Consider the following 71,843-nt stretch of genomic DNA (forward strand, 5'->3'; position numbering starts at 1 on the left):
TTGGCAGTTTCTTCAATATCTAGTTTCTTCATCTAACTTCATTCTCTTCTACTTCTTTCCTTCGTTCAAATTAATTGCAGCCCTCTTCCTCCTGTTTTTCTTGTCATGTGTACTTGATCCAGACTTCTTCACATCGGTATCATCAATGGTGTGATCAACTAGAAAAAAAGACTTACAATTACCTCAAATATGTGCAGGAAAGAAAGAATGAAAGTGGAGACACAACGAGGTAAAAAGGAGGTCACCCATGTTAGTAGTTGCTGCTGGTGGGGTCGGGCAATCTTTTACAATGTCTTCATTAACAAAGAGGTCAAATGAAGGGATGCCATCAAGATAACTTGAATCGTTGCTGATCTTGTCGACAGGTGAACCAGCAGCGCTGATTGTTGCTCTAGGTGCAGCAACAGCGCTGGTGGGGGCTCTAGCTACACCAGCAGTGCTGGTGGATGCATCTGTTGTGGCACCGACAGTAGTAGGTGGCCCATCTGCACCACTAGCACACATGGATGGCATTGCTGCATCACCATCGATGGTGGATGCCCCTGCTCCCCCACCATCATTCCTGGCCAAGTTCGCTAGATCTGCCATCTTGGCCAACATCTCACTGTGACGCCTCCTCCACATGCCCATGACTTGATCTTTAATATGAACCTTGATTGTTGTAGATACAACATCAGCAAGCTCAAGAACATCTTGCTCCATAAATTTACTATAGTGAGCAGCAACATTTTGATACTCGAGAGGGATCTGTCTTTTAGAATTATAAAAAAATAAAAAGAAAAGAGTGTTAGGAAAAAATTGATCCAATAATGCAATAAAAATACAGAATGTACATGAAACATATGAAATATGTACACTGCAACAAAAGAAACTAGTGTATTGGGACATTGCAACATGATGGGGATCTAACTTAACATGACAAAAAAAATAGAAAGTTGGCATGCAACATTAGAAGAATGTGTGTTGAAACATTAGTGTAACGTTAATGTAACATATTACACTTTGTGAAACATATGTGTTTTTCTGCAACACCTATACGTAGATTCTAAAACATTAAAGAACTACTACAGCAACATACATTAAAATGAATCCAAAAATATGGGTGCAGAATTCATCGAAAGCGGGCATGTTTTTCTGCAACACCTATATTGTAATGTTGAAACATTAAAGAACCACTATAGCAACATTAAATATTTTGAAGAATGAAGGAAACATGTTTTTCTGCAATAGAAAAACATTGCAACAGAGAGTTTTAAGAGATGAAACAAGACGGAACTGAAAATGAGACATGCTTTTTAACCTGTCGCAAAGGATTGCTGGTTGATGGTGGTTGGTGCAACCAATCATCTAGAGAGCTGACGGCAGGGATTTCCTTGGTGGCAGCATGGGTAATATGATCTTCTACACTTGGGGCAGCACCATAAGGTGTACGGGAGAAGTCGCGAAACTAGACATGAAAATAAGTAGGAAATGAATATTGAGTATCACTAAGTTAAATAAGGAAAAAGAGGGGATGAAAAGGACATACGGGGAGCTTTCCAAATGAATTGCCCAATGCCAACCTGTTCTTATCGACTGGCATAACAAAATCAAAGTCCTCATTTGTGACATTGCAGATGCGAGGGAGGTTGTAATTTAATTGATGCACTTCTCGATCGATTGGCAAATCCAGATAGTCAATGTAAGCAATCTGTGTTTTGGAAAAGAAATTGATATTAGAATTAAAATATGGGCAGGAAAAAGTGAAGATACGCCAAAAAAAGATCTAACCCCACCGCTAGAATGATGAGGCAAGATCCAATCTGGTGGTCTTTCTCAAGCCGCTCGGGTGTGAATTTCTGGTACTTTTTGACTTCATTCATCAGCTCCTCTATCACATGCCAGCCCAGTCATAGCTGCTAATTTCAGAAATGTCAACTAGGCTATGAAGATACTTCAGGCTGACATAGTTGCTAGTTCCGGGAGTGTAGATAGTCCCTAGAACCAATAGAGCAAAAGCCCTCAAAAAAGAATCCCTATCCTTGCTTGCTTGCACAATATCTTTGCACTTCGCGATTTTTGCTCTTTCACCATCCTTGTAGACTTCTCGAAGTTTTTGACATCTTCAGAATCGCCAGATAGCTTCAAGGGTCTTTTGCTTTTTTCCAAACCAAGAATCTTGTAGACAAGGTCGCGGTTGAATACAATAACCTTGTTCCTATATCCATATATTTCATAATCCATTTGACAAGCTTAACTGCGATAGAAAACTCAGCCAGAGACAGGAGGGCACCAAAGCCTGCCTCACGGACGCATTGCTTCTGCTCATCAACAAGACTAGGTAGAAAATCACAAATCCTGTAAACTGAAAACCTATTCTTAAAATGCTCCTTATCTTTGGTTAAGTGCGCCTTACCTATAAACAAAAATAAAAAAATAAAGCATGAGCATGAGCATGAAAAAGTGGAAAAAGACAGCATGGATGATTGAAACATGAAATTTTGCAACATAAACAGACATAAAGGAGTAACAGACACTTCAGGTCTACCTCTTCATTCTGCTAGAAACACTATTTCGAATACAAACATTGCACATCAGCAAAACACTGGTCCTTGACAGTTCAACTAGTGCACTACAAAAGAATTGAAACAATTAGATTTCCTAGGAATGTACTCGATATCTCAACTCATGTGATACCCTGCAGATATATCGAATTCACAATAACTGCTGTGTTGTCTCATTGTTCTGTCAATGGAAACTGAAGAAATGTGACTTAGCTTCAGTCTCAGCACCTAAGCAACATACAAACAACACCAGAGCACAGCGAAAATGGTAGCATGGAAATTTTGATTGCTAAGTACAATGCTAAGTTTGATTGCTCCTGAAATTTTGCAACATAAACAATACTAGTGGATGAAACATTGCAAACCGAACCCTAAAAATCTGACAAAACCGAACCCTAAACCCTAAATGGAATGAAATCCCAACCCAAATCTGAACAAATTAGCGAAGGAAGATGTCGGGCACGATGAACTCAATGGTTAGTCTCGCACACTTGTTCTCCTTGGCCTGAATAGCATCGCGGGACCGAATCACCTCGGGGTGGTCCGCCGGGGCCGCCACGGTATCCACATCGTGGCTGGCCAGGCGCGGGTGGCGTGCACGCGTGCGCGAGGAGACACCATGCTCCTCGTCGCTTGGCTCGCAACGCTACCCTCCGCTAGCATCCTTCCCACTGGCCGTGGCGTCTGCATCGCCACCGCAGGGGCGCATCGGGTATTGGGGTGAAAGTGAGAGAAAATGAAGGGGCAAATGAACGGGAGGGTGGCGTGCGGTGGAAGGAGGAGTGGGGGGAGAAATGTGAGTGAAGGGAGCTGAGCCATTGGATCTGGCGGACGGTGGATGACGTGTCCAGACGGCTGGATGGTGCGTCGGACGTCCGCTCCGTAGCATTTCCATATTTGATTTCACATTTTACATCAGATTCAGAGTGGGACAGGGATTGCTGCCGGATACAGATACGAATGCGGATTGTCTCAGTTACGAATATGAATAATTGTGCATTGAATTCGGAACAAGATGGTGGATAATATCGGGGAATATTTCTTTGGATATTAAATAAAACCCGCATTCACATGTACCAAACATGTTATAACTATTTAACCACTCCGTGAGTTCAAATTCAAGCTGAACTATGTTTAGAAGAAAAAGAAAATTAGCAATATATGATAAAATCATTTCTGAGTCGCATTGGTACAGATAAAGAGCTCGACGATCTAAGTTAACAAAAATATAAACCGGTATGGTAGCCAAAGAGGTGTCTTGGACATTCGATTGCACAGCATTCTATCTTATTATATAGATAAAGCCTTATACAAGATTGTTAAATATTCAAGGTGGTTGTGTTGAATTAGAGCATAATCTAGGTCTATAATAATAAGTCACAAGAACTTTCTTCCTTTGCTTTTTCCTATCCTTCAATGTCCCGTGTAACTAATATTCCCTCCATTCCAAATTACTATTCGTTTTGGATTTTCTAGGTACGTAGCTTTTGCTATGTATATAGACATAATATATATCTAGGTGCATAGAATAAGCTATCACTAGTACAAAACTCGCCTTTAATCCCGGTTGGTAGGGGGTAAATCTTCCGAAAATCCATCCGGAATAAAGTAATCGAGATGAAAGTGGGATCTTTAGTCCCAGATCGCTCAACCGGGACTAAAGACACCCTTTAGTCCTGGTTGGTAAAACTAGCCGGGACTAAAGGGGTCGCCACGCTAGGCACAACCCCTATCCTCTTTAGTACCAACCGGGACTAAATGGTTTTGCGAAAAAAAGGAAATCCCCGGGAAGCCCCGACCCCCGCCCCCCCCCACACACACATGCAAGTCGCAAGTAATGCGATTTTTCACGCGAAATATGCGTGTGCACGGTGCGTGGGATTCGAACCCACGACCTCAAGCCTTGCGCGTAGCTTCCTTACCATCCCACCTACACAACACATCTGATTATATAGGGGATGCAATCCTTTTGTATTAACTCGTGAGAAACCCTTTAGTCTCGGTTTATGTTACTAACCAGGACTAAAGACCCCCCTTTAGTCCCGGTTGGTAACACAAACTGAGACTAAAGGGTCCGAGGGCTTTAGTCCTTTTTCAGCCACCCGTGGGGGACCCTTTAGTCCCGGGTGGTAACACCATCCGGGACTAAAGTTCAAGGTCGAGGACTTTAGTCCCGGGTGGTAAGATCAACTGGGACTAATAGTGGCTAATTTTTTCATCCGGGACTAAAGGGTCTCCCATAGGTGGCTGATTTTTGACCAGGATTAAGGGGGGGCCTTTAGTTCCAATTGGTATTTGACCCGGGACTAAAGCCTCTTTAGTCACGGGTCCGATTTTATCCGGGACTAAAGAGGGTTGGATGGTTGGATGAAAGGTCAGTTCTTTACTAGTCTATATATATAGAAAAGTCAAAACGAATAGTACGGAGGTAGTATATCTTAGTCCTCTAAAAAAATGAAGTACTTGGAAAATAAAAGTAGACAGATGGAATGGAAAAACATACATAGTAGAGAGAAGCAAAAGGAAAAAAATGGGGGCTAAAGCACCACGTGACTGCTTCGGTGACTAACTGTTGGTAGCATGCTGTCACGATCATGGCCTTATGGCCTGCTGCTGCTGTTGGGCTGCATCAGGTAGCAGGATGCAGTCCAAAACGTGAGCTCTATTCGGATGCAGGTGCAGGTACGTAGCCGGATATATCCGATTAAATTGTTGGATATCCGATATCTGTGGAGAAATAGAGATGAGAATTACCACAAATCTTTAGGGTTAGGTAACCTTTCATAGTTTCATATACAGGAAAAAGAACTGCCCTACGATTAGTAGTGATCACTGGCACCATCAGTATTAAGTCGTGCCAACTGCCAAATTAGATGTGTCTCCTGCCTAGCTATAAATTAAGTGACGACGATGGCAACCCTGAAAATCACAGCGAGACTAAGAGCACACAGCAGGCATGGAGTGCAAGAAGCCCGTCAGCGTGTTGGCGCTGGTGGCCGCAATGGTGGTTCTCCAGCTGATGGCAGCTCCGGTGGCCATGGCCCGCCCAATGCAGGCTATGGAGCAGGACGCCGGCTCCGGCATCCCACTGTCAAGGCAGATAATGGAGGAGCCAATCCTCTCCAAGCTTGGTAAACGTCAGTCATACTGTGGTGAAACGTGCTATTTTACCGGGTGCGCTGACTCTAGTTGGAGATGTGTGCAAATCCCTACTATTCCGTTTACTACTTATCGTTGTATGCGCCCCGTGGTTTCACTTCCTGCTTGAAGCCATTCCATGACGCCACTCTTCCCTGCAGTGTTTGAGAATCATTGCTTTCTGAAGCCATTTGTACGACGAGCTTGTATTATGTATAAGTTGCTGTACGTTTAATTTGACGATTAAATAAATGGATCAATATTTTGCCTCCATTTATTAGATCGATGATCAGTTAATTCAACGGCCCATCAGCAGCCTGTACAACCATATATGGACTAACAGCAGCCAAGCGTGGAATTTAAATGTCTATCTTAGTACTACCCTTCAGCCCAAAATGAATTGTTTTCTAGTTTTGTGTTAAGTTAAACTATATTATGTTTGATCAACTTTATAGAGAATAGTGCCGAGATGGAACGGCTCTAAATTTGTCAAAAAGGAATCACATGAAATCCTATGAAGACATTATATAAGTTGTTCATGTGACTAGACATTCTCAACTCAAATAAATAGCGCTAGTATCTTCAGCTACCAATCCGGATAAAATCAGTTTGAATAAAGCGTAGTTCTCTTTAAACGAAACTAACAAATACGTACCAAAAGCTTTCACCCACATGATTGCTGCCTTTTCATTCAAAGCCACAGTGCATTGTTGCCGCCTCCAGCGACTTTGCAAGAAAATCTGTGGATCAAAACAGGGAAAACGCCGTAATAACTTCAGATGCGTTTCCACCAACACCATTTAGTTTGGACTATGGAACACACACCTCTCTCCTATTGTCCTGGCGTTTTTGTTGTTTAAGAGCTATTCCAACTGGTTAGTCCACACGATCTAAATTTTCATATGTTTTCTGCAACTTTTAATACTTTTGCATTTTGTTTTAATATTGGGGCCTTGATGACATGCTCAATTGCAATAAGTTTGTGTCCTAATGTGTTGTCTACATACTTTGCGGAATTCATTCTTCACAGCACACCAAAATCAAAGGCTTTATCCCCCCCCCCCCCCCCCCAGATTTCTATCCTATTGTTTCTCCATTTTAGAAATCCTATGGTGGCATGGACATCTCATAAAATAATATACACATATGTACATCAGTGATGTTCAGGCTTTTACCACGTTCAATTTGACTGCTCAACGGCTTCTAGTCCCCTCATTTCCTTTTATTCCAGTTTCTAATGTCATAGCTCCTGCCCACCATCTTAGGTATAATGGTACTCCGTCTTCTCCAATAGATATTCACGATGATATGAATAAACCAAACTGAGTCTAGATACAATTACCGGCAGGAAAACTTATTGCAATAATCTGGCCAAGTAGATCCAATGCACCAATACAATAAAAGACCTCACGAGTTCAGTGACCAGAGGCCGATGCTTACTTCTCACCGGTTATAAAAGACTTCGGCAGTTGATATGTGCGGCGTATCGACAAACACAGCCGTTCAGAGTTGAGACACATCAGACATATATCAGCCACATGCCCAAATCTTCACATGGGCATTGCTGCATGGAAATTTCATTGGTGCACTTTGTGCTATGAAGTCTCCATGTGTAGTGTAGCACAGTACCTTAATGAAATGATGCATTGGTGGCTTTTGTGATTTCTTTTAAGGGATTTGTTGAATAATTGACTATTTGACTTCAGAATTTCACTTTTTTGGATTTTTTTATCAGTTACAGGATCCAAACTTCCACCAATGTACCGGCTCACTTATCCTCTTTTCGTAAAGAGGTCAGTTATAAAGTTTTTTATGTAGAAACTGCAAGGTACTTGTACGTGCACTTGCCCCATAGGATTCCTGAGACTGCGCACTCTACTCTGTGTTCCTGAAGAAGCAGAGGACAAGTACCAGGCTTCAGGAATTTTTTTTATTTTTATATTTATTCTTTTACGAATTTGCAGAAATAAATAGCGGATCCAAAAATTTGCAGAAATATACCTCTCAAACGGTAGTAGCTAGCCCCTCCGCTCCAACCACTGGTTGCTATAGCCGGTTGAAATGGCTATATCCGTTTCAACCGGCTATAAGTTGTAGTATTTTTTTTAATTATATTGTTTTCATGTAATTTTTTCTCCGAGTTAAAAAAATATAAAGTTATATTGAAAGCACTAAATATTCGAATATGTCACTATTGGTTACAATATGAAACTTCCTAATTTGAGAGAGGTAGAGCGCTTCAAGGAAATAATTGAAAATAAATTAACTCACGGCCATTAGATACATAGCTGTTTCTAATGAAATTACAATAGATAGAAACAAAATTTGTGCACAACATACGAACACCAACGACTCTAGAGTGAACAATTAATTATAGATTGCAGTGGCATGTGTGGTACGGATGCTATCCTAAACATGTGTCGTTGCTAAACCTAACATGCCTTGGGTAATTGAAATAGCCGGGGATAGAGCCGTTGTAGCGGAATCGCCCTAATTAACTTAGCTAAAGCACCATTAAGTCGCCTGACACGCGATCTTATGCTTTAACCAAGGTAACTCGGCAGTCCGTCGGATTTCATCCTATAAACCACTAAACAGGATTGAGAAGCAGAGCTCACACGAAGGTGAGTGGTTCCAGAGATTTCAATAGACCACCCAACTTAAACAAGTACATTAATTTTACAAACTCGGGTTTGAAATTCCACAAAGTTTTACAGAGTTCTCAAGCAGCGGAAAAGATAAACCAACGGAAGCTAGCGCCGGGGGTCGGATGTCACGATGAGGCCGATCATGACATCAATGGTCCCTATCCTCGCCGTCCGAGGGGGGATCCCACTCGACCATCCACCCAGGAGGAAGCTGGGGAGGCCAAGCGCCACAAGCAGCAAACTCAGGAGCTTCAACATCACCTGAAAAGATTGCCACAACAAGGCTGAGCGACTACACTCAACAAGACTTAACCGACCGGTGGTACTATTCCACCAACACCTAGACATGCAAGCTTTTTGGCTCTGTGGTTTGATTTTTGCCAAAAGTGACTAGTGTGGGTCCTTACTTTCAATATTTTAGCCACAGGTTCTATGTTCATTTACCAATCTAAGTTATCCACTATACTAACCAAGCAAAATTTCCGAGCAATTTATGACAAGCATTAATATTAACATCACCATCAAGTTCCATTCTTACTCAGTGTAGCATAGCGATCAAGTAGTCCCAAACTGTGAGAGGCAGATGAATCGATTTGAATTTCTTAACCATGCATGGTGAACCTAATCTCACGATATCCGCGCACCACAAAGGGTCGCTTTCCTTGTCGGTCGTCCCCATAAATCCCCTGACCTGTGTCGGGCCCACTTCTCTTGGTATAAGGCTCCACAGACCTGGCCTCTACCGTTCTGTGACCACACTTGTCACCACATGCGGCCGCAAGGGAAACTCTGTTCCAGAGACAGTGGATCGAACCGCTCACGTCCTGGTTCAATTAGGTACTAGGCTTCCCCATCCCATACTAGGTATGAGATTAGTACTTTCAAACACTTGATCACGAACACCATCACCTTTCGACCTTAATCAAATTTTCCGGTAGACAGACAGGGCAATCCACCGACCACCAAATAGTTCATAGAGCCCTGCCCCGTCCATCGTCCTTATAGTTGTAACAAAAGAAGAGCAGGCAACTCCTATAACTCACGAGTGACAGGAAATCACTCGACTTTTACCGAGTCCTGTTTAAACAATGCAACTACTCGGCCTATCATACTAGTGTTCAGATCAAGGGAACTAAGTCATGCATCTATGGTTTCAAACAACTCCTATAACGTAAATGCACAGACATACACAGAAGGCATGCGCAAGTTTAGAAAGACTGGGTGATGCTCTGGGGCTTGCCTTCGGGCGGGGCAGAAGCAAACTGATCTTCGTCGCTCTCGGGCTCAGCTTCTACAGGCGGCAGCTCAGCTACAACTTTGTCTTCGGGCACTAGGTGCAGCTCGTACGTGCCGTTGGTGAGGTTCAGCTCTACACGAAATGCAAACGCAAGGGTGAGACACTTAGACGGTGATTTAACAGCATTGCAAAGATTTAACCCAAAACTGTAGCAAAACTACAGGAAAAGGTGCGAAACCCACTTTATTGGACTCTACTCAGAACGAGGATTCCAACCCGAGTGATTTCACATTTTTCTGATTTTTCCTCAATTTAAGATGAATTTCCCAAGCTTCTGTCGATTTAGAGCAAGTTAAAAGAGTCAGATCGGGGAAAACTTACGATCTGACCCTCAGACCTAAGGAATAACTGTACTGGGATCCTCAGACTTAACACAGAGAAGTTCCCGAAATTTTACACAGATACCCTTGGTTAAAGAAAAAGACATAGCCGAGCTCTCGGGCAAGGCGGACAAGGGTCGGGCGAAACAGACAGGGTCGGGCGAGACGTGTAGGGGTTGGGCAGAACGGACAGGGTCGGGCGAGACGGACAGAGGTCGACAGCTTACCTCCGATCTTACGGGTGGGGTCTTGGGGTCGAAAAGAAACAAGCTGAGGCGGAACGATGGAAGGCGGTAAGTTTTGGGCAGCGGCGAGGTCCGGCGGTGCTCCGGCGGCGGTGGTGCTTCTTGTGGACAACAAGCAAGCTCTATCACTGCGCGAAGGAAGGTGAAGCGGCTGGCGGGGTTGGCAAGGCACGGTGTTGGGTGGAAGGGGGAGCTCCACAAAGAGCTCAGGTGACAGCACTTGCGCATGAAGCAGAGGAGTGGGCGGTGGCGAGTGCGATGGAGAAGAAACCAAGCAAGCAGTGCGGCAAAGGCGATGGTGGTGAAGGGAACTCCGGTAAGAGGCTGCAGTACCCTTTTTATAGCGGTGCGGAAGTGTTCGGAAGAAGGAATGAGCTCAAGCGGTGCGAGGATAAGATCGAGGGAGAAGAGTGCTCTGCCGCGGCGACGATTGGTCGGCGTCTCCATTGGCCGGAGAAGCGGAGCTCCGGGGATAGGATCCTACGGCATTGGGCAAGGAAGATAGCGCTAGGCAAGCGTGGTTTTGCCGAGTGGAAGGATTGGCAAGGTCAAGTGCGTGCTTGGTTGCGTCAAGTGCCGGATTAGGTGCGGCAGCCCGGTATTGGCGGATAGGAGGGAGGGAGGTGCACCGCAGGCGGGTGTGCTGCAGGCGAGGTGTCAGGGCGAGCGGTGTGACGCGAGCATGCGCGGACTAGCGGCTCTGCCAGGGCACACTACTGGCGAGGCGGGGGGGGGGGGAAATGGAGTTGTCACTGCCTGCGCGGCGATTAGCGAAGATGGCAGCGTTGCGGGACGCGCGCGTGGGCAGCGCGACTGGGGTGTGACGGGAGGGCCGGAAGGCGTTGGGGCACGCGGCCGGGGATCCGGGTGAGATGGACGCGCACGGAAGGCGAGGTGGTACTGGCGCGGCAGCGGCCAATCTTCGGTCGCAGCAGCAGGCAGTGCGCCTGGTGCGGCCGGCGAGGTCTCGGGCGAGACGAGACGGCGCGGAGAAGTCTGCAGGGCACTTCTGCACGAGACTGGGAAAAGGCACGCTGATCTATCTTGTTGCGGTCGGAGACTGGGCAAGGCGGCGCTCGCCGGGGAGGTCACGCCACGCGGTGGCGGCGCTCTGAGCGCAGCGCACGCACGCTATGGCGCTGCCTGGCCGTCGGATCCGCGAGATCCTTTGCCGGGCCCATCTTCCAGCCTCTGGATCTCCCAATTTCCAAATTGCACCACGTTGACTCCCTTCACAAGAGTTGTAGAACATAGGCTAGGGTCCAACTTTTGTAATTTGGTGGGGTTCAAAAACACGGTGGACTTGGAGATCCAAAGCTCCAAATTTTGGGGAACACTAGTTTTCGGGACTTAGAAAAACGGCGATTTGGCTGGTGTTCAGGGGTCAGGGCTGATTTAAGCTACAGATTTGGGAACCTTCGGAGGCGAATTGGATCAAGGTCCAATTAACAAAGTTATAGCAGGGACTTCGTTCTCCAACTTCTATAAAGAGTTTTCTTGATGTTCTGCTCAACTCTCATAGATAATCCCACCCTAAGGCGCTAGGTCAGGCTGATTTCTAGACTTAGCCAGAAATGGCTGAAGGAGTCTGAGTCTGCTAGATTAGGGGACTGGTCTTAAGATTAAAACTCGTTTGATTTAATCTAGGTCGTTACAGCCATCTCTACTTTCTAGTACTACTAGCTTTGCGAGAGCTAGGAGGGCCCAGCCTTATAGTAGCCAGGACTCCTAGAGGATGGTGGAGACGGGGGGCAATCCTTGTTGTGGTGGTGGTGGTAGGGGTACTTGCACCATGGATCAGTACAAATCAAGTCACCTGCGATGTTAACCGCCCAAGGATTTGCATCAACTTCGGATTGAAGATCCTCCACCTTACGCTCAAGGTTAAAGATCTTGCACTTGAGGTAGTGGATGTACTTTTGGATTGGCTCAGGAATTGAAGGATTGACCCACTTCACATAGCGGCAGTTTCTCTTCATCGAGATAAGACTGAACGTGATGTTAGTTTGTAGTACGAAAAGTTTAGCAAGAGTAAGGAAGTAATAACTTGACTCACCAAGCCATACGAGCATAGAAGAAACGCCGACTTCCATCACCGTAGCCATCAAATAGTTGCACGACACAAGCCACGCTATGGTAGTTGTCATAAGGCCTAAGGCAGTTTGGAGGGGCGTAGTTAGCCCTGTCATACAGAGGGAAGTCGTCGAGGGGTGCCTCATACTTGGTTGGGCCAAAAGAACCTAGCTAAGTGATGGTGGGAATACGAGCATCCCCTCCTCTTCCCCTCCTCCCACGACCTCTCCCTCTTGCGGATGCTATTGTTCTTCCTCCTACTTAGTGGTGTGGAAGGATACGGGAGAGGGAGGTTCAATATAAGGAGTGTTGAGATGGAGATGCATTGTGCCCCATGTGTTCAGTACCCCGTCATGTTCAATCATCCTAAAAAAGGTTAGATATAGACTTTGCAGGTGCAGGGATGTAGGGCTCAGTGTCGAGTCCCATTTGCCTGAGAAGGCTCATGTTTAGGGTATTTGCTATCTATAGTGTAGGATTTTCAGTGATAGTCCACGTCAATAGTGGATTAGCACCATTTGAGTACTCTACTAGCAGTAGAGTAGTATAATGGGAATAGTGTGGAATCTTAGTACTTGAAATATAGAGACGAAATGTTATCACAGTACAAACAATAGCACAATGGCATCTGAGGTGCCCAACATGACAAACCTAAAGAGCACCTTCCCTAGGATAAAATGTCTTAGGTAATGTAAATTGGTGGAACACAACTAATGTTCTACTAGGTGAACCGGGGAAGTTTCCCCTTCCGTTATTTTGGAGGAACATTCTTTCTCCTGCTTCTTCATCTTCTTCTGCCGCTCTTCTTCCTAGAGGAGTTGCACCTGAGGAGCTTCAAATTCTTCCTCCTGTCGTTTCATTGCTGCCTCTCGAGCACCTAACTGGTCACACCACCTTTGCAGTTCATCCTCGTTTCCCTTCAAATGAATCTGTTATTGGTGGATGCATCACTCTTGCTCGAGCCGAGCAAGCCGTACCGTGTGTCGAGCCGCTTCCAGCCTACCATAGTATTGGGCTTTGGTCTCTAGCACCACTGGGATTATGCCCACCTCCCCTAAAGGCCTAGTGTCGATCCATTCCATAAATGTGCAAGCCTGCATGTTCATTCGTGATTAGTTCTAGGTACCGGTACGTAGAAAACATATTTAAAATGTTTATGAATGGACCGATCTTGAAATCATCGTCAATGTCAGGACACTTGAAGTACCTACACCCCTTCTTCCCCCTAGGTACTCAATCCTTCCATACTTGCAACCATGCACGGAAGCCGCAATGGCATTTGGGGCACTCATTCCATGGTGGAATCCCATTTTGCTCATCCCTCCATGATGACATTTCTTAGAGGGAGATGCAACCTAACTACAAGTGTTGCATTCGGGTTGGGAAATGGTAGTAGTGCATTTCAACGTTGCCTGAACGTCTAATATATAGAACGCTAGTGACATGGTCCATGGACCATGTCTATCATGGCAAAAGGAAAAGGACATGCATGAACATCATAGTCTGCACCAGCCTACCTATCAAAGTCTCTACACCGGCCTACATACTATAGTTTGCAAAGGAGCACATATCAAAGTCTACAACATCGTACACATCATAGCCTGCACCGGCCTACAAAAGATAAAGAAGGCCCTATGGACTAAATGCATCCTTGTTTGTGATGCACAGCACTAGGACCACGCCTCGCGGCCTATTGCGCTGCCCTGGTCTCTAGCTGGTCGTCTGTAAAGGGCTCCGGAGGGGCAACCTCGCAAGCCGGACATCCTGGTGCGTCTGCAGCTGGTGTCCCGAACTCCTAGGTGTAGCCCTGTGTTAGAAGCACTGGCGCTTCACCCAACTGCGATGGACCTATCTGCTCAGCGTCATAGCTGAAAATGGAGTCCACCCATGCAGAACTCATCCTCTGGATCTCATCCTCTACCGACTCATCATCGGTCCCTCCGCAGCCTATGTACGCCATTATCGAACCAAGAAGTGTTATTGTCAATTTCGATCCATATTTGTAATGGAATAGAATGCATGTATTGATGACGCACCTAAGTCGTCCACACGGAGTCTATGTGAATACGGTCCTGCTGCACTAAGGGTGTGTTTGGTTGGGTTGTGGTTTTTGGAAAAGCTGCTGTGAGCTTTGGGCTATAGAAAAGCAACTGTGAGAAAGCAGCTGTGGGAAAAATAGAAGACTGTTTGGTTAGAGAAGCTGTGGCTTTTGAATAAACTGTCGAGTGGACCCTACATGTCATCCACAGTCCACCCCGCTCCACTCTCTCCCTCTCTCACTGATGAGAGGGTCCTGCTAGTCAGCCCCTTCTTCTTCCTCCTGCTGGCCAGTCCACCCCACGGCGGAGCCCGTGACCGTGGCAGCGGTCATGCCCGGTGAACCCCGCGTCTGCGGTGGCGGTCGCACTCGACAGAGACCACGCCACATGCGATGGAGCTTCCTCTACTGGTACTGGACAAGGGTGGCATCCTGCACCAGGCCATCATGGGGGCGCCAGGCGGTGATGGGGCTGCTGGGGACTCGTTCGAATGCATGCTAAGCAACGTGCTCAAGAAGCTGCTAACGCAGTCCCTGCTACCGAACTCGGTCCCAACGAAATCTGCCCACCTCCAGCCACCTTCTTCCAATCCCCCACTGCAGAAGCTTCTCTAGCTCCCCAGTCCCATCCTCGAGCCGTACCAACTGCTGGCAGTGCCTCCACTAGCCTGGAACCGCCATCTCCTCAGTTGCCTGTGCGCTACCGCCTGCCATGGCCGCCCTCCTGTGGGCGGGAGAGGAGGGGCGCCTCCACCTGGAAGCGCCGCTAGCCCTACTTGGCCCCAGCAGCAGAAGCGCTGCCGGCCCCCCTTTTGTGCCGGTGTCGGGAAAGGTGGAGGCCGGAGAGGGCCGCTGCTACCTGGAATCACCGTCGAGAGGAGGAGGCCCACCTCATCCCTTCCTGCACATGAACAGGAGGAGAAGAGGGCCCGGGAATGGGGCGTCAGCGGAGAGAGAGTGAGAGGGGAGACACCAGCGTCGACGCCTAGGCCGCCGCACAGGGAGCTGCTGCCGCCGCACATGCTGCCGCGAGGGAGAAGACCGAGCGAGCGAGCGGCGGATGGCATAAGGGAGAGTGATAGGTGGACGCAGGTGACGGGAAGCGGATGGGAATAGAAGGAAAAAATGAATCGGTATGTTCATAACCAGTGGCAGGTGGGTAATTTTTTACCCCAAAAGCACTTGAAAGCAGGGGAGAAGGTCCTTTTGGGTTTGTATTGGAGCAAAAGTAGCTTTTGGCCTAAACCACCTGTGGCTTTTAGGCCCTTTGGTTGGCTTTTGGCTTTTGCAAAAGCAAAAGCAAGTTGAAAAGCCCAACCAAATGCACCCTGAATCCTCTGAATTGCTGTGAAACTATGTCACAAAATTATAAGTTAGTAGACCAATTAGAGAACAATTGGTGAATGCAAAATGAGAAAGTAATGAACACATACTTGTGGGGGTCAAATACTGCGGACATGGCGCATAAGTGGAAGGACCTATTGCTACAGCTGCCCAAGATGGTGCATGCGGAGGAGTCCAAGCCCCGGGGGGGGGGGGCCGCATGTGCCTGTGATGCACAAGATGCCGTGGGGTACGCCGGACGTGTGGGTGCAGTAGAATACGAACCAGGGTAGTGCGTAGGTGGTGTTGAAGACAAACCGGGGTGCTGCGTAGGTGGTGCTGAAGGTGACCCGGGGTGCTGCGTAGGGTGCCATGTTAATGAGTGGCTGACCTATCGGGAAGCGCTCGTACGACCAAAGCTGAAGAAGCAATGGGGCAACCAACAAAGATGGGCTCCATCGAGTTCACCTTACTACAGCCCATGCAAAGCCCCCTATAGGTCGCCGCCAATACAGCTAAACCCCAACTGTACTTTGGAACCTCGTCAAGTGGGGCCTCCGCTATAGCCCTCGCATAAGGAAGGAGGTGCTTAGGCACCGAGTTCCCCAAGGAAGTGTAGAACATGATCCACCCAAAGAGCCATAGTAAGTACGCCTCCAAGTGCCTCGCAAAGATAACATCGTTGGCGTCAGCTCTCATGTAGTCGGCCTGCACAACCATACAAGTAACTTCACACATTCACAAACCTTAGCGATAACAAAATGAAAAGATAGGTAAATAAGTACTCACACTTAACTGCATGAACCACTTCTTCATGGGTCCATGTGTGGAGCTGAAGGTGCAGTATGGCAAGGCCCAATCATTCCACGAAACATGGGAAAACTAGTCCAAAAGCTCCTCACGCCAGCTCACTAGCACGTCCTCCGCACCAACGGTCGTGCCAGCATAAGGAAGTCGAAGCAGGAGTGACATGTCCTACAGTGTAGGGGCTACCTCACCCACTGTGAGGTGGAACATGTAAGTCTTAAGCCGCCAATGGTCAAGAAGAGCTGCTAGGAGTGACATGTCGAAGTGGAAACGTGTCGCCTTGTCCGCGCGCTTCACTCCTGCGTCCATCATGTCTTTCTCAACCAACCTCGTTAGCGGCGTGTAACCTGTACTATGGATAGCATTTATTATTTAAAAGAACACAATGTTAGGCATGAAATTGAGTAAACAAAGTAAAATGTACCTTGGAATCCACCCAGTGTCGATCGGCATTGTTGAAAGCGGGACACATGCACGAAGCGTGCCAAGGTTGGCACCCCGTACGGCTGACATGAACAACCTGTGAGAGGTGTCCATGTGAGGATCGAGGAACTCGGGGGGTCTCATACCCCTCTCCAGGCTCCTCCGCCATACCTGCAACACGTATAATATTAATACATGATGAATGACATATATACGGCTGACATAGAGATGAAATAATAAAATTTACAACACATATCAGTTATTTGAAATACTACATAAATGAAATACAATTTACAAGACATGAGATATTTGAAATACAACATAAATGAAATATTATAGGATATAGAATTATGAAAATGTCATAATATTACAACTTAGGTTTTAGTCCACAATCTAAGAATTATAGGAGTCTCTCGATATAGAACAAACGTGATGAATTACATTAGATATGACTAAGTTCATGAAACGTAGGAGTTCATAAACATACAACACACATTACTACTGCTGCATACATTAAACATAGAAGCCCATCATTGTTCCTATGTGCACGATGACCCCGACCACGTGCTGGAGCATTTGCTTCGCCTGTTGATGATCCAGCTTGGTTACTCTCACCTCCATATGTCATTGCAAGGCAGTTCTTGTACGTGTGACCTGTTTCATGGCACTTCGAGCAAAGGCGGATATCAGGACTAGCTTCAGATTGATCCATGTTTTTCCGGATGCATCTGTTCTTGCATTGGAACATTTCTAGATCAAGGTCAGGAATGTAACGTGCAGCAGTACCAGGATTATTTATGAAATTTTCTAGTAAATGATATCCATAAACCTTGTTCCTCCAAGTGGCCCATATAGTTTCCTTCAGGAAGTAATGTAGTCTGAACCGATGAGGCTGAAGACTCCCTACCTCAAGGCATGCAACAATGACATGGGTGCAAGGCCTATGAAACAGTCTTGGCTTTTGGCATAAGCAAACACATCCTTCATTGCTAATGATGCACTTCTGTGTGTGCTTCTTGCGCCTCCCTCCCAATTGACCTTTGTCCCTGCAAACAACCTTGTACCAACATTCAACAGCATCCACTTTAGTAACACGATGCTTACAAGCCTTTTTAATCATCTGCTCTATGTACTCCATCATCTTGTATCCATAAATTTTGTGATTACTTACCATTGAGTTATTGGCCACCGCGTACCGTTCCCTGAAGTACTTCATGGTGCGGTATAAGAAGAATTCCATGATACCAACTAGGGGCAGTCCCCTAACACCACACAGGACCCAGTTGTACACCTCAGCTAGGTTTGTAGTCATTATACCCCACCTAGCACCTCCCTCGTCATACAGTAATACCCACTTTTCCTTTGACTCATGCTCAATCTACTGTGAGAATATCTTAAAATGGACCTACCCATCTTCAACTGGCATTTGGACCATCCAGTCCGATGTCCTCCAGAGACACAGGCTGGTCGGCCTCGGTGTTTACCGACCTCTTACCTAGCTCTTCGGATTATTTCTTTGTAAGCTCATCAAGTTTCTTCCAAAGTAGATGGAATTTCCTCTCCCGATTCTAGGTTCATAGCCATTTAAACATTTTCATAAGGATCTTGTTCTTGAATTGGCTATGAAAGTTTGCCCCCATATGCCTCACGCACCACCTACTCTTCAAGTTCGGCCACTGCGCCATCCTACGACGTTCCACACTACCATTCTGTAGGTCTTCGATTGCTTGTAAAATGCCTTTGTGCCATTCATGAATTATACAAACACCCTCCGCATCCTTCACAATCATTTGCTTAACCCTCTCCAGGAACCAATATCAACTATCTCCAAACTCTTTCTCCACAAAGGCGATCGCCAGCGGCAATACCTAGTTGTTACCGTCGAACCCAATAGCTGCCAAGATTGTGCCTTTATACCTTCCAGTAAAAAACGTGCGATAAATCCAAATGAATGGGCAACATCGCTGAAAAGCCTCAATGCAAGAACCCAAGGCTAAGATGACCGCTGCAGAACCTGTTTGCCTAGAATCTGAGCACAAGGATAGGCTTTCAGGTCGTAGTAGCTTCCATGATTCATCTGGCATATGGTGTGCAATAGGGTAGGGAGGTTATCATACAATGCTTCATATGTACCCCACTTCATCTCTAACGCCTTCTACTTGGCTCATAGCTTTGTGGTAGCTAATCTTGTACTTGAACTTCTCCTATATGGCACAAATAATAGACTTGGGCTCATAGCTAGGATTGTCCACTATCTGAGGATACATGTATTGAGCAACAAAATCAGCAGTGAGGTTGCGGTGTTGTACTTGCAATTCATCCAGCAAGCATTGGTGCTCCACCACTCTATTCACCTCCTAGTAATCCTTCCACTTCCCCTTGTATGCATGCACCCTAAACGGGCAATTGCTTTTGATACAACACACATCATAAACTGTCTGATTGCTCTTCACCACCATGAACTGCCATTCCAAAGATAAAGTCGACCATCGCTACACAGCTGCCTTTACCTCATCCCCACTAGGGTACAAAGAACTCACACAAACCTCATTCTCTCTGTACTCCCAAGGGACATTTTTCCCTTCATTGACTGCTAGGTTGGAATGGCCATAACTTGACCAGTTCCGTGGGACAGGATTAGCATCATCCTCATCCAACGAGTCATCATCCATGGCACGAAGGTCCTCTTCTCCTTCTGTGGCGGAACCGCTCGGATTAACTTAACTAAAGCATAATAAGTCGCCTAACACGCGGTGTTATGCTTTAACCAAGGTAACTCGGCAGTCCGTCGGATTTCATCCGATAGAACCACTTTACAGGATCGGATTAGCAGAGCTCACATGAAGGTGAGTGGTTCTAGAGAATACAACAGATCACCAAATTTAAACAAGTTCAATAATTTATTACAACAGTGATTCGAAAATCAGAGTTTTACAGAGCTCTTAAGCAGCAGAAAAGATAAACCACGGAAGCTAGCGCTGGGGGTCGGATGTCACTGATGAGGCTGATCAGGACATCATTGATCCCTCTCCTCGCCGTCTGAGGAGGGATCCCACTCGACCGTCCGTCCAGAAGGAAGCTGGGGAGGCCAAGTGCCACAAACGGCAGACTCGGGAGCTTCAATATCACCTGAAAGATGTGCCACAAGCAAGGTTGAGCTACTAAGCTCAACAGGACTTAACCGACCGGTGGGAAACTACTCCACCAACCTCTAGACATGCAAGGCTCTTTGGCTAAGGGGTTTGTTTTGCCAAAAGCGACTACAGTAGGTCCTTACTTTCAATATTTTAGCTTAGGTTCTAAGTTCATTAACCAATCTACATTAGCAACTTATGCTAAATAAACATAATTTCCAAACAATTTAAAGAACAAGCATCAAGGTTCATATCATCATCATGTTCCATCTTTACTTAGTGTAGCATAGCGATCAAGCAGTCTCAATCTGTGAGAGGCAGACAAATCGATTCGAATTTCTTAACCATGCATGGCAAACCTAATCTCACGACATCTGCGCACCATAGAGGGTCGCTTCCCTTGTCGGCCGTCCCCATCAATCCCCTGATCCGTGTCGGGCCCACTTCTCTTGGTGCAAGGCTCCACAGACCCGGCCTCTGCCGTTCTGTGACCACACTTGTCACCACATGCGGCCGTAAGGGAAAACTCTGTTCCAAAGACAATGGATCGAACCACTCACATCCTGGTTCCATCAGGTACTAGGCTTCCCCATCCCATACTAGGTATGAGATTAATACTTTCAAATACTTGATCACGAACACCAACACTTTCTGACCTTCACAATTTCATGTAGACAGACGGGGCAATCCACAGACCACCAAAAATAGTTCACAAGGTCCTGCCCTGTCCACCGTCCTTATAGTTATAACAAAAAGGAGAACAAGCAACTCCTATAACTCACGAGTGATAGGGAATCACTCGACTTTTACCGAGTCCTATTAAGCACTGCAACTACTCAGCCTATCATACTAGTATTCAGATCAAGGGAAACTGAGTCATGCATCTATAGTTTCAAACAATTCCTGTAACATAGATGCACATACATACAAATGAAGGCATGTGCAAGTTTAGAAAGATTGGGTTATGCTCCGGGGCTTGCCTCCGATCGGGACGGAAGCAAACTGATCTTCTGGGTGCTCTGCTTCAGCTCCTGCAGGTGGTAGCACGGCTATAGCTCCGCCTTCTGGCACCGGGTGCAGCTCGTACATGTCGTCAGCGAGGTTCAGCTCTACACGGAATGTAAATGCAAGGGTTAATACACTTAGACGGTTATTTAACAACGCTTGCAAGATTTAGCCCAGAAACTGTAGCAAAACTACAAGAAAGGTGTGAAACCCATTTTATTGGATTCTACTCAGAAAGAGGATTCCAACCCAAGTGAGTTCATACTTTTCTAATTTTTCCTCGAGTTAACATGAATTTCCCAAGCTTCGGTTGATTTAGAATAAGAATAAAGAGTCGGATCGGGAAAAACTTACAATCTAACCCTTAGACCTAAGGAATAACTGTACCGGGGTCCTCAGACTTAACACAAAGACGTCCCCAAAATTTTATGCAGATACCCTTGGCAAAAGAAAAGTCACAGCCAAGCCCTCGGGCGAGGCGGACAAGGGTCGGGCGAAACAGATAGGGGTCGGGCGAAATGGACAGGGGTCGGCAGCTTACCTTTGGGCCTACTGACGAAGTCTTGAGGTCGGAAGAAGCAAACTCAGGCAGAACGACGAAAGGCGCTAGGTTTCGGGCGGTGGCGGCACTTCTTGAGGGCAACAAGCACACTCTAGCACAGCGCGGAGGAAGCAAGTGGCTGGTGAGGTGGGAAAGGCGGGTGTTGAGTGGAGAGGGGGAGTTCTCCAAAGAGCTCAGGCGGCGGCACTTGCGCGTGAAGCAGAGGAGTGTGCGGCGACGAGTGCGCTGGAGAAGAACAAGAAAGCACGGGTGGCAAGGCGGTGGTGGCAAAAGGGAACTCTGGTAAGAGGCTTCGGTACCCTTTTTTATAGATGCGCGGAAGTGGAAGCGTTCGAGCAGCGCGAGGATAAGATCGAAGAGGATGGAGTGCTCTGCCGTGGTGGCGATTGGTCGACGTCTCCATTGGTCGGCGAAGCGGAGCTCCGGGGACAAGGTCTTATAATATTGGGCACTGAAAACTGTTCTACGCAGGCGCGGTTTTGCCGGACGGAAGGACTGGCGAGGTCGAGCGTGTGTCTGGTCGTGTTAAGCGCTGGATTGGCTGCGGTGCCTCTGTATCGGCGGATAGGAGGGAGAGAGAGAGGCACTGCAGGCGAGGACGCTGCAGGCGAGGTGACAGGGCAAGCAGCGATGCTAGCAAGCGCGGAACTCGCGGCTTTGCCGTGGCATGCTACTGGCGAGTTGGGGGAAAAGAGTTGTCACTGTCGGCGCAGTGGTCGGTGAAGGCGGTATCGTCGTGGGGCGCGCGCGCGTGGGCAGCGCGACTGAGGGACGACGGAAAAGCCGGAAGGCGTTGGGGCACGGCCGGGGATCCTAGTGAGGAGATGCGCGTGGGAGGCGAGGTAGACTGGCGCGGCAGCAGCCAATCTACGGTCGCAGTGGCGGCAGGGCGTCTGGCGCGGCCGGTGAGAACTCGGGCGAGACGAGACGGGGCGGAAAAATCTGCAGGGCGCTTCTGCGCGCGATTAGGAAGGAGGCGCGCTGATCCATCTTGTCATGGCCGGCGACTGGGCGAGGCGGCGTTCACCAGTGAGGCTATGCCACGCGGCGGAGGAGCTCTGAGACAGGGCGCACGCGCGCTCTGGCGCACTTGGCCTGAGAGATCCGCGGAAATCCTTTTTCTGGGTCCATCTTTCAGCCTCTTGATCTCCCAATTTCCGAACTACACCACTTTGACTCCCTTAACAAGAGTTGTAGAACACCAGCCAGTGTCCCACTGAACGAAGTTGTAGCAGGGATTTCGTTCTCCAACTTCCATAAAGGAATTTCTGGACGTTCAGCTCAACCTACCAAGGATAAGTCCATCCTAAGTCATGAGATTAGACCGATTTTCCAGACTTAGCCGTAATGGCTAAAGGAGTTTGAGTTGACCAGATCAGGGAACTGGTCTTAAGATTAAGCTAGGCTGATTTAAATCTAGGTCGTCACACCTTCCCTATTTACCTGCTCAACTAACCTAGGGATGTCTTCCCCCTCATCAGCCTCGCCATTTAGCTCACGGGGTGCCTCTTCATCCTCTCCATCTCCTTCTGCTACCCCATCTTTATTATCTTCTTCAATTTGTGCATCGGTAATCTCCATACCTTCCTCACCTCTGACTTCTTCTTGCAAATGCTGCTAGACCCAATTTTCTAGAACACTTCAACAAACAATATCAGCGGTAAACGGTACTAAGTACAAGCATTTATATAGACCCTCCAATTCTGGGTTCCTTCAAACGGCATCAGCTCCCAAAATATTATGTATGTTCGAAACCTCCATACAGCCCAAACAGACAGCTCAACTTGATCTCTATCAAGATTGAAAGCCTTAAATAGCCAGTTGCATATTGATGCCCAAGTCCTCTCTCTTGCTCTTGGTAATTGTTTGCAGAACGATTGAAATTCAGACAAATCTACCCCTTCTGAACCATATCTAACCTCCCTCGGACCATATAACACTTGGAAAAATAAACTTTCAGACATGCCTGTCAATATACACGACATGAACATATATTATTACTAAATATTATTAATTTAACTAACTCCAACAATACGTACATTTCAACAACTATACAAAGATCTAACTCGTGCATCGCCAATAATAATAATTTTAGAGTTATCTAAATATATCAGCAAATTAATTTTACTTTACCCTGTCAAAATACACGACATCAACAGAGATCATTACTAAATATTACTAAATTTAACTAACCTTAATCAAACCTACGTTCCGAAAAACTATATGAAGATATGCACGACATGAACAAAAATTATTACTAAATGTAATAATTTAAACTAACCCCAAAAATAAATAACTATATAAAATATAAATTGTGCATTGCCAACAATATTCATCTTAAATTTATCTTAATAAATCAACAAACTAATTTTACCATAACCAAAATAATTAAGCTAAATCCACTATATCGACAAACCTATATTTTTCTATGTCTCATATGAATACCTGCATTTCATCTAATACCTAACACTACACCATTTATATAGCATATCAACTCCTACATCTACCAACTACGAGTTAAGCTAAACTGGGAGATTTCAAAAAATACCTCAAGCGAAGCAAAGATCCGAACTTCGATCTCCACCCTACTCCCCTCCCTCTCTTCTCCCCTCCCCTCCTCTCCTCTCCTCTCCTCCGTCCCTTTCTTTCTCTTCTCCTCCCTCCCTTTCTTCCTCTTCTTTCTCTCCTGGTTCCTCTCCTCCCTCCCTTTCCCTCTGGTTCTTGCATCCAAATGAGCAGCGCACGCTCAGCCCTGACCGCTCTGCTCATTTTAAAGGGGCGGGCCAGCTACTGCCGAATCAGGCGGCGGTAATATCCCGCTCCCACCATTTGAATCGGCAGCGCCCTATTACCGCCGCTTGATCCGGCGGAAACCGGGTACCGACGTCCCACTCGGCGGTAGCTCTACAGCCCCGCGCATGCTAGCAAACTACGTGCCGCCCGCTGAATCAGACGGCGATAAGCTGATTCGAACACTGACGTGGCGCACGTAGACAGCTACCGTCGTTTTATCCGGCGGTAACTCCTCTTACCGCCGGTTGAGACGGCGGTAGCCATTTGATCCGGCGGTAAGGTGCAAATTTCTGGATCGGCTATTTATTCCAGCAAATTCATAAAAGAAAAAATAAAAAATAAAAAAAATTCCTGCTTCAGAGTTGAAAAGCCAGACGCATGTAAGCAGTGACAGCACCATTCGGCCTCTACTCTAGGGCCCCTTCTTTGCCACAGCTAAAGCCCATGAAGCTTCTCGTCTCTGTCATTCTTCTGGGCCTCATAAGCTGTTACCAAATATATTAGTTGTACATTTTGCAAATATAAGATTTGTGGTCAATTATAACATTTATCAATTTTTTTCCGGATCGACATATTTATAAACCATTTTCTTTTGCCTACTGTACGCCTAATTTATTTTAAGTAAATTGCACCCACCATGCATTAACTTGGTAAGTGGGTGCAAATTGGTCAATCTACTACAATAACTTAACAGGTGGGTGCAAGTTAGTCCAAGAACTTGTAAAGTGCTCAAACTAGTGCAACAACTTTGTGAATTGGTGCACGCGTAGTCCAAAGGTCATAACAACAAATATATTTGCTAATGCCAAGTCAGGGTATACTAGCGTTGCTATTATTAAGCATTATTTGACCATTAATATTCGCATCGTAATGGCAATGTATTTGACCCATATCATAACCTTCAACGTTTAGGAAATTAATGTTACATCCTCATATTTATTTTTTTAATACAATTATTTAACATTGATTAGTAATATTCAATATTCATATTAATTTTTATATAGAACTTTAATTTTATTTAGAAATATTTAATTTAATATTCAATAGTGATAAGTTTGCCCTCACTGTTATTTTACATGTTTGATTATATGCCTTGTTCAACTACCAAAAAATCAATATTAATACATACTAACAATATCTTTTATGAGTTTGACATAAATATTTTTTAAAGCTTCATGTACTTGTTTAAAAAGGAAAAATGTGCTAAAATAATAGAAAAAACATTCTTTTATACAGTTGTTAATAAATGAGCAAAAGCGTAGAAAAACTCTAAGGTCATAGTGTCTCTCTTATGGACTTCAGTATTTTGGCAATGCTAATGGCGTGATTGTAAATTTTTATTCAATTTTAAATAATGAACAAAGAAGTTATGTATACAATTGACAAGCAACGGCCTTGTCATGATCAACAACTTTTATTAACAAACATTAAGAATTATTGATGGAATAAAATTCACATGTCCATCTACTTTACTCAATACGTTGGCGGTTGCAAAGTTTGGACTGTAGGTGCACCAATTTGCTAAATTATTATACTAAATTTAGTATTTACAAGTTGTTAGACCAATACGCACCCACTTGTTAAGTTTTTTACTAAATTGAGTATTTTACAAGTTGTTGGACTAATTTGTACCCACCTACCAAGTTGTTGTATGGTGGGTGCAATTTACTAAGTTTATTAATCAATAACTAAATTTTACGTGCATTGGCGTTGTGAGATTGGCACTATCTATTTCATAAGAGAAAATACATTCGAAATATATAATATTTCATTTAAGATATATATTACTAGTCAAAGAGTTATCTTAGAATTATGACACTTTCCCAACTAGGTAATATTTGTGATAAGAGGAAGTAGCTCTGCACACCTGCACACTTATTCTCTACATTATCTAGCTTTAATTGTATTTTTCTCATGATTTTTCATCTCTAACTTTTTGAAATGCTCTTTTTCCTTTCTTTGCTCCAGCATTAAAACCTTCATGATATGATAGATTTCACAAATTTAGCTTTTGGTTATTGTGTTCTAGTCAGTTTAAATATATTGTTCCCAGATTCTCATCCTGCTATATGCATCCCTACCAATAGTTTCTTCAAGTATCAAGTATGCCTTTTTTCTATAGAATTTTTAGCCTACATTTCTTCTCTCAGTAGATGGACGTCCATCTCCGGTAAATGTATATGATAGGTTTTCGCAACATTTTTGTTTCCCCAAAAATATTTCACTTGGCTGATTGATTGACGAGTTCTACTGCTCCCATTATCCGTTCTCCCTGTTTCTGATGTCATGGCTTTATCCGAGCCATCTCTACATATGATCTTGGGCAGGCTTCAAGTTAAAGCCCATCTTCTCCAATAGATGACCACCACGCCACGGTTCAACCACCCAATCTTATCCGGCTCTGAGGTATGTCCAGGAAGTTTATCTCTTGTCGCTTCTAGGAGACTCGGCGAAGACTCTGCTACGAGCTTATTGGCCGGTGGATATACAGATCAAGGACACAGATACACCATGACGACTCACGAGTTGACTGACCAGGTGCGGTTGCCTCTCATTGGACAATGATATCAGCAGTGTCAGCGATGTATGTCAGCCTCGGGTTTTCTTTTTGCTGTGGGGGAAGACAAGGGCCTTGATGGCCACAAGCCCACAGCTTCACAATCACATGGGCATGGCTAATGCATGGAAATTTCCTTGAAGGACAGTGCTTCGATATGAAGCCCTACCAGTGCTGTGGGCCTGTGGGGCTAGCGAGTTGTGAAACCAGTTGACTAATTGACTTGAGATTCTCCTCCATTTGAAAATATTTTAGAAGGACGCCTGTTGTCTTAGAAAAACTAGGCCATTAGTTAAGTAGATCCAATGTTGAAGTCAATGGTTCAAGGTTGTTGGAACAGAAACAAAATACCCCGTGTGCTTAACGCCCCGTTAATGTGTCAAAGAGTGTGCCATATAAACCTGTTCAAAATTTTGCATGACATGTTTGTAGCATGTTGTGCATATGAGGCCTGAGTCCTGACAATGAAGGCGTAATCCAAGCTCCCAAATAGACACAGAGTGCTTGCAATCTTATCTACCAACCTTTTTCCGAAGTGGCTGAAAATAATAGAAATCCGATACCCCCAAACTAGTAGCAAGCAAGTTTCATCCACATGACAAAGCAAGTTTCAAACATCCAAACGATTCCAATCCACCACTCACATTTGCCCACCACGACTTTTCAGACGTTAGTTTGGTGCACCAATGTACTTGCTCACTGGCCGTTTTTTTTCTTTATACTTTTAGCAAAACGGCAAGTGACAAAGCAAGTGCAAGTGATATGTTTCTAAAGGCTACATTATCGTTTTAGCTGATGCAGAGGGACGGCCATCTCCTTCTAATGTATATACATTTTCGTTATCCCTGTCACTAATGTCATTTTGTCTTAGGGGGTGTTTGGATACTAGGTGCTAAACTTTAGCAGTGTCACATCGGATGTTCGGATACTAATTAGGAGGACTAAATATGAGCTAATTATAAAACTAATTGCAGAACCCCTATGCTATTTCGCGAGACGAATCTATTAAGCCTAATTAATCCATCATTCGCAAATGGTTACTGTAGCACTACATTGTCAAATCATGAACTAATTAGGCTTAATAGATTCGTCTCGCGAATTAGACTCCATCTGTGCAATTAGTTTTGTAATTAGCCTATGTTTAATACTCCTAATTAGCATCCAAACATCCGATGTGCTAAACTTTAGCATGGGGTATCCAAACACCCCCTTAGCTTGATCCGCAGCATTTTTGTCCATCATCTTATTAGGCAGACTTGAATCAGATCTGATCTTCTCCGACGGATGTGCGCCACGCCACTGATGTTGTGTAGCTCATCAGAGTTTATCTTGTCCCTTCTAGTAGACTCGGCAAAGACGCTGCAGTCGCTGCTGCGAGCTAGGTCGGTGGATACATACAAACACGCATACTACTGGGGTGTTTGATACTTAGGTGCTAAATTTTAGCAGTGTCATATCGAATGTTCGGATGGTAATTAGAAGGACTAAACATGAGCTAATTATAAAACTAATTGCAGAACCCTGTGCTAATTCGCGAGATGAATCTATTAAGCCGAATTAATCCGTCATTAGCAAATAGTTACTGTAGCACTACATTATCAAATCATGAACTAATTAGGCTTAATAGATTCGTCTCGCGAATTAGACTTCATCTGTGCAATTAGTTTTGTAGTTAGCCTATGTTTAATACTCATAAATAGCATCGAAATATCCGATGTGATATGTGCTAAACTTTGTGGGGTATATCAAACACCCCTTTACCGTGTCCCTAGTTGATATACGCAGTGTGCGGACACTGACGCAACGGTTCAACGTGTACAAGTGTCAGTGACATGTCAGCCTCGGATTTTTGTTCCTGTGGAAGAGGACCAGTGGCCTTGAGGGCCACGGCTTCAAAAACCAGATGGGCGTGGCCGCATGGACCTGTATGGCTTTGTGCCGCGAGTCTTCTCCTGGTACAGTGTCTCAGTGTGAATTGTGAAATCCTACTTCAGTGTTAGCCATGGACCACATTGACTATTTGACCTGAGTTTCTCTGCTTTAACACACCTCTAGGGACTGTTTTACATTAGTTAAGCGACCATCAATCCGTCATACTCGAAGCAATGCATCAATGTTGATTATACACTGATAAACATCCTGCTAAAGTTGTAAACGTTTTAGTCATCATTTCTCTACTCATAACTTGAAGAAAACAATCACACGGTATCCTATAGGCAGCCTGTGTTGTTCATGCGTGTCACGACGATGGGGGCGCATTCCCAACACCGAAATTGATAGTGCTTGCAATATTGAGGTCATGTTTAGTTGCTCCAAAACTTCCAACTTTGACACTATGCAAAAAGAAGATTCTCCATCACATCAAACTTGTAGTACATGTATGGAGTACTAAATGTAGACGAAATAAAAAACTAATTGCACAATTTTGTTGTACTTTGCGAGACGAATCTTTTGAGCCTAATTAGTCAATATTTGGACAATAATTCACAAATACAAACGAAACGCTATAGTGTGCTACACTGCTAGCACGGTGATTTTGCACCTCCAAACTTTGGACAACTAAACAAGACCTGAGTTGCAGATCCAGATATCCTGCAAAGCCAGATAGATAAAATACAATGCTCCTTACACAAACCTAGCAAGCATGTTCCAAAAGCTACACCCTTTATACACCACTCACATTTGGGGTTTGGCGGCCATAAGAAGATCCAAGCTCGCACGATCATACTTGCTCACTGGCCCTCCTTTTTCTTCACATTTTCAACTTAAAAGACAAGTTATAAAGGAAGTGATAAGGGGGTGTTTGTTTCTTTAGTCCCTTCTAAAATTTCTGTCACATTGAATGTTTAGATACTAATTAGGAGTATTAAATATAGACTAATTACAAAACTAATTGTATAGATGGAGACTAATTTGCGAGATGAATCTATTAAGCCTAATTAGTTCATGATTTGACAATGTGATGCTACAGTAAACATGTGCTAATGATGGATTAATTAGGCTTAATAGATTCGTGTCGTGAATTAGCCTCCATCTGTGTAATTAGTTTTATAATTAGCTCATATTTAGTGCTCCTAATTAACCTCCGAATATTCGATGTGACATAAATTTTAGGAGATCCTAAAGATCCTAACACCCCCTAAGTTTCCAAAGGCACCTGCACTTGGCAGCATTGATTGCTAACGTGTCTTGGGACTGTGCGTGCTAATCTGTGGACCAAAAGCAGAGCACGAGCAGTAGAAGGTTTCACACTTGAGATGCACGAACAAGGCACAGGAATTGAATCACCGTTTGGTTTGGGCTCTGCAGCACAAACCTTTCCCTCTATAAATAGAGGGGGGTGGCATCACACGCACCGTTCCATGCCACAAGCAAAGCTCGAGAACCCAGCTGAACAGAACAACACCATCACAGCTCAAAACATGAAGCTCGTGCTTCTCCTCCCTGCCCTTCTCCTCCTCCTCGTCCAAGCACAAGGTACGAATCAGTTTTCATCGCTCTCGATTGTCTCTGAAGAAATGCAATGAGGAATCGATCTGGAAACCCATCTCTCTGTTTCTTCTTTATGCTCGTTCTTGGCGGCGACGCAGGGGCGAGGCCGGCCGCGAGCCCAAATCCAAAGAAGTGCACGGCGTCGAGCGTGGCGGTGGAGCAGAGCAACACGGGTGAGAAGGCCGGGTTCGACCCTGTGTTCGAGGTGGAGGTGCGCAACACCTGCGGGTGCGCCGTCCGCGCCGTGTACCTCCGCTCCGAGGGCTTCGCGAGCTCCGTCGCCGTCGACCCGCGCCTGTTCCGCCGGGAAGGCCGCGACTACCTCGTCGGCGACGGCGGCCGGATCGAGCCCAACTCGGCCGTGCGGTTCAGCTACGCCTGGGACCGCGCCTTCCGGATGACGGCCGCCGCCGTGCACGACGACTGCTCCTGATCGGTCTCCGGCGAAAGCGAGCTGACAAATTTGCCTGGCAATCCAAAAAGGAGTACTGCGCAGTTGAACCTTACTTCTCCGAGTGAAGTGCAATAGCACCTGTAACGAGATCGTTTTTCTTTCCAGTCCCTGGAGATACTCGTCTGACAGTGAGATCACTTTATAAAACACATGTTCTCAGCTTTTTAATTCGCAAAAAAAAGTTTAGTGTTTGTTAAGTAGTTGATTAGCTTTACGAAGTTCATTAGCTTGATGAATCATACTAGTACTAGTTGTTGAGTATGTTTGTCTGTGCGCGTGTCCAAGGCTCCAAGCATCCATGTACGAACCGGAATCTTATGAACAAAAAGGATAAGCGAGAGGATCCAATTTTTCGCTGCAGAGATTTTCAGGTGGTGGGAATGATTGGTTGCTGGTGCTTAGCAGCGAAGGCACTCCACAGACTTGTATAGTGTCGGCGATGTATGCCGGTCTCAGTTTTTTCGTCTCTGTATGGGAGAAGACTTGCCTTGACGGCCACAGCCTTCACATGGGCATGGCTTCAGCATGGAAATTTCCTCGGAAGACTTGCTTAGTCTCTGTTTGAATTGATTATCCTTTGGACGCCTGTTCTACTTGAATAATAACTCGGCTATCCGTTAAAAAGGCGCAATGTTGGAAACAATGGTTTGGTTAATGGACCACAAACAAAATATCCGGCGAGCTTAACACCCTTTTAAAAGGGTAATGTTTGTTTGCTGTTTCTATATTCTATACTTGACATGAGGACTGATATCTATACCTATTATTAAAGCAAGCAATGTCTCTGGAGTTTTGGTACGTCACCCTAATTTTGCAAAAAAATCCTGACGTTTTGTGAAATCAACCCGCAGTCCAATTCTGAGTATAGGGGGGCTCGGTTGGAAAAAATAGGAAAGCGAGGGGGTTAAAGGGGAAAGAGCTCAGCTCCCTCGTCCCCCTCCCCTCCCTCGGGGGATCGAGACGCCGCCGCTCCGTCCGGCCCGTCCGGCTCCGGGCCCCTCCCTTGGGGGATTGAGATGCCGCCGCTCCGTCCGGCTTCGGGCCCCTCCCTCGGGGGATCGAGACGCTGCCGCTCCGTCCGACTCCGAGGCTGGCGGCCAGTTCCCACCTTCGTCCTCCACCCCATCTCCACCGGTGACATCCTACCGCCGCTCCGTCCAGCTCCGGGGCCGGCGGCCGGTTCCCACCTTCGCCCTCCACCCCATGTCCACCGACGACATCCCGCCGTCCTCCGACATCGATGCCATCATCCTCCGGTTCCTGCGCCACTTCAGGACCCGCACGACGCTGGCCGTGTCGACCCGGTAATGGCCACCGCATCCTCGAGGCGGCAGCAAAGCGGGCAGTGATTGGGGTGGAGGCTAGACTGCTAGGAGAGCTCGCTGCCGAATCGGATCGGAATGGAGGCTGACTCGGGGCCAGACTGCCAGGAGAGTTTGCTGCCGAACCGGATCAGAATCGAGGCCGACTCGGATAGGAATCGAGGTTGCGTTCTTGCCTAAATTTAACGTTGCGCATACATATTTACATTATGATAATATATCCATTCTGCGTTCAATGTTGTTTACGGTGTTCTTCAATGTATGCAGATAATGAGAAGACTGATGCATCTGCCAAGAAAAAACAAGAAAAAGAAGTTTAAGACCAAGGCTGATGGTGATGCAATGGACCTGAATAAGCCCTCCAATGCTGCTGATGGTGAAGCTGAGCCTGGAACCGAGAAGAAGAAGAAAAAGAAGCATAAGCTAGAGGAGGAGACCCAGGAGCAGGAGAATGGCGCTGCCAATGGTGACGCTGAGGTTAACGAAACTCCCAAGAAGAAGAAGAAGAAGAGCCGCGAAGTTTCAGAGGAAGCTGAACCTAAGACAGCCACTGAAGGGAAGAAGAAAAAGAAAAAGAAGTCCAAGGCCGAGGATGATGAGTAGTTTACCTACTATATGGTGATGAATTCGAGTATTTGTTGAAAACAGAGATGAACATCTAGATTGTGGTCCATGCAGAGTTCGATGAAATCATGCTCGACTATGAAATTGCATAGGTAAATTGCAGTGGATTGAATTACCTTATAAATCAGTTTCTTTTTATAGGGATACATACCTCCTTTATGAGCTGATGCATCCATTTCTTTGCTGATGTTTTTCAAATTCAAATTCAGCTTGCAGTTCAAATAACGCGCTGCAGTATGCTTGCTGTCTTTTGTTTTTGGTTCTACTTGTGCACAGCCGTACACAGCAATATGATATGAGTTGAGATTTGGCTATTGTTCTCACTAAATCTGTTACTAAAGACTGTACCTACTGTTTGAACCTGTACCTGCTCATCATGTTTTATCAGATTTGATTTACATCAGATTTGCTATCCTGTAAAAATATGTGCAGTAGGATTGGTTCTTTTAGTTTTATGATAGCATTACTATGTGGTTCTTTTAGTTTTCGAGAAAGAGGATGCCCTCCTTTTGTCTACCAGATGCAGCCAATCACTCAGCACTCGACAAGTTTAGAAGGCTTGAGCATGTGCCAAACAACTAGCTTAAATTGCATGATCAGATAGCTGGGGCGTCTCATTCTTTGAGTAATGGTGAAAATATCAAGCAAATAATATGGCTGATAGGAGTACTGCTTAAATGTGAATGTGTCATGTTTTCACTCTTGGATGTTAGAATTGATGCGTGGTAATCAGTAGCTACTAAAAAACTTCTTAAACTTAGGAAATGTTAAATGTTACGGGGAACCGAAAGGAAAAAAAAAGATATGGCAGTATTTGTGTTGGTATAAAATATTATTAGTTTGAAAAATACAATGGGTCTTTTACCATAGCAACGCACGGGCATTTTGCTAGTAATACGTAAATAGCATGTTATTCATGTGAGTCACGGCAATGACGACTTAACCCAAGTTGCCGAAATAGACATCTATGCTTGCAGTCTGCTTTTATCTAAAAGTTTTGCTGGAACCAACAAAAAGAAAAGAGCACTGATCCCTTCACATCAAACTAGTTACAAACAAGCTCAAAAAGGTATCCCCTTTGCTTGCTCACTGTTCCGTTTTTCCTCGCATCTTTAGAATATCGTGTTCCTTTTACCCCTTCTTTAACTGGTAAATAATTGGCTTTCCCCTGTACTAAAATTGACACAAGGACTAACACGGTAGCATATAGATGGTGAATGTTGTTCATGATAGCCAAGACAGTGAAGACATGATCTAAACTGTGAGATTCATTCGTAGAAGAGCCTGCAATTTACAGCCTATCACGCTTTTTATAAAGTTTGATTACATTGGTCGTTGGTGAGCGAGGCTTAGTCACCTACGCCAAAAAAACAGTTGGTCCAAGTCTATTTTGTTGTGTTAGTTGCAACCAATCTTCAATAATGTCGAGCAAAATAAAGGACTGGAATCGGATGTTTTTGTTGGGTTTTTAGGCCTTGTTTATTTGAGCTTCCTGAGAGCTTCTTCGTGTGAAAAGCTAGAAGCTCAAATAAACAGTGAACTTTTTGTGCAGCTTTCAGAAAGCTGGAAGTTCAGGAAAACTGAGTTTACATGGAAAGCTAGAAAGCTCAGTTTTATGAGCTTTTCATAGTTTTTTGAGCTCAGAAAGCTAAACACATCTTCTAAAAGCTAGTATTAACTATTCAGAATCAAGAAGCCAGCAGTAGCTTTTCTTTTCAAAGAAGCTCAAAAGCTGCAACTCAAACAAACAATCCTTTATAATTTCTAGCCTACATAATTTTTTTTCTTAGCTGATGTCGAGGGACGGCCATCTATAATAGATTTTCGTTCTCCCTGTTACTGAGGTCATTCTTTCATCCTCAGCATCTCGACAATCATCTTAGGCAGACTTGAATCACATGTGATCTTCTCCAATCGACAACTCAGGTTCAGGGTTTCGTCTGCACATCACCACACCACGAAGATGGTCATCATCTGACCATTATCTTATCCATCTCGGGGGTTCGTCTACCTCAACAGAGTTTATATTGTCCCTTCTACTCTTCTAGTAGACGCGGGCTCAACCCTGCCGCGAGCTTAGCCGTGGATATATACATCGATTTGCAGGTTGTAGTCGTTTATCTGCTCCTAACTCGAAGAATCTGAATCACACGGTATCCTATTTGCCGCACGTGTTGTTCAAGTGTGTCATGAATCATGACAATGAAGTCACATTCATAACTCAGAAATAGATAGTGCTTGCAATCTTGAGTTGCAGATCCTGCAAAACCAGACAGATAAAATATTAGAAGCTTTACACCAAACTTAGCAAGCAATTTCCAAAAGATACCACCTTTACCCACCACTGACGTTTGGCCAGCAGGAGATCCAAGCTTGCATCAATTAATTTACTCACTGGCTATTTTTCTCCATATTTTCAGCATAAAGGCAAGTGGCAAAGCAAGTGGAAGTGATAAGTTTCTAAAGGCACCTGCACTTGCCCACATTGATTTCTGACATGTCCTCGGACTGTCCATGATAATCTGTTGACCAAAAGCAGAGCACGAGCAGTGGCAGGTTTCAGACTTGAGATTCATCCACAGCACCATTTGGTCTGGACTCTGTTTGGTTCATGGAATTAGTATTTCGTTACTTTCTCTCTCCTCGAAGTGTTTTTTGAGATTTGGGAAATTTAAAGTACTGGTACATCATTACCTCGGCCCTTTGAAGCACGGATGAAGATTAGTAGTGAGGAATAGTTTCATCACACCAAAATTCAGCTTATGACATATTAGACTCGTTGACATGTAAATGCTCTTTCTATCACAGTATCCAGGATCTGAGAAATTGTAATAAATGTGCTAACAATCACAATTCTGGTCAAATTTCCACATATTTTTTGGTATATGCCTAAAGAAATCATTCGAAGAGGAGCCTAATCGTGGACCTTACACCCCTTGGCCTTATCACGCTTTTCATGTACGATTAACTTGGTTGTTGGTGAGCGAATTTTAGTCATCCATGCAAAAGCAAAAGTCGGTCCAAGTCTATTTTTATCTGTTAGCTGCAACCAATTCTAAATAATGTCCGAAGAAATAAAGGATCAGATGTTTCTGTTTTATTTTAGAATATCCAGCTCAGGGTTTCGCCTCGCTAATAAGATTTTATCTTGTGCCCCTCCTACTCTTCTAGTAAACTCGGCCTAGACCCTGCCGCGAGCTTGGTCGTAGTATACATCCAAACGCACACACTCTCTGAAGACTCACCAGTTGACTGGCCAGATATATAATTATAATTATATATTATTTTTTTAAGCGGCCGCTGCTCAGTTTGCATTGATATAGAAGAGGAACAAAACTGTACATGTAAAAAAAAAGCAAAAAGGAAAAACTCCGTGGTTGATAGTTACACGTAATAATTATAATTATATATATACATATATGTATATATGCTTGCTTCTTATTGGACAGGAGTTCCGTGGTTAATACATGCAGTGTACGCACATAGACGCAACGGCTCAAACGTATTCAAGTGTCTGTGACACTGACATGTCGGCCTCCGATTGTGTTCCTGTGGGAGAAGACTGTGGCATTGACGGCAACAGGTTCGCAAATCACGTGGGCGGTGGGCATGGCTACATGGAAATTTCCTGGAGGACTTTGTGCTGTGAGTTACATTAACTATTTGACCTGAGCTTCTCGTCTGATAGAACACACATCTGGGGATTGTTCCACATTAATTATGGGACCTCCATATGGTTAGATGTTTGATGCAATGAATCAATTTTGATCATTCACTGGAAAACATTATGCTAACAACGTTGTAAAAGTAGTTTCAGTCATTTCTTTGCTCTGAACTTGAAGAAATCGACCATGCGCACGGTAGCCTATTTGCATCATGTGTTGTTCAAGTCTGTCATGACAATGAAAGGCACATTCTCAATTCTGAAAATAGATAGTTCTTGCAATCTTGAGTTAGATAAGTTCTTTAGACACCAAACCAGCAAGCAAGTTCCAAAAGGTACCCCCTTCATCCACCACTCACATCTGTCCATCAGAAGATCCAAGGTCACACAAATGTACTTGCTCACTGGCAAATTTTCCTTCACATTTTCAGCATAAAAGGCAACTAACAATGCAAGTGAAGTGATAAGTTTCTAAATGCTCTTGCACTTGTTGCCAACATATTGCGTACTGACGTGTCCTTTGGACTGCGCATTCTAATCTTAATATGTGGACCAAAAGCAGAGCACGAGGAGTGGCAGGATTCAGAGTTTCAGACGTACATCCTTTCCCTCTATAAATAGAGGGGGTTGGCATCACAAGCACCTTTCCATGCCACAAGCAGAGGTCGAGAACCCAGCTAAACAGAGCAACACCGTCATGGCCCACTACATGAAGCTGCTGATTCTACTCCCTGCCCTTCTCCTCATCGTCCAGGCGCAAGGTACGAACCTCTTCGCATCGGTCTCGGCTGTTTCTGAGGAAATGCAATCAGAAGTCGATTGAGAAACTCAGCTATCTGTTTCTTTTTTGTTGTCGTTCATGGCGGTCGTACGGTGATCAGGGGCGAGGCCGGCGGCGAGCCCGAAGAAGTGCGCCGCGTCGAGCGTGACGGTGGAACAGAGCAACACTGGGGAGAAGGCCGGGTACGACCCGGTGTTCGTGGTGGCGGTGCGCAACACCTGCGGGTGCGCCGTCCGCGCCGTGTACCTCCGCTCCGAGGGCTTCGCCAGCTCCGTCGCCGTCGACCCGCGCCTATTCCGCCGGGAAGGCCGCGACTACCTCGTCGGCAACGGCTGCCGGATCGAGCCCAACTCGGCCGTGCGGTTCCGCTACGCCTGGGACCGCGCCTTCCGGATGACGGCCGCCGCGGTGCACGACGACTGCTCCTGATCGGTCTCCGGCGATAGGAAGCTGCCAGTCCAAAGAGATCCTCCTGCGCCGACGAGGCTGTAACGAGATCGTTTACCTTTCCGGTCCCGCGGGAGATACTCTCGTCTGACAGCAAACTCACTTGATAGTAATACACATGTTTACGGTTTTAGTGTTTATTAAGAAGCTGATTAGTTTGGTGAATCATAGTACTAGTAGTTAAGTATTAAGAGGTTAGTTTTGTATGTGCATGTGTTCAAGCATCCATGTACAAACCGGAATCTAAGGAACAAAAAGGATAAAGCGAGAGCATCCAGCTTTCTGGTGCAGAGATTTTCAGGCGCTGGGAATGATTGGTCGCCTACCCTGCCGGTACTTAGCTGCGAAGGAGCTTAGTCGCTAAGGCTTGCGTTATGCCTGCGCGCAATTGACTCCAAACTTTCTGATGATTACTGACCGCATGTCGCGTAAAAGGCCGTGACCAGTGGTAGACCGGTAGTAACCAAAGTAAACTAAATGATGATTAAGTTTTCAGAAGAACGATGTCGACTCGTTGCAGATCACGAGCGTGATCTGGTGACGATTTGTCACCAGACATGTGCGCGCAAAACGCCGCGCGCGCGGCGGCCGCGATGAATTGCGGCGGCCGGCGGCGAAGTAAAGGCAGTGCGCGTGATGTGAGGTGTGAAGCGGCAGCGGCGATCGAGCGGCGAAGTAAAGGCCTCCGCGTGTGCTTGGCGTCCGCGGCGAGCGAGGCAGTGGCCCCATTAGAAATTTATTTTTTTATTGAAACTTTTTCCGAGACCTGCTTTTCATGTGCGAAACTTTTCTGGCTTTTTGTTCAAACTTGTGGATCCAGCTTGTTCGCCGGCTAATTCAAAAATAATAACTCCTGGATCTCGTTAGCACGAAGTGGTCAAACGGAAACTTGCTTTAGGGGTGTTTGGGAGGAGGGGGTTAAATTTTAACCCCGTCACATCGAATGTTTAACACTAATTAGGAGTATTAAACCTAAACTAATTACAAAACTAATTACACAACCCCTAGGCTAAATCGCGAGGCGAATCTATTAAACCTAATTAGTCCATGATTTGACAATATGGTGCTACAGTAACCATTCACTAATGATGGATTAATTGGCTTAATAGATTCGTCTCGCGATTTAGCCTAGGGATTTTGCAATTAGTTTTGTAATTAGCTTATGTTTAGTCCTTCTAATTAGTATCCGAACATCCGATGTGACACGGCTAAAGTTTAGCCCCCTCCTCCCAAACACCCCCTTAAACTATTTCTGTCCCTTCCCTTTGCCAAAAGATAAAGAGATGCTCTGTGGTTGGCCAGCGAAACGCACAAGTGAGCGCAAAGGTGCAATTTGTTCGAGGAAAAATGGGACAGGGCCTTGTTATCAGTCAGACTCGGACATGCCAATAAGCTAACAGATTAATATGACCATTAAGTCCTTGATCACCTGTGGCTAAACTCCAAATTAGAGAACAACTCAACCTTTCCTTCACCTTAAAAGGTGGGAAGAAATAACCCTGGATTGGAGGATCTTGAGACACAAGTCACGTAAACAAAGGAGGACCAGAGAAATTCCTTGTGCTGCATAGCCCATGGTTTGGATCCATGCCACTTGGAAGTTGGAACCTATCTGCTCATAGCAGTCTTGGATTACTCAACATGTTTAGCGCGTATTTTGATCTGCTACTTTTCTAGTTTAATTTGCTTCACATCTAGCATAAAGTTAAAGCTGGCTCCGCAAATTTTGTTTTCAGGCAAAACATTGGCCTATATCTTTCAACTACCTGCCAAGTTTTGCAACAATGTGCAGGTCAGCTGGTAGACCGATAACGCTGATATCACGATATCTGATAGAACAGCCGAGATAAAGTTTGCATGCACGACATTATTAGATGAAACTTTGGCTTTTCGTCACTGAACACCCCATGCAAGACCACAGCGGCCACTAGGCAGCGGCAGCCATGCATACTACAAGCGAGACCATGGACTGGGAAGTATCTGGCCTCAGTGTTGCTTGGTTGCTAAGGGTGTGTTTGGTTTCAAGGACGGGACGGGATGGAACGGGACGATCCCAAATTATACAGTGTTTGGTGTTTGATTTGGAGTCACCGGGATGGGGCGGTCCCAAAAGAGGAATATACCTCGAAGGTGCGGGATGCTGTCTTCGCGCGGGCGAGCTCCAGGCCAGTCGCCGAACGTACACGGGCGAGCTCGCGACCTTCGTGGCGCAGGTGCGGTGGCGAGGAGGACAAGCGCCACCGGCCCCTGCTGGCAGACGAGCGCTGTCGGCCACCGCGGGGAGGCGCGGGCGGAGCAGCGCCGCCGGCCACGGCGGGCAGGCACGGAGCAATGTTGCCAGCCACCACAAGCAACCTCGAGTGACGCCAGCCACCTTGAGTGAAGGAGCGGAGGAACCTCTCACTGGTGGAAAACGCGGCATTAGTCTCGGTTGGTAGGGCTCAAAGATACCAAAAATCCATCCGGGATTAAATTTTCGAGACGAAGGAGGATTCTTTAATCCCGGGTCATTCACCTAGGAATAAAGGGCGGCCACGCTAGGCGCATGCACTTGCCCTTTTAGTCCCCGTTGGTATTACCAACCGGGACTAAAAGATTTAAAAAAATAAAAAAACTAGCCAATAATTAATATTCCGGTTAGTCTTTTCTTTTTCTGATTTTGATCCGATAAACTTATTTCATAAAACAACTTCTCATGAACTTCTCAAATAACTTTGCACAAATATGCCAATATCGAAGAACACATGAAATTTTTCGGTGCATCCGCCACAAAAACACATGGAATTTTTCGAGACATGTCTAGTTTGCAAAACAAACCACAGGGTGACAGGATCATCTGTTCTGAAGCGCACGCTTCTAACAAATAATAACCATACTGATCGACGATGGCTAGATGGGCCATGGATACGTACAGTACTAGCTAGATTAAGACATAGAGCGGATTCGAAGGATCCAAGACGTGAAGATAAACCCCCACGCAAAAATCAGAGCCGTCATAAATCTATTGAAGGAAAGCCATTTCCCTGCGCATCACCAGTGAAACCAAGATGAAGTTAACAATTAATCAAAAGCCTTTCCTCTTCGTCACGGCTAGAACTACCAAAAAATAAGAACCAGCTAGCTGTTAGTTGCTCATCCCTGAGGAACCAAAGATAATGCAAAAGCAGGAAGGAGCTAGGGGTGGTTTACGCTCTCGTTTTAGAGATCGTAGCTTTCCGACTAGCATCCAAGGCCTCCATTTCTGATGCCCATGCAGCTTCCCGAGCCGCACCTTCAGCTGCCTATTCAGCTCCCCGCGCGTCATGTGACAGCGGCCCGCATCGGAGGCCAGGCGGCCCAGCCCCACGCCGGCGGTCAGGCTCCTGGTCAGGGAGGCCTGACGCACCGTACACCAGTGGCCATGCGGCTCGAACAGGGAGGCCCCGTGCGCTGGAGGCCATGCGGCCCAGTTGCGGAGGCCCTGTGCGCGCCGCGCTCCGGCAGCCTGCGCCGGAGGCCAGGCGGCCCGGTCGGGGAGGCCCTGCGCCCTGCACGCTAGCGGCGCAGAGAGTGGAGAGAGGAGGAGAGGGAGGAGAGAAGAGGGAGGAGAGGAAGTTTCTGGAAGAAAGGGAGAGGAGGAGAGCGCCTGCGCGAGGATAAGGGAGAGGAGGAGAAGATAAGGTGTAGAGGGAGAGAGGGGGCGCGTGGAAAGGGACGTTTTGTCTGGGTTGGAAACACCAACCGGGACTAAAGGCCCCCCTAGTCTTAGTTCGAATTTCCAACCAGGATAAAAGGGTGCAGTATCGGTGGGATTTTTTTTAGCCGTTACAACTGGGACTACAAATCTACTTTAGTCACGGGTCCAATGTTAATCGGGATTAAAGGGGTTGGATGGAATGTCAGTTCTCTATTAGTGGCTATGTCCTCAATCTCCTTCCTCCTCGATTTAGCTCATTCCTCCATTGATTCACGAAGCTGAGTAATCAAATTGGTTCGCAAGATATCAACGATGATGTAGTTGTGAGTGATTGAGCTGGGATTCAATAAGGATAATGAATTTCATCCAAGGGTGGCTGGCAGTTTTCACGGGAGCAAAGAGAAGAACCAGAGGGAATGGATGAAGAAGAAGATGGAAGAAGTGAGACTAACACGTGGGTCTTGCAGGAAGGTGTCACATTCGATTTTAAAATAAAATCAAGTACTACCTATATATGTGTCAGGATCTAGTTTCATACATATAGTGACATCATCAGTGAATAACAGTAACAATATCATATAAAGAAAATATAAATAAAGACTTACGAGTCTATCAGAGATATACAGCTTCATCCTGGAAACGGAGGCTACAAACTTCACAGGCAATCAATTGGGGGGCTACGTACGCCTAGAACTCAGCATCATCTTTAGAAAACTTCACACACCTTCCTCTTCTGAGCAGTAGTTAGCAAGGGTGAGTACACTTATGGTTGGTACTCAGCAGGACCACAAGAAATAACCAAAATAACGATTTAAGTCCATCTTCACGTTTATTTAATCATGTGAGGGTTCAGGCTGCTCTTCACCATGAGCATGGCTGGTATATCAGTTTTACACTCTGCAGAGGTTGTACACTTTCACCACAAGTCACGTAAAAGTTTAGAGAACTTTAGACCCAACTATGTTGTGCTGATCATGCACTCATCACACTACCGAGGTCTGCATAGGGACGCTACGAGGCCTTTACAAAGATTTTCTAGTAAGTGGTAACCCGCCAAGGTTTCAGGTCGAAGCAGAGCATAAACCTCTCTCAAGACTGCGAAGCTACCATAGAGCAGATCAGACCGAGCACCGGGTTATACCCCATCAACGCCTCCCCTCCAAAAGATTACCCCAAACTAGAGTGTCTAATTAATTAGCCAAGAGCAGAGCCATGTAGTTCTTGTGGTTGCACTATTTTCCTAGGTGGTCACTCCATGTTCCAGTTAAAATTATCATGATATTATAAACAAAGTATAGGTAGAAGGATGGTTAGGGACACTTGCCTTTCTCCAACGAAAAGTTGCTCTTACTGCTCTTCCGCTCTTGCTCTCTTAAAACTCTTAATCTTCAAATCTTTTGAACAACGATCCTTCTAGCAATCATTGGCACAAACATAAAAGCAAACAAATAAGTACAACTAAGAACAATATACCAATCAAAGAAAAGCTTTTAAAAGAATGTACTAAAGGATAGGGCTCGATTCTAAGATCACAGAGGCGCGTCAAACACTAAGAACGATATCGTTGAAGACACACATCTAGCAGAGAAACTTTTTGTAAAAGAAAAGACAAAAGCAATATGCTGCATTTATTTTTATTTAGAAAACACATGTAAAGGATACTTTTAGAAAATACCTAAGTTAGAGTTAATTCAAATTATATTTGTATATGAAAAGATGATGTAAAACTTAGTCAACTTTTATTTATAAATATTCATGTACAAATTATGCTATTTAAACATTTAAATTTGGAAAATAAACTATATGTAATAACATCTAACCGATAACTTTATATGTTACATTGAACTAAAACAAGTTATAATTAGAAACTCATTCACGTTGATGTTAATCATATTACCACTTTCTTAAAGAAAACCGTTGTATGAACCTAATTAGCTTTTAATTAGAAAAGATGAGTAAATAAGTATTAATCAAAATTAATATCATATTTATTATCAAAAACATGAAACATGGCAAAATAATATTGCTAAACTATAGCTTACGATTAGGAAATTAACATAGCAAAAACCGACTAAAATGAAACTTTAGTTGAGAAGATACACTATCGAAAGAGTTGGGTTCATAAAAGAAAAGAAACTATGTGCTTCACACATTTTAAATGTAGAATATGTGGATGATATTTCAGAGAAATATCCTATGTTAAAATTAACTCACATTATATTTATATTTTTAAAAACATGAAGTAAAGCTTAGTCAAATTTTAGTTACAAATGTCATGTATAGTTTATACCATTTTAAACATTTAATTTGGAAAAGATATCATATGGGGAACATCTAAGGGCACAACTTTATGATTCGGGTTGAACTAACCAAATTATAATTCAAAATCACATTTATATTTATATAATCCAAATTAACATTTAATTATGGAAACCTGAGATATAACCTATGTAGCTTTTATTTATAAAACAAATTGAATACACATTAATCAAATTGAGTTTAATTTATAAAAAGCCGAGGTATATCTCTAAATAGCTTTTAATTGTTAAAAAATTTAAGATTAAGCATTAATCAAATTAACACTTTTTATGAAAAGCGGTGTATAATACTAAATAGCTTTTAATTAAAGACAACATGTTTAATAGGTGTTAAACCAAATTAATATTAAATTTATTTTCAAAAATATACAATGATGGAAAACATCACCACTAACGTGTAATTTATGTGGTTATGAATCTAAAGCAACTTGAACGGATAAAAACGGAGCTAAAACATGTAATTTATATATTAAACAAGGTTTTAAGGACCTAAACAGAATTAACAGGCTAGCAGAGAAGATTCACAAGACACAAGAAACAGTGCTTGTGAAAAGGTCCAAGGTCAGGGTTAGATCTTCAAAAGATCATGGCAAGGGCTCGGTTATGGGCATGTAGTCCTGCTAATTGGGTTGTAACCCAAGTTATAACCCCACCAATCCATTCTCACAAGAAAATAAATATAACCCACCTCAAACCAAACCTCCACCATCACACACCACACAACCCCAAACTTTCCATTGCATAAGTTATACAAACTGCTTGCCAAATATGGTTACAACCCAATAAGAACCCATTAGGTACCCAATAAAAACTCATTAGGTAGTTTTTTTTTGTTTGAGTTTGTATGCGACTCTTGACGCAGGGTCCACATGTAAATCCGCCACCCTATTTTGCACAAAGTAACGGCTGTCAAACTAATTCATCTGCAACAAGTTTTGGTCAATTTCTCTAAAATTTGAAGGTGTGAACGCGAGGTTTTAGTTTTAGGGTCCGACTCTTTGACGCAGGGCCCACATATAAGTCCAGTCGCACTACTTTGCACAAAGTAGCGGACTGTCAAGCTAATTCATCTGCAACAAGTTTCGGTCAATTTCTTCAAAATTTTAAGGTGTGAACGCGAGGTTTTAGTTTTAGGGTCCAACTCTTGACGCGGGACCCACATATAAGTCCAACCGCACTACTTTGCACAAAGTAGCGGACTATCAAGCTAATTCAACTGCAACAAATTTCGGTCAATTTCTATGTAAACACGAGGTTTTAGTTTTAGGATCCGACTCTTGACAGGTGAAGCTCCAGGCTTTATAATTCTTAACGGGTCTCAACCCACGAGTTGAGAGCCTTTTGGACCCCAAAACAATACCAGACCCCTAAACACCCTCCAAACTATCCGTTTGTAAAACCTAACCTAAACCAAACCATCTATTAGGCGAACCCATTACAAATCAATCCAAATGAGCTCATTATAGAAACCAAACCAATTAAACTAATAAACCCAACCCAATTAACAGGGCTATGGGCATGTACCCTTTCCAGGGTTTTTTCTGCTAAAGACGCAAGACACAAGGAATAAGATAACTATTAAAGGGTTTCTCAGGGGCCTAAACACAAAAGAACCGGGCTCCTACTTTCTCCCGCGCGAGGGCGGCTCTGGCCGGCTGGCTTGCCGGCGCTCCGGCGGCCTAGGGTTTCGGGCGGCGGCACAAAGGGAAGAGGAGATCGAGGGGAGCACGGGGATGTTCTCACCAACGGCGGGGAGGTGGTGCAACGGCTGAAAATTTGGCCAGCGGCGGTCGACGGCGGCCGGCCTGGGCTGTCGCGAGCGGGCGACGCTCCGGCGACGGAGAGACAAAGGCGAGCGGCGGCAGAGATGCGGCTCGGTGAGGTGAAGCTGCTGGTGAACTTGATTTGCTCCGGCGGGCAACGGACGCGGGGGAACGGCGGCCGACCGGTGATGGCACACGGCGGGCGGCAGCGGCTCGGCCTCCATGCCGTGGCAGCGCTCCGGTGACCCATTGGCGATGAGAAGCGGCGCTTTGGCTTCGCCTCGACGTCGTGGGGCTCCTCGTGGTGGCGGCTTCCTCCGGCGGGCGACGGAGCCAGCGAATCTGGCGAGCCGGCGGCGACGCCCGGCTCGGCCGGCGGACGACGAACGGCGGCACGGCGCAGGCGGCGGTGAAGGCGGCGGCAAGCGGTGCAGCAGAGGCGCGGGGCGGCCGCGGCATGGCGCGTACGGCAAGGCTGGTGGTGGCGGCGGCGTTGCCGTGCGGCCGGGAGAGCTCCCACGGCCGCGGGCTCGGATGGGCCTTGGCGGGCCATAATGGGTCGGGCCCACGGGCTCGCCCCGATAGTATAGAGAAGTTTTCTTTTTTCAGAAACATTTCCCGTGTAAAGATAAATCTAGATAAATTAATTAAGTCACAAAAAATACTCTGAAAATCCCAAAAATTTTAGGGAAATTCTTAGAGATATATTGGGACAGGATCAATCCAAATAAAATACTTAGAGCTTGTAAAAATGATTATAGAGCTTTCCAAAAATTGAATTTAGCTCTTAAAAAATGAGAATAAATTTTAGGAAATTCTGGAAAATTCTCGGAAAAACCTGATCATCATCTGAACGCATTTTTGAAATTTTTACACTCATGAAACACCAGAATGCATCAGCATGAATGCACACATAAAGAACAACTTTATTTAATTCAGAAAAACAACGATTGTCTTTTTCCTATAGTAAATTTCCTGTCAAGAAAAATTAATGTTGAATTTTTTTAAAAAGAAATCATTGTTCAATTAGTCTTTCTAATCAGATCCTGAAATTCAAAAATTTTAGCGTGTGACAGAAGGTGCATAGCGATGTTAGCATTCCATCCATCCTATTAGTTCCTATCCTCTCTACCAAACACAAATTTAGGATGGATTCATCCTTCTCAACCAAACAGCAGATGGGACAGTTTCAAAAAAATTAGGATAGGATCATCCCAGCCCACATGGTCTCCAAACCAAACGCACCCTAAGCTTCGTTGGAGCTGGGATCCGTTAGTACGTTTGATTTTTTTTCCATGGACAACGAAAACAAGAAGTAGCTATACCTTTCTTAGGAGGTTTCCCTTCTTTAGTCTGACAGCTTCAGGTTCACCATGTCTCCATATGATTGAACAAAACACATTAGCAGGGAACAGAAATGGACCAGCAAAAGGAACCCAGAAAATTGGACCTTTTGGGGTTGCTTTATAATTAAAAAAATCCTTGCTTGTGCGAAGCCCACGTCATTCTAGCACAGGACCGCCCAGTGCTGTGCCCAGTCTGAAACATTCACTGGGCCTGTCTTCTCTTCCTGAAAGGACCAGGCAATTCACTGATTTTTTTTATCCGACGAAGAAGTCCATTTGGCCCCTTTTTTTTATGTCACGGCAACACCGGAGGTTTTTTATGTTACACATCTCACGGACAAGTGGCAGCCTGCTATTGGGCGGGTGTAATATATCTGCTGGGCCCCTGTGCTGCTGCGCAGGGAGCAATAAGGCATGCCTAGCGCCACGTCTCACCCACTGGTTGGTTGGATCGGAACATTTCTTCGAATGCATTTTTCTTCCAAACCAAGGGTCTGCTTTCAAATCTGTTTGAAGCTTTGAATAAGGCAATAAAATAATATCTAATGTTAATATATATTTTTTTCATTTTTTTATTTTCTACATTTTTTATATACAATTTCAAAATTTTCGGTATACTATTTTAGCAGTTTAAATAAAAATGTTGAACTAGCTTATATAAATTGTTGAACTAGGTTTCGGGAGATGTTGAATCTAATATTTAAAAATATTGACTATAGTTCTACTTTTGAATAGGATGGGAAGCCCTTGCCAGGGAGTCGAACCTCATGTGCTCTAACCACTAGAGGCCCTTTCACGTATAATTAGAATGTTAAATTATGTTTTCACTTTGTTGAACAAACTTTTATATAATGTTAAAAGTCACAATACTATACGTCTTATATATAATCAACTAATGTAATTAGGATTATTAGAAGAATAATGAAAGCAAAAGAAAAAAAAGCTTGCATGCTGCCGAACAGCCTGCCTCTCTGCGTTGCGCGCCGTGTTTGTGTAGCATAACAACAGAGAGGACCTACGGGTGGTCATATAAGCTTGTACCGTTTAGCTGGGCTGTTGATCGGGCTTAAAGAGACATATGATATTCATCTTACACAGGAATATATAGGACCTGTGTAAGAGACGTATGACAGGATATATAGGAGCCCCAAGAGGAGGTTGCCGTACCACATGCGCGCTTCCCTGATTTGTCGTGTCCTTGTTGTGCTCTACACCAAACACACTGATTATAGATCAAATAAAGTTCATCAAGCTGTCTTGCAAATTGTCTTGCCAATGGAAAAAAAAGTGGAATAAAGTTTCTGGACATATCCCAACGAATTAAAGCTCGTGGCAAGCCAATTAGAAAATAATAAACTAACTTGTGACTTTGTGAGCTGTGCAAACAGCCCCATCTGTCTCGATTAGAACACTAGCAAAAGGTGTGCAGATGACATCGATACCCTAGCCAAGGGGGATTCATGGGGGAACGGGGCGACGGCCAATATGTCATCACCGAAGTTGACGTCTTTGTGCTTGCAGCGTCCAGGGCAACCGATTACCCTGCCTCCCAGCCATTATCGACCCACGCTGTGGCGTTGGCTATGGTGAATAAAGCCATGGCAAGCAACTCCAAGCTCTCCAGTGCTGGTCCATGGTATGGGCCCACCTCAATCCATTATATGTGCCAAGTTACCAAGCTAGTAGCAACACTATGGACATGTCAACCAGCGCCGGTCCTAAGATTTCGAGGGCCCTCTGGCGAACTTGTCGCGACGGCCCCTCTAGTCTATATAAATCTTATAATATATATAAGCGCTATTTTTTCTTGCAAAGCGAAAACAAATCCAGTGATATATTTTTAATTTAATATGTTTGCTAATTGGAATAATGTAGACTAAAACTAATATGATTACCTTAAAGAAGAATTGAACTCCATAATATCCATTGCTTCTCATAAAAAGATAGTTCTTCAGACGTTTCTTGATGCAAAATCATCAAGGACGGTATTGAGATCAATAGTGTCCAAGATATCCCTCTTGATGATGCACATAGCCAATCCATTTAAGCTTTCTTGTGACATAGTTGATCTTAAATAGTTCTTCAACAACTTCAATTTTGAGAAACTTCTTTCAGCCGAAGCTACAGTCACAGGTACAGTTAAGAGGATTCGATAGGCAACTAAAACATTTGGATAACAATCTGCAGCTATAACAAACTCCAGAATCTCAAGCGCTGACATCAAAGAATCTGGCAAAGTCACTTGTAGCACCTTTAATTCTGAAAAAAAATCATTGTTCTCAACATCGGATGAGTTATCATGAGAAAATATTTCCACAAAATTCTTACAGCGCAGCCAAAGATCAGGTTCATCCAAAGATTTCAAATTTTTTGAGTTGAACAAGAACCCAAAAACGTTATCAATTTTTTTTGAGTTGAACTTAGAAGTCTAAAGTAATTAATTTAGATTAAAAAATGGTCAAGGAAAAAAATACCTAGAGGCTAGAGCCTGATCGGCCGATGAACTGATAATTGATGAAGTGATGATTGATTGGCTACAATGATCGGAGGGCCTGATCGCCGCCAAATCAGCAACAAAACCACAAGAGAAAAATCAGCATCCATCAAAAAGCACCAACATCGCAGGAAAAAAAAGACCGACAAAAGCACGCACTCACCGGCAGTCGGTGGAGGCGCGGAGCGAGGCGACGTCATGGAGTAGGGTGCCGATGAGGCGGAGGGAGCTGCGGACGGTTGGGGTTTTTACTTTTTAACGCGGCCACCGCGGCGCCGCGATCAGATCACAGATCAGATTGCTGCGTGCCGCCTCGAGCCTCGATGCCTCTTCGCATTCGCTTCGCGATCAGACTGCTGGCTTGCCACGACCTCTTCGCAGCATACCGTGTACGGGGTATGGCCGAGGGTCTCTGTATAGGTATACAATATACATGGACCTAGCCCCTCCCTCCCATAGGCCCTCGGCTGTCGCACCTCTCTAGGGCCGGCACTTATGTCAACCCAAGCTTAGCTTTGGTTGTGTAATTTGCACAATATTAAATAGTTTAGGGTGTAAAAGTACCTTGTGTTATTTATAGGTAAATCGAACATTAGCAATAGGTAAAGGGTCAAATAGACTTGTTCCTTTATTAGTGTTTTAACTAGGGAAAGTCCGATCTTCACCCTCCAACTATAGTAGAAGTTTGATTTTCAACCCATAACTATAAAACCAGATAGGGAGGATCATTCAACTATTAAAACGGCAAATTTGACCCTTCGGGTAGTTTCGAGGGTGGTTTTGTATTTTCTAGAAATTTAAAAAGTTTAGATTTAATTAAAAAATTCATAACTAATTCATTTCGAATCAGTATAATTCAAATTGGTGCCAAAAGTTTTCTGAAAATGTAATCTATCTGTTGGTAGTGAGCTTCTCATTTGTGTGGGTGAGAGCCTTTGGTAGGTGAGAGAGGTGGAAAGATGAGTGGCTCTTGAGCTTTTTGCCATCCAAGCTTTGATTTTGCAAGGAGCGGCTTGCAACCGAACATGATGGAGTAATCCAAAAATCAATTTCATACCATATTGTTCCAACCTCTTTGAATCTGAAATTTATCTTTTTTCAGGATTTTCGGAGCTTTTTGGAGGGATTTTTTTTCTTCGTGTTTGAGCTCAAATCCCGTGAAATTTGTTAGGGATTTTGTTGCTTGGATACTTGTGAGTATCTTTGGTGTGATCCCTTAAAATCCCTCGCTAATTCAGCGTGAATTTGATGTTTTCCCCAAACCAAGCTTCTTGAAGGGCGTTCAGTTTCTCCAAAATCCGAGATGAGTATGAGATCCTTTTTCTGGATCTATTAGTCCTCGAGGTGTTATTTCTATGGCTCAAGTTTCCTTTCGATCCGTTGAGTTTTGAGGAAGGATTTTTTATTCGAAGTTGAGCTTTGTTCTTTGTGTTCTTGCTCTGTCCTTCCCGTCTCTCTGCTTCCATCGACAAATATGGCGAGAGGCTTTCATGCTTGCCGATTCACAGTCGGCGAGCAGCGGCAGTGCGTCGCGCAGCAGGCGGCTGCTGGCAAGCCTGCAACATTCGACAGCCCGGTCCAGCTCGAGCGGGAGGCCGAGCGACTGCTGCAGTCCGCGAGCAAGAGGACCAGTCGTGTAGTTCAGCAGCAGGGTCGAAAACTGTCGGGATAAATCTCACCGTTCCGATCCGATTTCTACATGCCCGCACGATTTCGTATTTTAGGACAAAAATGAAATCGGTACGAGATAAGGGATAGTAAATACGAAATCAGTTTGGGTCTTATCCCGTATTTTACCGAGATATCCCGTATTCATAAAAACGATACCTTTTTTTAGCCGTCCATGTAAAGAAGCCCGGTATATGGATGTCATTTGGATTTGAGAGTTCAACGAAAGGAGGAAACAAGCAAATGAGTCATTAACAAATTTTTTAATAGTAGTACGAGTTCTCCAAGAAAAATTCATTTGCTAAAACACTTAGTCTTATGAACAACCATTTTTTACTATTATTATTGAACGGTCCGGGCTTTTAGTCTGGCCCCGCCCCTGAAATCTCAGGACTGACCTTGGCCGCCGCCTCCTCTCTCGAGGCGCTCAACTCCAGTGGTCCAGCCATGCCGCCGCTTGCTCCGGCCGCCGGCCACCCGCTCCAGCCAACAGCCCACCGCGCCGCTCGAGCATCCGCGCCAAGCATCACGGCGCCCTCCCACATCCGGTCCCCGCGTCGGCCCCCATCGCTTTGCCTCCGCAGAAGCCGACGGCAACGAAGATGGCGCCCACTGGAGAAGCTCCGTCTCATTCTCGGTCGAAGTCCAGTGCCTTGACCAAGACTTGTGCTGTTCGGCTGGAAGCCTGGAGTTTCGGTGCTCGTGGTACTTGTGGTGTTCGACTGAATGCCTGTGCTGATTGCTGAGTGCCTGTGCGTGCGGCGTGCCTGTGCAGCTGTCTGAATGCCTGTGCGTGCCCGTGATGCCGTGCCTGTGTGAGAGTGAGAGAAGTTCTAGTGCTCCGGGGCAAACCAAGACATCTTTGTGTGGAAACCAGCTGACATGCCAACTGATGCAAGATACACGGTGCAAGATGGGGGGAGCTGTGCGTCTATGCTCTTTTGCATCTAAGCCTTTCTACTTTTGGGAAATTTAGCGCAGTCCAAATCATGTTACACATGTACCGTGGATCTTGCATCCAACGGATGCAAAGTGCTCCTGTGCATGGGAGCACCGCAAGCACCGGGAGCACTGGAACTTCTCTCGTGTGCGAGTTCGTGACACTGAGTCCATGACAATGTTGTGCGTAAGTGTTATTTGTTAAGTTGCTATGCACTTAGTCTTATTTAGACCTATCGCCAATTTGCCATGGTGTACGTGTACAAGTGTACAGTATTATGCATGGATGTGGCCCTGTCGGTGTCGGTGTCGGCGTGTTGTGTTCGACTAGTTTATGCAGGTCGGTGTTCCGTTTTACTTTTCATATCCCGATTGTTTTCGACACGTTTTCGTTCGAATTAGTTCGTTTCTAATATCCGGTGAATTCGTGTTCCTTTTCGTTTTAGATCTTTCCGATTTCGTTTTTTATTCAAATATAAAAGTGAAAGCAATATGGGGTTATCCCGACCGCTTTCGACCCTAGTCAGCAGGCTGGCTCGCGCGGGCCAGCTTGGCTTGCTCCAGGCCCAGCGCTCGCTCTGCCCAGCGGGAGGAGCAGTGGCCCAGTGGCTGCGTGCGCAGGCCAGGCTGGGGATGCACTCGTCGGCCCAGGTTGAGGAGAAGCAACGGCTTAGTTCGCCAAAAGTCCAGTGAAGTTTTCAGTTCGACAGCTACATGCATTTAGCTTGCGCTGTGCTATCTAACCTATTGTAAGCTCGGCTCAAGCATAGTTTTGGTGAAACATTGCTTTCACCCAACAGTACATCAATCATTGCTTGCTTGTCGTAATTGAATGTCATATTAGAATTAGCAAATAGCAAGTCTTTTTGTTAATCTCTTGTGCAAGCTATTTGGAGTGCTTGTGTTTCACTAGTAGAGAATTGGCCTTTAGTCCCGGTTGGTAGAGTGCAAATCTCCCGAAAATCCATCCGGGATAAACCAACCGGGACAAAAGGGGGGTCTTTTATCCCGGGTCACTCAACCGGGACAAAAGACCCCCCTTTTATCCCGGTTGGTAATACCAACCGGGATAAAACGGGTCACCACGGCCGACGCTGAAAAAAAAAATATCCCGAGCTTCCAGGAGGCCCCCCACACGCCGCAAGTCACAACTCACGCAATTTTTCACGCGAAATATGCGCGTGCGCGCTGCGTGGGATTCGAACCCACAACCTCCAGCCTTGCGCGTAGCTTCCTTGCCATCCCACCTACACACCACATTTGACTATGTAGGGGATGCTATCCTTTTGTATTAACTCGTGGGGGACCCTTTTATCCCAGTTGGAAACACCAACTGGGATAAAAGACCCCCTTTTATCCCGGTTGGTATTACAAACCAGGATAAAAGGGTTCGAGGGATTTAGCCCTGTTCCAGTGACGTCGTTGGGGACCCTTTTATCTCGGTTTGAAACACCAACTGGGATAAATGACCCCCTTTTATCCGGGTTGGTATTACAAACCGGGATAAAAGGCTCTCGACCCTTTTATCCCGGTTGGTGTTACCAACCGGGATAAAAGGGGGGGTCTTTTATCCCGGTTGGTGTTTCAAACCGGGATAAAATGCCTCTCAGGATCTTTTTTTCACACTAGCCTTTGCAACCGGGATGAAAGGTTCCGATTGGTGAGCCCACCACCAGTGACCGAGCTTTAGTCCCAGTTGGTGAACCTTTTGTCCCGGGCCAACTTTAAACCGGGACAAAAGGGGGCGCATCGAAAGCCAATTCTCTACTAGTGTTTCTTTGCTTCCGCTGCGCTTTAAGCATTTCTAATCATTTTTAGGGTGAGCTTGTCACGAATTGACTTGTGTCATCTTGGTCCGAGGTGTGTTTGGGGTGGTGTTGGCGCTAGAAATCGATCGATCGGATCTCTAGCATCGGACACACGACCCGGGAGAATCTGCTTAACTCCTGTTCGGGTGATCGCCCTGGTGCGGTTCGCGCCGCGTGCCAGCCAATCTGACCTGTTGATTGGCAAGGAAAGGAACGTGTCAGATCCAGAGGTTGCGATCGGCTAAGGTTCCGATCTCGAGATAGCTTATCAGCGAATCAACCGATTTGCCGTAATAAAGGAATCAGCTATAGTACAGCCGATCACCAAATAACGTTGGCGAAAAATACTGTTAAAGTAAATCAAGCAACGCTACAGTAGCAACACCAGGAAAAGACCTAATCGGCTATGCCAAGAGTGATAGATTCAAGCAATAAGATATGGATAAGCCGAAAGTTCTAATTCCAGGCTGGATAACTGGTGATAAAACTAGACAACAGGTAAAACCTAGAATTCTAGTAAATATCGATAACTAGTGAATAAATCTAAACGAAACGACAGCGATGCACCCGAAGTTAAAGCTTAGATGTTACTCGATAAACGGAACTTACAGAATCGGCCGGAGATCAAGTTGATGCAGCCCCGCCAACCCGTACGAACTCGTAAAAAGAAGAAAAGTATTGGCGAAGTCGCCTGCTTGAAAATAAGTGCGAGGAAATAGTAGTTTGTTGTATTGATTTGATGATGTTTACAGATCTATGAAGGTAGCTATTTATAGCCTGTTACAAACGACTTCTTAACCGACTAGAACTCTATCTCTAATTTTAAACGGAAACGAATATTTACAAGTACGATTCGTACTGGAGTTGATCATCATACTTTCATGGGCTGACTTCCTCCTTAACTTCATAGTCCACTTTAAGCCCATACCGGCCCAATTGCTCCGGCCTCCTAATCGGCTGGTCTCTACCAACTCCATCAACAAAGGACAGCCGATTACGGCTCACATGTTGGGGGCTCTGACTACTCCGACCTTGGGACCTAAGGTCGGGCGAGGCGGAGATCCTCCCTCGGAGGGTCAGGCGCATCCGATCCCAGGATTCGGGGGTCGGGCGAGGTGAAGATCCACCATCGGAGGGTCTGGCACATCCGACCCTAGGACTCGGGGGTCGGGCGAGGCGGAGCTCCAAAGGTCAATCGGCCGATCCTCGACTGTAGCACCAATCGGCCGATTTCCAACTGTTACCCCTGTGTCTCGCCGCATCTTCTAATTCCTTTCTTTCCTAATGCCGATTTTACACGTGTCAAAATCTGGCGTCAACACATGCCCCCCAGTTTCGGAGTAAAACATAGTCTTTACTTCGAAATTCTTTTCAACTTCCTTTCCGAAACAAACGCATTAAAAATATCCTTCCGTTTCGCGGTCTTCAGCCTGATGATTGCAATCTTTTCGAAACAGGCGCCCACGACAACCACTCCTCCCGAAAAAATCGAAACGCCGGCGCGGTAAAAATTCCGCTTTTACCCCTTCTCAGACCACCTTTAAATATCAGCACGTCCCGTACTCCCCTTACGAGCTCACGTCTTCCTTTTTTAGCGCACGGGCCTTCTTCTTCCTCCGGCACCTTCCTTAGTCCTCCAGTTTTCCCCGGCGTCTCCTTCCATCCACATTCCTTCCTACTTCTCCAATAGCGGCACCTTCAGGCACTTCACCAACTCCCGAAGCTCCAGAGATGGCCCCACCGGTGGAAGTTCCAGCAGCAACGGCGGCGGCTCTATCATCGGGAGAAGAAACTCCATCAACGGGAGTTGGGGTTTCAACCGGAATCCCATCGGTGGCATCAGCATCTGCAGCTTCACCGGCGATCCCGCCAACTACGAGGAGCTTCATCCTGGAGGTTATTACAGAAACTTTCCTTATCAGTAATGCATTTACTTTAGATCTGTTCTTATTTCCGTACCCCCTTTTCCTTTTTTAGGCGGTTAGGCATCAAATTACCATTCGCCTTACAGAAACTCTCGGCCTTATCTGCCTCGGTCCCATGGGAAATCCGGATCCAACCGACCTAATCAATTTGGAAACCCATAGGATTCCTTTTAAGCAATCAACCATGGACCTAGATCATTGGTCAGGTACCTTCAGGTCATGGCCGAATGAAACCCCCGGCTGGAGAGAATGGTACCAAAGGATAGCTGCCTCCAAGAGGGTTCAATGGGATGAGCGCAAAATCGGCCAGTGCATCGATCTATCTTTATCCCAATTGGAAAGAAACGAGCCATTAGTGATAGCAGCCTCTTATTTCTGGTCTGACGCTCTTAATGCATTCCTCTTCGGACACGGACCTATGACTCCCACCTTGGCCGATGTGGTCATATTGACCGGCCTTGACATCACCTCTCCAGATATCCCTTTTTGCCTTTTGACTATGACATCTCATCGGCTGGACACAAGGGGAATCGACGGATGGAAGGGATTCATCAGATGCAATAGACGGGCCGGATCAGTCGAGAACAGAGAGCGCACGGCCTTCCTGATGATGTGGCTAGAGAAACATTTTTTCTATGGGAGAGCAGCCGGTCCATCCACCAACACGCAGGCTCTGGCCGAGGCATTATCGACAGGGACCTCTGTTCCCCTTGGAAAGCACCTACTGGGAGCAGCCTATCACATGCTGCACCAAATCGGTGTTAAACTATCCCAAGGGGAGCCGATTGGAAACCCTGGTGGACCATGGTGGTTTATCAACTTGTGGCTCAACCTGTACATGAGCAAGATCTCTCAGCAGCGAGTGGAGCACATGACATTCCCCAACATCGAATCGGCAGAAAACCCCAGTGTCCGACGCCGATGTACGTCCTTCGGCGAAGCGGCATCGGCCTTTTCCGGTTGCCCATATTCTATTACCAAGGTGGCCGAATACTTCAGGTGTTTTTATAATGGCTTCAGCGAAGACGCAACCAGTTGGTTCCCTTATCAGAGGGATGACCCGATCTTCGAGCTCCCTTCTTGCTTTGACTCAACCACCGGCCGATTCGATGAAGACCTTACCGATGAATTGATCAAACCGGGGATCTTACCGGCAAACTTTTTCTCGGGGAAAGATGCCCCTACTTATGAGTTCTACCACCCTTCCGTCGCAGCACGGCAATTCGGCATGGGTCAATTGCTGATTTATGCATACTTCGCCGGCCGGGCAAAATTCAGAGACGAACTCACCAAGGGTCTTGACTATAACCGGCTGCGTGATCGGATCCCAGACTCTGACACCATAGATCTGACCGGTTGGATAGTGGCTCCTTTCGCCGTTCAACAGTTCAAACTATGGTGGGCTGAATGGAAACAGTACCTCTTCTGCTCTTCGGCATCAGTATACTGCAATCTCCTGGATCCAGCCAACATTGATCCAAACGCCGAGGTATTCTTCTTTTTCCCCGCCGATTTTCATTTCCCCTTACTTTTTACACATATATACTGACTCCGGCTTTTTGATTCAGTCTGAAAGCCGCGCTCCCCCAAAACGCAGTCGGAGTGGTCGGCCGATAGAGGACCGCTATCCGTACACAACATTCCCCCTCATCGGCTATCATGCCCCTTCTGTTGACGACATCACCGGCCGAGCGAAACATGCGTAGAAGAAAGTTGTCAAGAAGACCAGTCGCCGAGTGCGCGCCCGTACAGAATCGGCCGATCCACCCATGATTACATCAGCAGAAACTATGGCCGTGCCGACCCTTCTGACTGCTGAAGAGGTAGACATTCAGGTCGCCACAGAAGCCGGAGCAGCCGCCGCGTCATTATTGGTGTAGGCTATGCAGGTAAACTCACTGTCCGATTTTCCCGATTGCTATTTCCATACTGATTCCTCTTATACTAGGCTGCACAGACTGCCCTCGTAAGTCCTCAGCAATCGGCAGTGTCCGAAGCAGCTGTTGAATCGCCATCGCCCCCTCCTGACCAACCAACGGCCACCTTTCAAGAAGCCGGCCCGAGCAGAGCACTGATTGTTGTTGAGTCCTCTCCTTCCGACGAGCCAATGGTGCCAGTCCCAGAGTCGAGGATAACGGTCTCGCAAACGCAGATGGAAGAAATCCGTTTTAAAGAAGTAAGAGATCTCCCAACCTTTATTGGCCGATTTGTTACTACCATCGGCTGTCTTGTTCTTATTTTCATCTGCCATTTTACAGGAACAGGACTCCCCTAATAATAGCCTCTTCTCGTTTGTGGTCGCGCTTTCTGATGACGAGGAGATCGCTTCTCGTCAGGTCACTTTAAGCTTTGTCCCTGATGACGTCCGTGCCAAGCTCGAAAGCATTCGATCCCTTCTTCAAGAGGACATCGGCCGATTGGTGGAGGATGCTTCACCAATTCGGCAGCTCTTTGGTGACGTCAGCGGGCGAGTCCCAGAGGAAGCGGAAGAAGCTTTGGCGCCGGCCGCTTACATTGAGTCAATGTGGATTCCGGTCTTCAGGGCTCTGCGTCATATGGCCGATCGCGCCAAACTGACCAAAGCTCGTGAAGAAGAAGATTCGTACAAGCGTCAGGCTCAAGAGGTACATCAACGGATTCATTTCCTCGAGGACTCTCGCCCCGGACTCGTCGGCACGATAGACCGCCTCAAACGCCGAAGAACAGAACTCGCCAAGGAGATGGAGCAAGTGACCAAGGAAATAGCTGCCGAAGAGAAAAGACTTCAGGAACTCCCCTCCATCATCACCGATTTGAAGCGGGAGAGGCAGCAGCTGGCCCACGAAGCACTCAGACTCCACCGCCACATGTCAGAAGTCCCGAGATCGGCAGAGGATGACCAACGGGTCCTGGATTCGGCCGATCAGATCCGGCGTTGAGTGATTGCGGCTATCAACGCTCTTCTGGGCAATCTGTAAAAGTACTGGTCGTTTTGTACGAACATTAATGCTTCTTTTGACCGTCCTTCACGGCGCAACTCTTATTTATTGCCCTTTTTACTTCCGATGGGACGCGTCTTACCAAACACCCATGCCTTCTCCGCTTATAAATACAAGCCGTGGCTTCGCCTTCGAAAGCATCTGTTTGACTTGGTTCTCTCCTTCCCTGACTTGTTTTCGTCGGCGCGTTCTACGGTTATGTCTTCCTCGACTTCTTCTTTTCCCTCTGTCAACCAGGTAAGAGATTTACCTCTGCCACGGTTTGGTTCTTCTAATCTTAGGCGTTCGTGTGTTGCCTCATTTTCCAGCCACGGCGCCTTAGTCCTCAATTCGAACGAGCCATCGGGCTCGTGTATTCTGACGAACCATTATCGCAAGAAGACAAGGACCTGATTAGAGCTCACCGTGAAGAACTTAAGGATCACATTCCCGCCGATGTTCAACGGATCTGGGACTTCATCGACGGCAACAACTACAGGCACCCTCAAGTTGACAGGAGCCACCCGCTCCCTCGTCAGGTTGCCCTTGGAGATGCCGTGGTAGGGACATCGCGCCCGGCAATGGATCGGAGTCATCCTCTTCCTCGTCAGGTTGAAGCAGAGGCCGCGATGAAAGACATAAAAGAACGTTACATCCGTCTTTTGATAGAACTGGGCCGGGCTGAGAGAGAACTCAAGAAAAAGCGTGGTTGATTATTTTCTGTTCTAAGGGTGACTTGTACTGCGTCGGCCGTGTAGCCCGTCGTCTGTACCGAATGATAAATCGGCTGATTTGGACGATTATACCTTCTCTTTAGGCGATTTTCTTTTGTATCGGCTGTGTGTTTGTTTATCATATCCTGCGGTCGAATCTTATGCTCCGACCCATATACTAGGGTAGTACCTTTTCAAGTATGTTCAAAGCCCTAGTGAATTCTTCTCCTTCGATCGTTTCCAAAATATAAGCATTTCCCGGGGCACATCGGCCGACTTTATACGGCCCTTCCCACGTAGGAGACCACTTACCGAATTTAGGATCCTTTGACCCGATTGGCAGCACTAACTTCCATACCAGGTCCCCCGGAGAGAACTGCTTGACCTTGACCTTCTTGTCATACCACCTGGCCACTTTTTTCTTGTTTTCCTCGATACTAATCAAAGCTTTTAATCGTTGGCCTGCCAAGTCATCAAGTTCCCTTTTCATGAGTGAGGAGTAATCATCGGCCGTCAACTGATCTTGGAGCGACGTGCGTCTCGATCCTGCCCTCAATTCCCACGGCAGTACTGCCTCGTGACCGTACACCAACTGATAAGGAGACATCTTGGTGGCCCCGTGACAGGCCATCCTGTATGCCCATAGAGCTTCGGTCAGACACAAATGCCATTTTTTGGGTTGTTCTTCTATCTTCCTCTTGATTAACTTAATTATCCCTTTATTGGAAGATTTGGCTTGACCATTAGCTTGGGCATAGTACGGAGAGGAGTTTAGCAGTTTGATTCCCATATCAGCCGTGAACTCTTCGAATTCTCCTGATGTAAACATCGTTCCTTGATCGGTTGTGATGGTCTGGGGAATGCCGAAACGGTAGATGATATGGTCCCTTACGAAGTCAACCATGGCGGCCGATGTTACGGCCTTCAACAGAATCGCCTCCACCCATTTGGTGAAATAATCTGTGGCTACTAGAATGAATTTATGCCCTTTGCTCGACGGAGGATAAACTTGTCCGATGAGGTCTATTCCCCAACCTCTGAACGACCATGGTTTGATAATAGGATTCATGGCCGATGCGGGTGCACGCTGTACATTCCCGTATTTCTGACAATCTTGGCATCCTTTATAATATTTGAAGCAGTCTTCGAGGATTGTCGACTAGTAGTACCCATTATTCCTAATCATCCATTTCATCTTATGTGCCGATTGGTGGGCTCCACATACTCCTTCGTGGATTTCCCCCATCAGAATTTTCGCCTCCTCTGTTCCTAGGCATTTGAGCAGAACACCATCAATTGTCCGGTAGAACAAGTCGTCTTCTAGTAGCACATATTTGTGGCCTGAAATCCTATCCGCCGATCCACTTTCTTGGATGGATCTTTCAGGTAATCGGCGATCTCTTTTCGCCAGTCGCCGGCCGCGAGTTCTAGAGCCATAGCGCCCAGAATCGGCCAATATCCGGATGCATGTTGGGCAAGCCTGTTGGCATCCTTGTTATGATTCCTAGGGATGTGCTCAATAACCGCAGACTTGAATTCTTTCAGAAGTTGAAGGCAATCCTCGTAATAAATCCTTAATACATCATCCTTGCATTCAGACCTTCCTGTTAATTGGTCCACAATAAGCATGGAATCCCCAAAAATCTCGACGGCATCGGCGTTGATTTTCCTCAATAATTGTAATCCCTTCAACACAGCTCGATACTCTGCTTGGTTGTTGGTAGCGGGTGCTTCTATCGGCAGAGACAAATCATAGCTTGCCCCCCGAGGCGATATGAGAACGATGCTGATTCCTGATCCGGCCCCACATGACGAACCATCAAAGTATAATGTCCACGGTACTGGTTCCACGAGGGTAGTCTCTGGTCCGTAGTGCTGGGCAACAAAATCGGCCATAACCTGACCCTTGACGGCCTTTGCCGATTCATATCGTAGATCGAATTCCGATAAGGCCAAGATCCATTTTCCGATTCGTCCTTTCAAGATCGGCAATGACAACATGTATTTTACCACGTCGTCTTTGCATACGACTACACATTCTGCCGATAACAAATAGTGCCTGAGTTTGGTGCATGAGAAGCAAAGGCATAGGCATAGCCGCTCTACTGGGGGATACCTTGTTTCGGCGTCCAGAAGTCTTCTGCTAACATAATATATTACCCGTTCTTTTCCCTCAAACTCTTGGACTAGAGCCGACCCAATAGCTCGTTCATCGGCTGATAGATATAGTTTAAACGGCTTACCAGTTTGAGGTGGGACCAATACTGGTGGCGAGACCAAGTACTGCTTGATATCTTCTAGTGCCTTGCGTTGCTCTTCTCCCCATACGAACTCTTGGTCAGGCTTCAACTTTAGCAATGGTGTGAAGGCTTGGATACGCTCGGATAGATTAGATATGAATCTTCTGATGAAATTTACCTTGCCGATTAGGGATTGCAACTCAGTCTTATTTTGCGGAGCCACGACTTTATTAATGGCCGCTATGGTCTTCCGGTTGATTTCTATCCCACGTTCGTGAACCATGAATCCCAAGAATTGTCCGGCGGATACACCGAAAGCACACTTGTTTGGGTTCATCTTCAGCCCATGTCTCTTTGTGCATTCCAGTACCTGCCGCAAATCAGCTAGATGTTCCTAGTGTCCTTTTGATTTGACTACGACATCGTCGATGTAAATTTCTACCAAGATGCCGATAAGTTTGTGAAATATGTAATTCATGGCCCGCTGATATGTAGCGCCGGCGTTCTTCAAACCGAAAGTCATTACCACCCACTCGAATAAACCAAGGTGGCCCGGGCACCTGAAGGCCGTTTTGGATATGTCTTCTTCGGCCATTAGTATCTGATTATACCCAGCGTTTCCATCCATGAAGCTAATAACTTTGTGTCCCGCGGCGGCATCTATCAGCACATCGGCCGTCGGCATTAGGTATCCATCCATCGGCGTGGCCTGATTGAGATTCCTGAAATCGACGCATACGCGGAGCTTTCCGTTCTTCTTGTATACGGGTACAATGTTGGAGATCTATTCGGCATAACGGCATTGCCGAATAAATTTTGCTTCGATTAGCCTCGTTATTTCGGCCTTTATATCGGGTAAGATTTTAGGATTACACCGTTGTGCAGGTTGCTGATATGGCCGATATCCCGGCTTTATGGGTAGCCGATGTTCGACAATAGATCGGTCTAATCCGGGCATCTCATGGTATTCCCAAGCAAAGCAATCCTTAAACTCTCTTCATAAATTTGTCAATTTACATTTGTATTCCGGATCCAAATTTGCACTAATATACGTCGGCCTTGGCTTGGTGCCATCGCCTAAATCTATCATTTCTAATGAATCGGCCGACGTGAACCCGTGTCCTAGCTTTCCATCTTCTCGGGCGAACTGATCCATTTAGTCTGAATCTTCGGAGCCGACTGCTCGGATCGGCTGTAGACCAAAATCGGACACTTTCAGGAAATCAGTGTCCCATATTCTCCCGGATATGCACTTGACATTCTCGTAGCTCCATTGCTGCGTATCGGCTGCCGCGACGCTGTATGCGGAGTCGGCGGTGACCACCTCGATGTTGTCGCCAACCCACTATACGAGGCATTGGTGCATCGTAGACAGGACGCAGCAATTTGCATGTATCCAGTCTTGACCGAGTAGCATGTTGTAGGACCCTTTACCATTAATAATAAAGAAAGTAGTAGGAAGGGTCTTACTGCCGATGGTTAGGTCGACGCAGAGTGCGCCGCGGGCGGGAGACACGTTGCCTTCGAAGTCCTTGAGCATCATGTCTTTCCTGGTCAGGTCGTCATCACTCTTCCCTAGCTTCCGGATCATGGCGTATGGCATGATGTTAACCGCAGCTCCTCCGTCTACTAGTAATCTGGTGATGGGTCGGCCGTTGACATGCCCCTTGAGGAACAATGCCTTTAGGTGTTCTCGTTTGTCATCTTCGGGCTTCTCGAACGTGGCTATCATTGGCTCCAAAGCCAATTGTGCCACCTGCTCTTCTATTGCCGACATGTTCTGTCGGTCGACAGGAGTCATGAATTCCATCGGCCGTATGAAAACCATGCTGATGTCGGCTGCCGATTCGTCGTCCCTCCTGTCATTTCTTTTGGGGCGCCAGACTTGAGACCTGCCGTTTTTCTCGTCCGCCGTATGTCGTTGCTCTTCTTCCTGCTGTTCCCACTGGCGGAGACGTTGGATTCTTCGTTTTTGAGATTTGGTCAATCCATCAGGGCACCACCTGGGGTTCACCGGTCTGGTCCGTGGCCTGGCGCGTTCCCATTCTGGTTCGCGTCCTAAGGGGTTCTCGCCTGATACCCGAGCATCGGCCATCTCTTCAAGTCGATCGTGAATGCTGACCTTGTTTCCTGGTTGGTTGTGCCGATCGAATCTGCCCCCCGGCCTGTCGTTTCGCTCGCGCCTGTCTTCCGACCGGTCATATCGGTCACTTCTGCCCCCAGCCGATCACGCAATGGAGGGCGCCGGTCTTCTTGTTCGCGCCAGTTCCTGCTGATCGGCTCCGGTATTCCCTCTCTGGAGCGAGATCTCTTGAATGGCCGATTGTTACGATACGGGCCATTGCAGTCAGGGCAATTATTGGCCGATGGCAACCTAAGGTTGCTTTCCCAGCAGTGGATGAAGAATGGGCATCACCAGTGATCTTCATGTCGTCGCATTGCCTCTTCCCGGGATCTTGAGCGTTCCTGTTGCCGTTGATATTTGTCGAGCAAAAATTTGGAAGTGACGGGCCTGCGTGGTTCTCCTGATTCATCGTATTCATCCTCTATCCGTCGTTTCCCCTTGACATCTTCGGGCGTCGCTTGATTTCTGGGGTCCACGGTGCCGCTTTTCTTAGCCGATTCAGATGTCAGCACCTTGGTTTGGAGCGAATTCTTCCCCGTGTCAACCATGTTGGTGGGGAAGGGGTGCTGGTCCATCTTCATCGGCTTGGCCGGCTTTGTTGGGACTTCAAATTTGAGCCTGCCCTGTTCGATGGCCGACTGTATCTGCTGTCGGAAGATTTTGCATTCATTTGTGTCGTGGGAGGTGGCGTTATGCCACTTGCAATATTTCATCTTCCTCAGCTGTTCGGCCGACGGGATCGTATGGTATGGTGAGAGCTTGATTTGTCCTTCCTGGAGGAGAAGATCGAAAATTTTATCGGCCTTTGATGTGTCGAAACCGAATGCTTCAGGCTCCTTTTTCTCGAATGGACACGATACCGGCTTTTTTCCTTTAACCCACTCCGCCAGGCCGATCTCTGTTTCTTCTTCGGATTCAACCTCCTCTAAGTACGCGACCTTCTTTTGGAAGTTCCTGCGCGGATCAAAGGGGCGCACCTCCTGACCAGACAATCGATGCACGATTTGGCTCAGGCTCTCAAACTCCTGCGAAGCATATTTCTCTTTGATATGAGGCAGGAGACCCTGGAAGGCTATGTCGGCCAATTGTGCGTCAGTTAGGGCTAGGGTGTAGCATTTGTTCCTGATCTCCCTGAACCTCTGCACGTATGAGGATATCGGCTCATCACTTCTTTGTCTGAGGCTGGTTAAATCTGACAGCTTCATCTCATGTACCCCTGTGTAGAAGTATTTGTGAAACTGCCTCTCCAGGTCTGTCCATGTAATTATTGAATTGGGTGGCAGTGTGGTGAACCATTGGAAGGCTGACCCGGATAGGGATGATGAAAAGAGGCAGACCCGTAGAGCATCTTGCGCCGCTGCCTCTCCGCATTGGATGATGAATCTCTACAGTTGAGGTATCATCCAGTCCCGAAAACTTGGGAAAGTCAGGAACTTTGTACCGATGGGGAAACGACAGTAAGTCATAGGTAGGCGGGTACGGCGTCTTGTATGTGTAGGTTTGCATCTTCGGTTTCAAACCGAATTGCTCTTGAATTACCTCCGCTATGCGTGCCGTCCAGTCTGGTTGTTGTTGATGGACCATCGGCTGGGGAACCGGCACGTGTTGGTAGATTGGCGGCGGGATGACCGGGTGATGGGCGAAAGCGTGCGGTTCCTGATGTGTTGTGGCCGGCTGCGTAGTCGGGGTCGGCTGTCTGAATGAATCGGCCGCTTTGTCATATAATATGATCGGTGCCGCGCCCCGAAGTATTTCCGTTGCTTCTGCCCCCTGCTCATCTCCGGCGCGACTGGCTGATATTGTGGCATCGTTGGCCTAGCGGCCGATTGGAAAGGCGCCTGGATTGGAGAACCTCCGTGGCTGGCCGATTGATCCTGGACGGCCGTCACTGATGGTGCCCCCCAAGGCACTGAATTCAAAGGAGGAAACTGCGCGGAGGATAACTGAATGGGTTGCGGCCGGAGATATGGTGCGCCGTTAGGCCCCAGAGGGATTGATGAGGAGGAGGAGCCGGGACCTCCAATTGGAACCTGGATCGGCTGAGGAGCCGAGTAGGGTGTATTTGAATAACTTCTGGTCTGGGCCGTAATAGGTGGGGCATATGTCGTCCCCTGGTATCCTTGGGACACGCCGTTGGCCAAGGAGCTGATGACGGCATTGTATACCGTATTAGAAATCACCGGGGACTGATCAATGAAAGCTTGATAGACAGATTGTTGAACCATCTCGGACATCTTGCCCGAGTCCTCAGCGATTGTGATCTGGCGGGGAGTTGGAAACGGAGTCTTTTTGACAGTTTCCCCGCTCCTGGTACGACTGAAGGATTGCAGACACGTCTTCCGGTAGTATGTCATCTACTTTTCCAATTCTTCCTTCTGGTCGTCCCTGAGGTCTGCTTTCGTCACTTCGATGACGTTGTCTTCCGAAACTTCGACAGCTTTTGACATAGTGGCGGTTGTATTGGTCCCACCGAGCGTGCCAAAAGTGTGTTGGCGCTAGAAATCAGTCGATCGGATCTCTAGCGTCGGACACACGACCCGGGAGAATCTGCTTAACTCCTGTTCGGGTGATCGCCCTGGTGCGGTTCGCGCGGCGTGCCAGCCAATCTGACCTGTTGATTGGCAAGGAAAGGAACGTGTCAGATCCCAGAGGTTGCGATCGGCTAAGGTTCCGATCTCGAGATAGCTTATCAGCGAATCAGCCGATTTGCCGTAATAAAGAAATCGGCTATAATACAGCCGATCACCAAATAACGTTGGTGAAAAATACTGTTAAAGTAAATCAAGCAACGCTACAGTAGCAACACCAGGAAAAGACCTAATCGGCTATGCCAAGAGTGATAGATTCAAGCAATAAGATATGGATAAGCCGAAAGTTCTAATTCCAGGCTGGATAATTGGTGATAAAACTAGAACAACAGGTAAAACCTAGAATTCTAGTAAATATCGATAACTAGTGAATAAATCTAAACGAAACGACAGTGATGCGCCCGAAGTTAAAGCTTAGATGTTACTCGATAAACAGAACTTACAGAATCGGCCGGAGATCAAGTTGATGCAGCCCCGCCAACCCGTACGAACTCGTAAAAAGAAGAAAAGTATTGGCGAAGTCGCCTGCTTGAAAATAAGTGCGAGGAAATAGTAGTTTGTTGTATTGATTTGATGATGTTTACAGATCTATGAAGGTAGCTATTTATAGCCTGTTACAAATGACTTCTTAACCGACTAGAACTCTATCTCTAATTTTAAACGGAAACGAATATTTACAAGTACGATTCGTACTGGAGTTGATCATCATACTTTCATGGGCTGACTCCCTCCTTAACTTCATAGTCCACTTTAAGCCCATACCAGCCCAATTGCTCCGGCCTCCTAATCGGCTGGTCTCTACCAACTCCATCAACAAAGGACAGCCGATTACGGCCCACATGTCGGGGGCTCTGACTACTCCGACCTTGGGACCTAAGGTCGGGCGAGGCGGAGATCCTCCCTCGGAGGGTCGGGCGCATCCGATCCCAGGATTCGGGGGTCGGGCGAGGCGGAGATCCACCCTCGGAGGGTCTGGCACATCCGACCCTAGGACTCGGGGGTCGGGCGAGGCGGAGCTCCAAAGGTCAATCGGCCGATCCTCGACTGTAGCACCAATCGGCCGATTTCCAACCGTTACCCCTGTGTCTCGCCGCATCTTCTAATTCCTTTCTTTCCTAACGCCGATTTTACACGTGTCAAAATCTGGCGTCAACAGGTGGTAATCGGGATGTAGGTGTTGTTCTCGAAGAATTTTAAACGTCCTCTGGTTGTAAGGTAATAAATAGCGAATAGCGGGTTGGTAGCGGATTGACGTCGAGGTAGCAGATTGCGGATACCGGGCGATATTGCGGATGATAAAGCGGCACCTAATAATCTCACATAATTTTAATTATATATATATATATCATGAATAGTAAGTATAAATAGATATTTAATTGCAAACAACTGATGTCTCACATGCTTAAATTAAGAGGGTAAGACGGCGAAGGTCCATGAGGATCAGGAGGAGCTCGAGTACGTGAATCGGCGGCGCTGGCGAAGGGCGGCGGCACCAGCGAAGGGTGGCGGCGGCGGGCAACCAACACGGGTTGCGGCGGCGTGTTCTGGATGGCGAGGCCAAATGGCCGATGCGGGTGCACTGGTGGAGTCCGTGTGGGTGGGCTGGGCTATTAGGTTTTTTTTCCACACTATTGCAGCCCGCTATAGCGCAATTGCAGCCCGCTATAGTGCAATTGCGGCCGCAAAGTTCCAAACCGCAACAGTCCGATCGCTACCTAGTAGCCGTAGCGGCAATACCTTGTTGCCCGTTCCGATCCTTTATAATTCTAGTCAGTTATAAGAAAACTAATCTGAATCAGTTTACAGTATGCATCCTGTGATATCCGACTAAAATCTATTCGCCCGGCACCTGTCTTGTGCTCCACACAGCTCCATGCGTCGCTCCGTAGGCCTAGGTCGTAGAGGGCCCACTGATCAGCCAGTAGCAGCCTGGTCTATGGGGACTTCTAGGTACCCATCTCTCTTAGTAACTTTTTGTGTGGTTTCCACCTGGGAATGTGCCCGGATCACGGCTGATCTCAGGCCTTGCGACCCTAATGAAACATCAGATCTTGTGCTTTATTCATGTTATCAAATGCCATAGCTCTAGGCTCAGTAGGGCAAATGCCTGGCGTTGGACTCAACAGAACCTGCGGCAGCCTTGGGCTTTATCGATTAGTCTGTATATGTACTCATGCATGTATACTGTGTATGTTTTCTTGGAATTTGGACTTACCCAAGATACTCCATCCGTTCTAAATTACTATTCGTTTTAACTTTTTCAGATACATAGTTTTTGCTATATATCTAGACATAACATATATATCTAGGTGCATAGCAAAAGCTATGTATCTTGAAAAGTCAAAACGAATAGTAATTTGGGACGGAGAGAGTATTATATTGTTGCTTGCCTAGCCCTTGTTCACTTGGGGGTGCCAAATTACTGTAGCAACACTGTAGCGTTTCGTTTGTATTTGTGAATTATTGTCCAAATATTGACTAATTAGGCTCAAAAGATTCGTCTCGCAAAGTACAACAAAACTGTGCAATTAGTTTTTAATTTCGTCTACATTTAGTACTCCATACATGTACCGCAAGTTTGATGTGATGGGGAATCTTCTTTTTGCATAGTGCAAAAGTTGGGAGTTTGGTGGGAAGTGAACAAGGGCCTAGTTTCAACAAAAGGAGAGCAGTTAAGAATTTATAATTACATTTAAAGTAAAATCCACTGACGATCTTCAAACTTGTCGCGAGGTCTCATCTTGGTCCATGAACTTGCACATTGTATATGTGCATCGCTAAACTTATCACTGGGTACCACCTAGGTCCATGACCTTGCAGAATATATAAGTGTATCCGTAACATGCCGGAGGGTGTCATCTAGGTCTATGAACTTAAAAAACATCTATAGGAGTCCAATATCAAGAACCGACGGGTCAGATTGTCACCGATCCTCAAGAGTAAAATACACTATTAGGGTGTCACTTAAATTCACAAACTCCAAAAATATATTTCTAGATCCATAAACTTGCTAAATCTTGCTACCTAGGTCCATATGCGTCCACGTGTATAGCTAGTATTGACATGGCATGTTGACTAGGAATCTTCTCTCTCGTCATTTCGTTGTGGGTAAGGTAGTGCTAGTCCTCCGGTAGGTTGAGGTGGTGCTAGTCATCCAATAGCTTGGACCATAGATGACAATGGATGCTTGAGAGCTAGAGCCATTGCGGCCCGTGGTCCTTATGACTCCGTTGATGGAGCACACCGCCGTCGCCGCGTTCCTTTACCCTGGGTCCCATGCTGCCACCGCCGTCTCCTCCGTCGCATTGCAGCCGGAGCTGCTGCCCCTCACAGCCACGCAGTACCTAATCCTCGGTGATCTTGGGCAAGGCGGCCTGCTTGGAGTGCTTTGCCGCAGTGGCAAGCTGCTGCTGCTCGAGCTCGGCAAGGTAGCGGTTTTCAGTGGGACAGATGGCTGTGTTAGCTTTCTCGGTGTCCTCCTCGCCGCGGTGCGCCAAGCACAAATTGAGGCCCTTGGCCACTTGCCAGTAGTCCTTGGCGGGCGCGTGCGCAGGACATTCCTGTGTGCAGGTAGCAGTAGAGTACAAACAAAAGCAAGATGTCGTGCGCAAATAGCGCGACTAGTTTGGTACCTTTTTAACATTATAATTTCTTATTTATATATTAATAGACATATAATAAATCGTGGCTACCGGCCGATAAAAATTTTGCAATCAAATCCAATTTAACATATACTCAAATCATGTCCTGACCCATCAGCTGCCACGATCATGAACTTTGCAGGGGCTTCATTATAGTACCATGTTGATACATGGATGCCTTGCGTAAATCTTTTCTTTGTGTTCACTGAATGTTACATGGGATGTTATACTTGATGAAGAATTCTCGGTTATTGAATTCGTAGACATAGGCTAAGCCGCTAAGGCTAAGCATTACATGAGGCTAGATGGATTAAAATCGACATGTTGGCTGATTGGACTAAACATTTTTTGCCGAAACCATAGAAATCAATCAGATGATAGGTCTATAATGGTATCTATTGTTTAGATAGGAGTTCCTGCCATGACTTCCGTGCACGTACGTGTTCAGCCGGGTTACGCTTTTTGTAGACCCTGGAGGGCATATGCCAAACCAGCGCTATTATCAGCAATGCCTTCACCATTGCTTTACATCAACATTGCTCCATTTATGCAATTCTCGATCAACAGGATCACCCAATCTCCCATCTAACCAAAATTCGACCCATGGTTCCAACAAAAAAAAAAAATTCACTCGTTTTAGAAATAGCCAAGCATCTATCCACTTTCGACCATAGAGATACCTAAATGGTGTTTAGGCTAAACCCACCTCAATACCATCACAAAATCGTTGTTGTATGCACACTGCCATTGGTGCATGCTGCTGCTATCTAGGGGGCGGATGGTGTGAATTCATTCTGAGCAAGCCGAATGGTGAAAGTGTTGTGGTCACTGGTGCTATTCCTCGTTTGGTCCGTGTAAGCGTGCAACGTGCCGTACTTCTCGCCTGTGACCTCGGCCTCTCATTCAAGGTGCCAATCCTTTCGTGGTCCTCTTGCGGGAGCAGGCAAGCTCGGCACTGCTATCCTTCAGCTCGAAAACGGCCGGTCACTCCTGGGTGCCACATATCATGTTCAGCAAAGATGGATGTCTACTCCACCGCCGTCGTGTTCCCATTGTCGATAGGCTCGATTTTCATCATGGATGCTTCTGTTTCCTTGCTTTTCTCTCACTTGTTCCAACGAAAACTGTCTAATCCTCATTTTAGTTCTCTTGCTGATTTCAATGGCAACAATCTGGATACATCGTTCCACTCTCTTTTCGGTCACATAAAAGAAATTAGCTCTTGGCATCATATGTGTTGGGGATCACCCAAAAACTAAACAACCTTGAGCGCCGTTCGTAGATAAAAACTCTCTAACCTCGCAAGTTCTGGACCAGGGAACAAAACTTAGTTAACCTCGCAACATCTTGTGGAAACTGTTCTGGCAATAAAACTCTTATCCTCGCATCCTCTTTGTTACCTTAGGGACTCGAAGCTAGCGAGTGATGACTGAACTCCAATCGAGCTCACCCTTGAGCGCTCGGAATCAGTCCAAAGCACCGAGTTTTCACCTCTTTTACTCTTTACTTAGGAACGGAACGGAACCTGAAGGGAGATGTCACGAGGTCACAAGCTCTTGGAGCAGCATGACAGACCAAATGCCATGAGGTTGGGCGTCTTTCTCAGGCAGAGGGTGAACGCACGAGGCTGGAAGCTTGATCCGGTGTGAAGGTGAAGTCCCGAGGTTGAAAGGATGGAGGCGTGAGAAATGTGATTACATGGAGGCGTGAGAAGCATGACTACGTGAAGGAATTCAATTTGTACACATTATCCCCAATGACCTTTATGTACAATATATCCTAGAAATGTAGTGGTTGAGAAAGGATATTTTTGGAATATAAAGTGGCTCATGGGTCACTATAACTATAAAAGGGAAGTCATACCCCATTGTAAGGAGAGACTCATTGTTTTTCAGAACTTCCAAGTGTTCATCTCTTTCCATTCATAAATCTGTTAGGTATCAAATTTCTTT

At 46.0% G+C, this 71,843-nt stretch overlaps 3 protein-coding genes and 1 long non-coding RNA gene across 4 annotated transcripts; 2 read left to right on the forward strand and 2 right to left on the reverse strand.

Moving 5' to 3' along the window:
• The first annotated feature begins 30,243 nt into the window (after positions 1-30,243).
• On the forward strand, positions 30,244-31,212 carry LOC101763345. The gene is made up of 2 exons (XM_004979267.3): positions 30,244-30,383; positions 30,497-31,212. Exons 1-2 carry the CDS (start codon positions 30,269-30,271, stop codon positions 30,829-30,831), a joined length of 450 nt encoding a protein of 149 aa, XP_004979324.1. The 5' UTR covers positions 30,244-30,268; the 3' UTR covers positions 30,832-31,212.
• Positions 31,213-37,092: 5,880 nt separating this feature from the next.
• On the forward strand, positions 37,093-37,982 carry LOC101763747. The gene is made up of 2 exons (XM_004979268.2): positions 37,093-37,223; positions 37,344-37,982. The coding sequence occupies exons 1-2, from the start codon at positions 37,112-37,114 to the stop codon at positions 37,670-37,672; spliced, it is 441 nt and encodes a 146-aa protein (XP_004979325.2). The 5' UTR covers positions 37,093-37,111; the 3' UTR covers positions 37,673-37,982.
• A 2,404-nt stretch (positions 37,983-40,386) lies between these two features.
• On the reverse strand, positions 40,387-41,310 carry LOC101764148. The gene is made up of 2 exons (XR_215670.3): positions 40,880-41,310; positions 40,387-40,713 (listed from the first exon to the last, which is right to left on the reverse strand). It is a non-coding gene; the product is annotated as an uncharacterized LOC101764148 (long non-coding RNA).
• Positions 41,311-42,597: 1,287 nt separating this feature from the next.
• On the reverse strand, positions 42,598-46,160 carry LOC111258281. The gene is made up of 2 exons (XM_022829396.1): positions 45,428-46,160; positions 42,598-42,779 (listed from the first exon to the last, which is right to left on the reverse strand). The coding sequence occupies exons 1-2, from the start codon at positions 45,998-46,000 to the stop codon at positions 42,714-42,716; spliced, it is 639 nt and encodes a 212-aa protein (XP_022685131.1). The 5' UTR covers positions 46,001-46,160; the 3' UTR covers positions 42,598-42,713.
• Positions 46,161-71,843: the final 25,683 nt, after the last annotated feature.

This window comes from Setaria italica, chromosome VIII, assembly GCF_000263155.2.
Source record: "Setaria italica strain Yugu1 chromosome VIII, Setaria_italica_v2.0, whole genome shotgun sequence".
Taxonomy (NCBI): Eukaryota; Viridiplantae; Streptophyta; class Magnoliopsida; order Poales; family Poaceae; genus Setaria; species Setaria italica.

What these genes read in the sequence shown, in the direction of transcription:
- LOC101763345 (XM_004979267.3), top strand. Translation starts at nt 30,269, where the DNA reads ATGCCACAAGCAAAGCTCGAGAACCCAGCTGAACAGAACAACACCATC. An exon ending in CCTCCTCGTCCAAGCACAAG is followed by an intron (nt 30,384 to 30,496) that starts GTACGAATCAGT and finishes GCGGCGACGCAG; the next exon opens with GGGCGAGGCCGGCCGCGAGC.
- LOC101763747 (XM_004979268.2), top strand. Translation starts at nt 37,112, where the DNA reads ATGCCACAAGCAGAGGTCGAGAACCCAGCTAAACAGAGCAACACCGTC. An exon ending in CCTCATCGTCCAGGCGCAAG is followed by an intron (nt 37,224 to 37,343) that starts GTACGAACCTCT and finishes TACGGTGATCAG; the next exon opens with GGGCGAGGCCGGCGGCGAGC.
- LOC111258281 (XM_022829396.1), bottom strand. Translation starts at nt 46,000, where the DNA reads ATGGCCCGCCAAGGCCCATCCGAGCCCGCGGCCGTGGGAGCTCTCCCG. An exon ending in GCACCACCTCCCCGCCGTTG is followed by an intron (nt 42,780 to 45,427) that starts GTGAGAACATCC and finishes AATGATTGCTAG; the next exon opens with AAGGATCGTTGTTCAAAAGA.